The 54,904-nt window shown below is 52.5% G+C and overlaps 1 protein-coding gene across 1 annotated transcript; it reads right to left on the bottom strand.

Moving 5' to 3' along the window:
- Window positions 1–17,335: 17,335 nt before the first annotated feature.
- Window positions 17,336–54,469, bottom strand: LOC144250444 (NACHT, LRR and PYD domains-containing protein 4-like). The gene is made up of 10 exons (XM_077793285.1): window positions 54,190–54,469; window positions 51,019–52,582; window positions 49,653–49,814; window positions 49,096–49,263; window positions 46,335–46,502; window positions 45,492–45,662; window positions 42,679–42,849; window positions 41,464–41,634; window positions 40,788–40,866; window positions 17,336–17,482 (listed from the first exon to the last, which is right to left on the bottom strand). Exons 1-10 carry the CDS (start codon window positions 54,467–54,469, stop codon window positions 17,336–17,338), a joined length of 3,081 nt encoding a protein of 1,026 aa, XP_077649411.1.
- Between the last annotated feature and the right edge of the window lie 435 nt (window positions 54,470–54,904).

The following is a 54,904-nucleotide window of genomic DNA, read 5'->3' as shown; positions in this document are numbered from 1 at the left end:
GCTGGGACTGAGGAGCAGGCGGGGTCTGCGGGGAGCGGCCCGCGTGCAGGAGCCCGTGCTCCTCCTCCGGCCGCAAGGGACGCTACCGGTCTCCAGCCTGCGTCTCCCCCTCACTCGCCACCTCGCCTCCCGGGCCATCTCGCAGAAGGCGCCATGTGCTGGTCCCTCTTCTGCACCCTTCTTCCGCCGTCCTAAGTCGGGGTGGATAGTCCTTGTAGAGCTGCATTGTCTGCCCCAGATCCATCCGTTGAAGTCCCCAGTCTCTCAGAATGTGACTTTATTTGGAGATAGGGCCTTTAAAGAGACAGTGAAGGTAAAAATGGGTCCTAATAATACAACAGATTAGGACAAAGACAGGCACAGAGGGAAGGTCACCTGCAAGCCAAGGACAGAGGCCGCAGGAGGAGCCGGGCTTTCGGATTCCAGAACTGTGAGGAAAGAAGTCCACGTGAAGTCGTGTGACCCCTGAGACTGCGAGGGCAGCCCCCCCGGTGGGCCCAGGCTGGGCTTCACGGAGAGCAGACTTCAGAGCAGCGTTTATCCACACATCTAATGAAATAAAAGTGTTCAAATAATGGAGGGACTTCTACTAAGAATGAAAGGACAAATAGGGAGTCTCGAGCTCTGGGAATGGCGGAGGCCAAGGGGATGAAGGCGACCTTCGCTGCTCTCCGTGGAGACACTTGGGCTTGCTCTTCCCATCTGTTGCACAAGCTCATACTGGTCCTTCTCTCAAGTCCCTGGTACCGTCAACCTAGCGTGTTCCTTGGTGGGGGACCTGGCCTGCTACCTCTGATGCTCCTGGACCCACTCCACCTCCACCCCCCCACCCCCGCAGGCGCGCGCGCGCACACACACACACACACACACACACACACACACACGCACTGGCCGCCTCTTTCTCTCATGCAAATGGCAGTGATAGGGGCTGTGGTGTGGCCCAGCTTCCCACTGATGCCCCCTGGGAGGTGAGCATAACCAGCTTTTCAAGGTCTCTGGCTCCCTGCTGTACTACAGATACATGTGGGAGACCCCCACCCCCAAAGAAATGGAAAGCCTGGGAAGATTTGCAAATATGCCACTCTGTTTTCTTCAAGCCACACACAGCTCAGGGGGCTGAGGTGGGAAGCCTTGCTGGCTTGAGATTCCTGAGTATGACCTCATTTATCTGAATATTAAACTTCTCAGGTTCGTGCACAACAAGGATCTGAAAGAAATTAGCAGAGATATAGATAGTTGCTTATTGCTGAGAGATTGAGATCTGTTTGTAGGCTTATTCAGGCAAGTTTTTTTTGTGTGTGTGTTACTGGAAATTGAACCCAGGACTATTCTACTTCTGAGCTATGTCCCAGCTCCATTTTAAATTTTATTTTGATACATGCTCTTGCTAAATTGCTGAGGCTGGTGTTGCACTTTCGATTCTTCTGTCTCAGCCTCCCAATTACGGCTGTGTGCCACTGTGCTAGTGTGGGCAAGCTCTTCATCTGCCAACAAAGTGAACAAAAACCGGGGGAGGGGGATCCCAGAAGAACAAAACAGAATCCAGAGTTAACACCACACATTCCAATTATAGTGTTCTCTTTTTTGGGGGGAGGTTGGGGGAGTACCAGGGATTGAACCCAGGGGTGCTTAACCAGTTACTGGGCCATGTCACACCCTCACCTTCATCCTGTTTTTGTACTTCTTTTAGAGACAGGGTCTTGCTGACTTGCTCAGGGCCTCACTAAGTTGCTGGGGCTGACTTGGGAATTGCATTTTTTCTGCCTTAACCCCCCCCAAGCCAGATGTGCAGCACCATGCCTGGCAGTGCCCTATTTTCAACCAAAAATCACTAGACAAGCCAGAATGCAGGAAAGGCAGACTACTGCTTACCAACAAGAGCAGTGACACCAGAGTAACCAAGCACTGAGATGTGGGTTCAACAGACATAGACTTCAAAGCAGGTTTTGTTATGCTCGAATTCAGGACCCCCAAAGACCACCAGAGACCAAGAAAGATGTAAGCAGCAAAGAGGTGTTTATTGAGAGCTAGGTCAGTCCTCTGCGAGCACACAGCAACTAGTGACGTCAAGAGGCCCCGAGCCCAGGGTTTGCAGCAGTCTTATACACTCTTTGGGGAAGGCAGGGACTTCACATACATCATAGCATCTCTCAGCAAATCATCACACACCGCGGGAAAATCATAAAACAACTCTAAAACATGATTAGCACATTCACTGGTGGGAACAAGTTGGGCAGGGGTGATTGGTCAGTACAAGAGGGGGATTCTTTGAACTGATTGGTTTAGGCCCTGGGGGTGTACATGCTGAACTCCATGGTTTCCCAACTTGTTATCAACCACCATAAACTACTGGGGGGTCATCTGGCATCCCAGGTATTTCCCTGTCTCATGCTGATTGGTGGTTGCTAGGGGGTTGCTAGGGTCCTCACCTAGGCTGACTGAGTCAGGGATACCTGGTTCTGCAGATCTCTCCTGTTATTTGTAGACAAACAACTCAGCAGGGTGGGTATGTGCCTAGGAGTGCTCTGTGGGTCTTTCTAAAGACAAGGGTCACGCCCCCTTCCTTGGATAGGCTTTGCTCTGAGGTAGAGGCTGGTTTTTCGATTTTATATTTTATGAAATGTGTTCAAAAGTTTAGGAAAATATGACAAGAATGAATTAATAAATGGAGTATCACCTCCAAGAAATGGAAATGATAAAAGCCAAGTGGAAATTTTAAGGCTAAAAATTACAATAACTGAAATGAAAACATCTGTAGATGGGCTTGTCATAATTTTTTTTTTTTTTGTACCCGGTATTGAACTCCATGGCACTCAACCACTGGGCCCCACCCCCAGCCCTATTTTGTATTTTTTTTTTTTTAGAGATAGGGTATCACTGAGTTGCTTAGTACTTTGCCATTGCTGAAGCTGGCTTTGAACTTTTGATCCTCCTATCTCAGCCTCCCGAGCCCCTGGGATTATAGGCATGCATCACAGTGCCCGGCTGTCATAATTTTTATATGGTACAAAACTGTCAACAAACCAAAATTAAAGTATGGTTATTAAGTTTAAAATCTACTTAGAAGGTCAGTAAAAATGAAGAGTGCGTGTGAGGGCCATTTCAGCCATGCAGCTAAAAAGAAGTAGGAGGAGAAAGACATTGAAGACATAGGAATGGATAACTTCCAAATTTGGGTGAAAACCATCAGCCCTATTGATTCAAGAAGCTTAACAAAACCTAAGTGGATTAAATGCAAAGAAAACTATAGCTCAACATTCTCATAATCAAACTATGAAGGTCAAAAGGTCAGAGAAAATGTTGAAAGTAGCAACAGAAGTGACCCTGAATTTTGGCCAGCAACGCCTTGTGCCTTTGTGATATTTAGCAACCCCTGTGGACTCTACCTGGTAACTTCCTTGGATCCCTTTAACATCTGTAGAAGCTTTAGTGAGGCCCCCTCATTCATGACTCACATTCTCAGTAATTGGCATCCCCCACCAAAGAGTATAAAAAACTGAACTTTAGGTTTGATTTGAACATGTCCATTTTGTCTTTTACTGAACCACTATATGTATTCACTGCCTGCCGTTTTGTTGGGGTTGATTTGCTTAGTTTAACTTAAAATAAAAGCTTGTATAATGTATTTCGGTACTTTTTACTTCCTATAAAAGTATTTAGTGTTACAAATTGCCCTTATTTTTTTTTTTTAAACTGGGGATTGAATTCAGTGGTGCTTTACCACGAAGATACCTCCCCAGCCCTTTTTATTTTTTTATTTTGACCCAGGGTCTTGCTAAGTTGTTGAGGCTGCCCTTGAACTTTCTATCCTCCTGCCTCAGCTTTTAGGGCTGCTGGCATGACAGCTGTTGGCCACAATGCCAGCTTATTTTTGATCTGTAGTTCAACTAGGAGTATGTGGTTTTTGTATTTTATTTAGAGAAAGGGTCTCACAGATTGGCTTAGTGACTCACTTTTGCTGAGGTTGGCTTTGAACTCGCCATCTTCCTGCCTCAGCCTCTCAAGCCGCTGGGATTACAGGTGTGCGCCACTTAGCCCAGTTTGTGTCGTCCTGTTTATAAGGGGATTGCCCAGATTCATTTCTGTTCATGATTTACGATTAAATCCTGTTGGGGTTAGTAGACAGTGCATATGATCTCAACTTTGAAATTAGTTTTTTCTTCTGATTGCATATGTCTTCCCTTGTTCAATGTTCAGTGTGCACTGGAGATGGATTTGTGGTTTTCAAATTTGGGTGAAATCAAATATGTACACATTTTTACTGTTTATATAGATCTTGTTTCCTTACCTAGAAAAATCAATTCATATGTTGGGTCACATTCAATATTTTATTTCATTTATAAGCTCCATCAGGAAATAAATTGATCCTAAATAAAATTTAAAAATTAATCTGAAGGTTCAGAATTTTATTAGAACAGAAACAGCATTAGGTCCCAAAGAAAACCGCTCTGGACTTTTGACAGTCACCTCTCCGTCACCGCAGGCTGCCTGTGCTGATGCCTAGGAAGGGAGCCACTCGCCTCCTGGGATTTGGCCTGCACACCACAGGGCGTTGAGCTCCGGCTCCCAAGCTGGCTGCTCAGTGGTGCACACAGGCCCGCTGGGAGGCTGGCGGGGAGGCTGGTGGGGAGGATCCAGGGGAGGATTGCGGGAAGGCTGGAGGGAAGGCCCGCCAGATGGATGGCCAGGGGGACTGTGGGGGGGACTGTGGGAAGGACTGAGGGAAGGTTGGCAGGAAGTTGGCGGTGGTGGGGGTGGGGGTGGGGTGGGCGGGGGCGGTACCACCGGGAGGACTGCCGAAGGCTGGCAGGAGGACCTCAGGAAGGCTGGCTGGGAGGACTGCGGGACGGCTGGCTGGGAGCCTGGCAGGGAGGCTGGCTGGGAGCCTGGCAGGGAGGCTGGCTGGGAGGACCGCGGGAAGGCTGGCTGGGAGGACCGCGGGAAGGCTGGCTGGGAGGACCGTGGGACGGCTGGCTGGGAGCCTGGTAGGGAGGCTGGCTGGGAGGACCGTGGGGCGGCTGGCTGGGAGGACCAAGGGACGGCTGGCTGGGAGGCTGGCTGGGAGGCTGGCTGGGAGGACGGCAGGGAGGCTGGCTGGGAGGACCGCGGGAAGGCTGGCTGGGAGGACCGCGGGAAGGCTGGCTGGGAGGACCGCGGGAAGGCTGGCTGGGAGGACCGCGGGAAGGCTGGCTGGGAGGACCGCGGGAAGGCTGGCTGGGAGCCTGGCAGGGAGGCTGGCTGGGAGGACGGCAGGGAGGCTGGCTGGGAGGACGGCAGGGAGGCTGGCTGGGAGGACCGCGGGAAGGCTGGCTGGGAGGACCGTGGGGCGGCTGGCTGGGAGGACCGCGGGAAGGCTGGCTGGGAGGACCGCGGGAAGGCTGGCTGGGAGGACCGCGGGAAGGCTGGCTGGGAGGACCGCGGGAAGGCTGGCTGGGAGGACCGCGGGAAGGCTGGCTGGGAGGACCGCGGGAAGGCTGGCTGGGAGGACCGTGGGGCGGCTGGCTGGGAGCCTGGCAGGGAGGCTGGCTGGGAGGACGGCAGGGAGGCTGGCTGGGAGGTTCCCGAGGAGAATCCTGGGCGACCCAGACCACTGGGCAGATGCGCAGGATGCCGCGGTCGTCAGGAAGCGTGTTCGCTGGAGAGAAAAAGGGACGCAGCGGGCGCGCGGTGACGCCAGTGAAGGTGAAGATGTGCCCACCGTCCGCCACGTCGCAGAAGGTCAGGACCCCCAGCTCGGCGTCCAGCAGGATCCCCAGGCGGCGCAGGCGGGGCAGCAGCCGCAGCTCGGTCGTTGGCTCCGTGCAGGCAGCAAAGATCTTCCCAAGCCGCAGCCCCACAGTCCAGAAGCTGTGCTCGGTCGACAGCTGCAGCGGGCCCCGGCGGCTGGCCGCATCCGCACACACCCCCACATCCCACTCACGGCTGGTGCCCACGTCCACCTCCCAGTAGCTGCGGCCAGATTCCAGCCGTGGGGAGCCCAGCACACACGGAGAGTCGAATCTCTCGGCTCCAGAGCTCCCCCGCTGTGCAGAGCCCGCGTAGCGCACACTCCGCAGGTCCGGGGAGATGGCCAGGTGGCTGTGCGCCGTGTCCACGTCCAGTGTCACGTCCACTGTGTGGAGAGAAGCCGGAGGTCAGCGTGAACACGCACGCATAGTGCCCTTTGCCCGCTGCTCTTGTCACTTTTCTCCCCCAAGTCAGAATGTTCCCGGACAGACTTCCTCGGCCTCTGTTAGGTCCCATGTTATGAACAGAACCCGTGAGCATCACGGTTTCACTCTCCATAGTTCTTTCTACGTTATTGAACTGCCTGATTATTTGTCTTCCCTTTAGGACAAAGGATACATGAAGGAAAATACCACGACTATTACTTGGACTCAAAATCATCGCACAAAGTAGCACAAATTTAGTGAAAATAGAGATGACTTTAAATCAACTTGGCTTGATGGGAGATATGTTCCCCTTGATTGCAGAATTCTAAGATAGCAAGGTCATTTGCTCTGTAGCTACCTTTCTGTTGAGTCTCGCTGGCTAGGACATTTCAACACAGGCTTTTGCTTTTCTGTAGCTAGAGAGAAAAGAGGAACTAGGTGCCCAAAGCCAAAGTGGGCTAACGGAAGAGCTGAGGCTAGAGGGAGGGAGCTCTGTGGCCAGGAGCCAGGATGTGCTCAGAGGGGCAGATGGACCTGAGGAGGATGGCTAGTCTATGGTCAATGTCTCCCAGCCCCAGGGGGTACACAGTGGCTGCTGCTACCCTGTTTATGCATCTGGGGACTATGGGAGCCTCTGAGGGAGTTCTGGGGTCCCTATGATAGGGCTCAGGAAGATGCTCAGACTATGCAGCAGCTGAGAGGTGTGCCCAGGAAAGTGTCAGGACATGTTTCCCCATGCCGCACAGAGGCTGTCATGAGCCAGGGGAACCTGCCAAAGTCATCACCACGGCTGTCCCCAACACATCCAGCACTGAATACTGGACCCTTCTCCCAGACGCAGGAAACGGAAGGAGCCAGCACAGGCACATTGGAATGAGCCCAGGTGCAGGAATCTGCATCCTGAGTTCAGCATGTTCCAAATGCAGCCAAGCAGTGATGACCCAGCTGAGCTCAGAGCTGTGGGGCAGAGCCTCACGGTTCCAGGAGGAAGGCACACACCTCAGTGCTCAGGCCTGGAGTCCCTGGGAACTGTGTGGGGGCAGACATGCTTTCTTCCCTTGCCCCAGAGCCTGACCACTGGGGCACATTCCCTGTCCCCACCCTCTTGGGGGTAGAGCCACCTTGCAAAGTCCCAGGCCTCACTGCAGAGGGGGCAAGGGGCAGTGGGCTGGGCTGCAGCCATGTCAGAAGCACCAAGTTCTTGTCAGGACTGCAGTTCTCACACCAGCCTAGTGCTTCAGAGCCACATGTGCATGTCAACAAGACCCCAAGGACTTCAAGGACTTTCAAATCTGAGAAATCTGAGGGTCCGTGTTCCAGGAAATGACCAGGCAGAGCCCATGGCCAGGTGATTTGTAATCAAGTCTTACAGGAAGCAGGAGGAAAGAGTACTGAGAAGAAGCTGCAGGTGATGTTAGGAGTGGATTCTACTCGACCTAGTACACCCCAAAATGTCTTCCACGTATCCATAGCCATGTTTCAGGCACCAAACTGCTATCAGTGACATTGGTATGGGTGACATCCACTGTGGGCGCCAGAGTTCTCGGGCACAACCTAAACATGACGCTTTGATAAAATTTCCCACGTGGTTCTATGTGCACTCAGGTGGAAACAGTTGTTTGTGAAGCCTAGAACCTCAGGGAGAGAATTCAGTTCTTGCACCTACTAAATGGAGAGCCTGCTGGTGGGTGGGGCCGGCAGGTGAGTGGGTGGGGCGGGGCAGCTTCCTTACCTTGGAACTTCTTTATCCTTGGGTTTAGCTTCAGAATGGCCCTCAGCCTGGGCTCCAGTTTCTTCATCTTGGACACTATCCTGTCCAGCTGGACGTGGTGCACGGTGCTGTCCTTCTCAGAGAGTATGGAGCACTGGGGGCACAGCACGCCCTCCGCCAGGGGCTCCTTCCACAGGGAGTCGAGGCACCGTTGGCAGCAGACGTAGCCGCATTCCAAGATCATAGGAGTTTCAAGGTGACCGAAGCAGACAGGACAGGTACATGCTTCTCTGAGGTGCTGTGCCATGGCCGGTGCCCGGGGAAGGACAGAGGTGACGGTGCGTTCCAGAGGCCCAGTTTCCTCGACAGGGAGGGAAGATCACTGCCCACTGGATGGTCACAGCGGCAGGCAAACCCGAGGGACCCTCGGCAGGCACTGTGGACACCTGAAACGCTGGCAGGAACAGCAGACAGGACTCATCAGGAGGCGGCAGCCCCACAGGGCAGCCCCAGGGACGGGTGGTTCCCCAAAGCCTCTGGGTGGAGAGGAGCTGAGGGCCAAGCACACAGTCAGTCAGCTTTGAGGACGGGGGAGCACATAAACTATCCCACGGAGGGCCTTTGCCGACTAATTCCACCTGGAAAGGGCGGTTTTGCTAGACTTGTTGGATTTCACTTGAGCTGGCACCTGGAAGATAAATCCCAAATGCATGTGCACCGAGTGTTTCCACTGGACGGAGGAGGTCTGGCCACAAGACCTTTCACTCCCCCAGCTGTCCAGCCTGGAAATGGCAAAACCACGGCCTGAGAGGACACCCCAAAGCACCAGGGCAAAGCCAACTTGATGGCTGTCATGGGCAAACTTGAGGGTTCAGGTGGCGCAGAGGGTGTGGCGGGAAGGTGGGAGGGTGTGGCGGGAAGGTGGGCGGGTGCAGCCCTGCTGAACAGCAGGGAGCTCCACAGGAGGTACCAGGACCACGTCTGGTGCCCAGGCAGCCACCACGGATCTAGTGCACTGAACTCCGGAGAGCACAGCAGAGCACCTCTGGTGTTTGCTGGGCAGGGCGGGAGTGGGGACAGGGACAGAGCCTGAGGCGGCCCAGGCTGAGGAAGTGGGGACTGAAACTCTTCCCCCAGCTCCTCAGGAGGTCATCCAGGTCCCCACTACCTTTAAGAGGACGGAGACTGCTCTCTCTGCAGCCCAGATAGCGAAAGCCAGATCCCACCTGGCGCAGAGGAGCAGAGGGGCCCTGTTGTGGGATACTGGCCGTGGGCCCTGGGGGGGACCTTGGAGGGTGCTGCTTAGGGAGGCCACCGTCCCAGCACTGGCTCTCTCACAGCCCTGGGCAGAAACTGGAGAAGCAGCAGCAAGTCCCCGAGACTGCACTCACAGGACACCCTCAGGCCCTCAGTGGAGAGTTCCCCTTCATCCAATCAGATCTGTATTGAGTGCGACCATTTACTGCAGGTGGTGGGTGTTCACTACAAAGACCGCAGGTTACTTTGTCTTCAAAATGTTTGTTGAAAACTTAAAGTGGCAAAATATCCCCCTGGGGTGTTTCTAGGTGACCTTGACTGTGGGCCCAAGGGTGAGATTTGGAGTGAGGATTGGCTGAAACTTTTTAACCATCATGCAACATTGTTAATCTTCTAAAAAGAAGGGCTAGTTTCAGTTTTCCCTGCTGAAGGGGAAATTGCTCCATGTTTCAGGGGAATTTGTTCAACCTGCTCCAAGATCTATGCAAACCACTTCCCTGGACCACAGCTGTTTCCCCAAAGCACCTTTCCTCCAGAACGAAGGTAATGTGGAAGTTGGTGAGTGAGCCCCAGACTCTTCCCTGGTTGTCAGTTAGCCAGTGGTAGACTTGTAAGTTAGTGTCCAAGGTAAAATATTGCCATATGCATACTATTTCCCATCCACCACAACACCAATAAGACACACGCCAGAAAGAAATGTTTCAGAAACTGTCCTTGTGGTTTTAGGAGAGTCACAGGTGATAGAGATTTGAGGGGTGTTGGGTGGCGGTGGCCATGCCTGTGACCTCCACAACTCAGGAGGCTGAGGCAGGAGGATGGCAAGTTTGAGGCCAGCCTGGACAATTAGCAAGACCCAGTCTCAAAATAAAATAAATAGAACTGGGGCTGGGAGCAGTGGCACTTGCCTGTAATCCCAGAAGCTCGGGAGGCTGAGGCAGGAAGATCACAAGTTCAAAGCCAGCCTCAGCAAAAATCAAGGCACTAAGCAACTCAGTGAGACCCTGTCTCTAAATAAAATACCAAATAGGGCTGGGGATGTGGCTCAGTGGTCAAGTGCCCCTGAGTTCAATTCCCTGTATTAAAATAAACCAAAACCTAACCACACTGGGGATTTAGTTCAATCCTCAGGATGGTTAAAAAAAAAAAAAAAAAGATTGGAAGGTGAGAATAGAGAACAGATGGGGTGCTGGGGTGGAGGGCGAGAGGCGGAGCCCATGCTGGGTGTGGAGGACACAGTAGTCACTCACCAGTTCCTGGGCACTCCTGGGGTGCTGCTGCTGTCACGCTGTTCAGCTGGAGGAGTCCGTGCTCCCTGGATGCCCGCGGAGGCGAGTGCGGAGTGGAAGGTGGAAGACTTCCGCACCCTGGAGGAAGAGAGGACCCAGAAAGCAGGATCCGTGGATGGGGAGGTCTTCTCCCTTTTATATCCTGGGTCTTCTTTGCCCTCCCACATTCCTGCTGTGATGGCAGATGCAGGTGGGACCCTCAAAAAGTGGGGAACAGGTGGAGCAAGTGGGGAACAGGTGGAGCGATGGGGCCGGTGGGGGGAGATCTGGGAGGAAGGGCCTGGGTGTCTCGTTTTTTGCTGAGAACTCCTTCATTAACAGTCTTCAGGACAGCTGGGCCTTGCGGAAGTCAAGATTTCAGTTCCCAGGTGGTCTTCTGGTTTTCCCTGGCTCAGACTGGACTCCATTTTCATGATTGGACTTGATATTAGACCCAATTTACCCAACTGCGCTAACTGCCTATCTTTAAACCTGGCTTCCGGGCTGGGGTGGAAGCCAGGTTGGGCCCAGGAGGGGCCAGCGCTCTGGCCCTGAGCCAGCCCAGCCGTCCTGGACCCTCGGTCACTTCACATCTGGGGGCTTATTTCTAGCTGCCAGCCTGACTGGATTGAGGATTCCTGGAGACCCAGAGGGCATTATTTGGGGTACATCTGTGAGATGTAGCCAGAGGATATGAGCACAGAAGTCTGGGTGGACGAGGCAGGGACGGTCCACCTCAGTGAAGTGGACCCCCAATGGCCCAGGAGCCAGTACAGGACAAATACCAAAGGCAGCCTGGTCTCCCTCCAGCCGGGCCGCTGACCCTTTGTGCTGCCTGGGACTTTGGGCTCCTGGGCCTTGGCCCAGCACAGTCTCTGGCAGCCCCAGGATCTCAGGCCTTCTGCCTGGGACAGGGATCCCCACCACTGGCCTCTCTGGTCTGAGGCCTTGGGCTCCAGGGAGCAACTCTGTTCCTGTGCAGTGTGGGGCTTCCGTCTGTTTCTGGGCAGACCTGTCCGGAGCTCCTTGGAGCCTCTGGAGGGACAATGTCTTTTCAGAGGTCATGAGTGGAGGTGGGGCTTAAGGTCCCCAGGTGGCTTCACGACCAGGAAGCCCAGGCCAGCCTCAGCAGCTAATGAGACCCTGTCTCAAAACAAAACAAAGAGCTGAGGATACAGCTCAGTGGTAGAGAGCCTATGTCTCAAACCCCAGTGCCATAAAAAATGGACCAATAAGCTGGAATTCCATCCAGGTGCGGCGGTGCACACCCGTGATCCTGACAACTTGGAAGTCTGAGGCAGGAGGATTGCAAGTTCAGGGCCAGTCTCAGCCACTTAGGAAGACGCCGACTCAGCATGAGAAACTAAAAGAGCTGGGGATGGAGCTCGGTACAGAATGCTGCCGGGTTGAATCCTGAGTCAGAAAACTAATTATGCCACCTTGATTCTCCTTGCCCCCTTTGGCTCAATGTCTGCATACATTTACGGCATGAAGCCAAGAGCTGAGGAGTAAGGTGGATGGAGCAGCCATCATTCACAGAGCTCACAGCTGTTACCCCAGGGTCAGGGGACTGAAGGTTCAAATAAAACAGCTGCTGGGACCGCGAGGCTCAGGCCTGCTGCTGCGCCTGAGAGGTAATCCTCTGACAGGCAGGCTAGGAGAGGCCGCCTGGAAGATCCCCCCCCCCCCAGGAAGAACAGAAGGAAAATGGCGCAGGAGAGGAGAGCCGCGGCTCTGAAGCAGCCTGGAGAGGACTGCCCGTCCTCCCTCCAGGTGACTCTGCTAAGGTGGGATTGCAGTAAATCACGGAGCGCATCTTCAAGCAAAAGATGGAAGCTTTATTATCAGCTGGCGGTCCGCATCCACCAGCTGCTGGGACAAGGGGTAGGCTGGACGTGTCATGCCAGATTCGTGGGACCCCAATAGACCTCCAGGAGCCGAATCCGATGCAAGCACACAAGAGTCTTTATTGCCAGCTCGAGCCTGGACTCAAAACCGTTCCTCATGCAGCGGTCCCAGGGAGTGAGTCCCGGTCCAGTGAGATTTTATAGGTTTTGGGGGATACTCTATGCGTCACAGCATCACATAGCAAATCATTTCATATCTTGGGAAAATCAAACAACAACTCAGCATTGATTAGCACATTCACTGGCGGGAACAAGTTGGGTAGGGGTGATTGGTTAGTACAAGCGGGGGGGGGGGTTCCTTTGAGCTGATTGGTTTAGGCCACGTGGGGTGTACATGCTGAACTACATGGTCTCCCAACTTGTTATCAACCACCATAAACTACTTGGGGGTCATCTGGCATCCCATGTATTTCCCGGTCTCAAACTGATTGGAGGTTGCTAGGGGGGTTGCTGTGGGTTCTCACCTAGCTTGAGTCAGGGACACCTGGCACCTCAGACCTCTCCAGTTATTTACAGACAAACTTAACTCAGCAGGGTGGGTATGTGCTTAGGGGTGCTCTGTGGGTCTTTCCAAGGACAAGGGTCACACCCCCTTCCTTAGGACAGGCCTGGAGGTAGAAGCTGGTGTTATTATTTTCAAAAATGGAGTCACATCAGTTTCTCATCCCCCCTTTGTCTGAAAACTTGGGGACCCATCATGGTTCCCTCAGTTGGGGGTCTATTTGGGCAGGCCCTACATCTTGGTAGGATTCTCCTTCTGGGTCTAGGGCTTGAGAGTGGGTACGCAGAACCGTCATCTGAACTGTGTCTACTCTGTCCTTGACGAAAGCCACTAGCTTGTTAAGAGTACATGGGCCCAAGGTCAAGACTACAAGTAATACCACAAGTGGCCCTACTAAGGGGGACACTAGGGTTGCCAACCAGGGGGTCCTGTTTACAGTGACTCAAACCATCCCTGAGGGTCTTCTCTTTCCCCCTTCCTCTTAGCTGGTCCTTCTTGAACTTTGGTTAGGGAGTGGTCAACAGAAAAGCAACATTCCTCTTTTAAGGCAGCCTATAGTCCCCCTCGGTGCCCAAACACCAGGTCCAACCCTCTCCGATTTTGGAGTCCATCTTCTGATAGGGAAGTTAGGGTCTCTTGCAAATGGGCCATGGATTTTCCCAGCTCTTGAATGTCTAAGTCCACCGCTTCTCGTAAGCTGTCGTAGGACTGCTTGGGGGTGATTGTGGAAGCTACTCCTGTCCCTACTCTGGCTAGACCCCGCAGTGTTCCAATTGTGGTTGGAACTACAGTTATTGGCTCTGAGTGTTCTGGGAAGCCCTTGCTCGTGGGCTAGCAGAACTTCATCATCAGAGTGAAGAGTTCTCTTAGGCACTACCCACACCGGTACGCAGAGGGACTTAGTTTGGTTCAGGACTTGGGTGTGGATGCAGGGAGTGAGACCCACCACTGGGGTCAAGCAAGCCCACCACATGTTTTCAGGTGGAACCAAGTACTGGGGCGATGACACGTGGGCTCCCAGAAGGGTACTGTTACACAGTGGGGAAGGGATTGGCTCCTCTGCCCCCGTAACACAAGTGCCTTGACCCCTTATCTGTTGAAGTGTTAGGCGGGAGGTGGAGGGGGCCACCTACACGGGAAATCCCGTTACTCTTGGTATAGTTCCCAGAGGCGGCTATCCCCTCATGAAAGGGAGGACTAGCAGTGTGACCAGACCAGCAGTCAGTGGTCATTTTAGGCTTGGCTTCATTAAGGAGGCGGACTGACCCTTCCAGAGGCCAAAAAGGGTGTGTCCCTGCACTTCCGGGGGAGCTGGGGAGCTGATGGCCTGCAGTTGGTAGTGACCGAGGCTCTCGGTGTCACAGACTGAATGACTGGGGGTTCAGTAGGTTTCAGGGGTGCTAACACTGCGTCGGACCCCCGGGTTTCACGTATGTGGGTGTGACAAGCGATCTTAAACAGTAATCCTGATCATACCCCGATGGGTACAACCTCGATCCCCCGGTGCGCCCAGCCTCCCACTGACTCTGCAACCTGAACAGAAACTGGGTTGCATAAAAATGAGGCGCAGGCCCCGAACCTAGGGTGTAAGCTTTTTCGGGGGAGTACACCCCGTTTGACTGAGATAAGATCATCCGTTACAGGTGGGGGCCAGGCTATTGACCCCCACACTCTCACATCCCCATGTCTGGCAGTAAAACTGGTCTATCCCCCACATTGATGAACTGGTGAGCTACTCCTTCCACCTCCGGGGCCTCTTGACTCGACTGGGGGCCGGTGCGTCCACCCCTTGTGGGACTGCATTCCGGTTGGCCTTTAAGCCCAGCTCCAGTCTCGAATGTCCCAGCTACCTATGGCCAATTGGCAACTGTAACGTTGTCCAGCCTTGACCTCTGGGGCTTCCGAGGGAGGTGGAGTTGAGAACATCCCCAGTTCCCGTGTTAATTATTGGCCAAGTTCAGTTATAGGGCTGATGTGGGTTCTGATTCTGCCTTAAAGTCTCACCAAAATGCATCTCTCCTATAAAAAACAGGACCATCATTTTCAAAAAAGAATAATACGGTGACAAAAACCTACAGCTAACAGCCCCTGCTGGAAATTAAGCAGTTGAAATCTGGCACCCTGACCTATTTTTCTCTACATTTAAGCTTAAGCTTAAAGGGATCGTCCTTATTTTTGACCACTTGCCACTCTGGCTGATCTGGAATAAAGTCCCTCACCACAGTAGGGGGTCCGCAGGCCTGGCGTGGGTGTAATGGATCCAAGCGGCGATCCCGTCCACCTTGAGGGCAGTGGGAGTGGTCAGCACCCCTACGTAGGGTCCTTTCCAGCGTGGTTCCAGGTTTCCTGGCTGATACCTCTCAACCAACACCCAGTCTCCTGGCCTGAAGTGGTGAGGGTCCGGAGGTGGTCCAGTCTCACAGAGGGCCTTCAGTGGTGGCCACACATCTTGGTGGGCCTGCTGCAGGGCCCTGAGGGATTGTAAAAGCTGGTAATCATCAAATTCAGTTAGCAAGTCAGACTGCAAATTAGGAATCAAAGGGACGCTATTCCCAACATGATTTCAAAAGGGGCGAGTCCTAGTCTATATGGAGAGTTCCGTACTCTCTCAGGGCACCAGGAAGGAGAGCCACCCAGTCACGGCCAGTCTCCAGGGACCATTTAGGTAGGGTCTCTTTTAGAGCCTATTCATCCTCTCTAATGTCCTGAACTTTGGGGTCTCTATGCACAATGTAGTTTCCAACCGGTCCCCAAAACATTAGCCAAGCTCTGAATCACCCTGGAAACAAAAGCTGGTCCCTTGTCCGACCCTGTCATCACTGGGAGGCCACACCTGGGCAGCATGTCTTCCAGCAGCTTCTTCGCCACCATCAGTGCTGTCTCATGCTTGGTGGGAAATGCTTCAACCCATCCTGAAAGAGTCTCTGTAAAAACCAACAGATATTCATAACCACATTTTCCTGGTTTTACCTCAGTGAAATCCACTTCCCCAAAGGAGTGTTCCAGGCCGACTGGCGGGACCTCAGCACCCCCATTCCAACAGACGCTGGATGTGGGGTGTTATCCCCACTCTGGCTACCATGGACATGGGGTACTGTGGAACCCTGACGGGTCTGCGCCAGGTTTTCACTCAGTAAAGATCGCCGGCCTCTGCTCTTGTTGTCCCGTCCCCGTGGCCTCCACCCAAGCCCCAGGGTAGGATTGCAGCTGGTGGTCTCTGGGTGCCAGCTGCTCGGGAGGCCGGTATTCATCCTCCAGGGCAAGAGTTAATACCTGGATGGGCGTCCTCCAGAGTCTGACACTGAGATGCCCTCAGGTTGGCAGTGAATCTGAGCCTCTTCCCAGTAGGGGGTCAGGACATTCTGGAATCACCATGAATGAGTGGGATACCTGGCCCACGCCCAGGTCCACCGTCCTTCCGGGAGTCCGTGAATCTGGGCTCCTTCCGGTTGCTCCCTGCACCCAGGATGTCTTTCCTGGTAACTTTCTCTGGGGTTTCAATGGGACGGAATGCTGAGCTCCAGTGTCCACCAGAAAGTCATCTGAGTCCCCTCCACCTGAAGAGTCACCCTGGGTTCAAGGAGGGGAGCTGAACCCCGTCCCCCTAGTCACTATCTGGGTTGTTCAGAGTTAGAACTGGGCGAGGGTGGCCCCCTTCTCCTTGGCCCCTAAACTTTTGGGGACAGTCCTTGAGCCAGTGCCCCATTCCTGGGTTCTTTGGCAGATCCCGACTCCCTCTAGGAGGGCTCCCCTTACCCCCTGGCGGTCCTGGGGGAGTCACTGCCGCTGATCGCTGTTACCAGGACTCGGTCGTCTCCCGGTCGCCTTCACTTGTCTGTCTTCTGGCGAGTCCCGTGGTCGTACGGTTCTGGGCTATGGCTAGCAAAGCCTGCAAGGTTTCCCCTTCCCAGTCCTGCAGCTTCTCTAACTCCCTTCCAATGTCCGGCGCTGACTGCTTTACAAAGGCCACCACTCTGCCCCTCAGTTTCCTTCCGTTTCTGGACTGTCTAAAGGGCTCCAGTCACCTCTCTGAACACCCGGCTGAGGTCCCTCTCTACCTGGGCCAAGTGGGAAGGTTTCCAGCTGCCGCTCGGAGCCGGCCATTAGGGTGTGGCATCGGTCCTGCTTGGCCGTCCTGGAGTCCCCCGGTCCTGGCCTGGGTGGCTCCGGGGAAAGGTGGCGTCGTGTTGATTATATCCCGATCGGTCATGGGCCCGACCATCTGGGTCTGCGGAGTACGAGCACTGTGGACGGTCATCGCAGGTGGCCTGCTGGGTGGAGGACGCTGTCCGTCTGATGGGTTCTCTGGGAACCTAGCACTCAGGTTTCTCCAGTTATACAACGGCCGGTGGTGAAGGGGCCGAATCCCTGCCTCGTCCGGGGGTCCTGCCGCCCGAGAGGCGACACCGTGGTGCTGCGCCATGAGTCCGCCTGGTACAGCCGCGGGTTCCAGGCTGCCGGACCCTCTGCTGGTGCTGGGATCTCTACACCGCCGTCAGGGGCAGGGTGGGGATGGGACGGGCATCAGGGACCAGGGGTTGTTAGACACAGGGCGGAGACAGGAGTTCCTCGTCCAAGCTGCTCGGCAGAATGGGCAGAATCCGGTAAAGGGTTCTGGGGCTGGAGGAGGGGTGCTGGGCGCCACAGCCCATTGCCTCCTTAAGCGCCAGGACCTTTGAAGAGTTTCTCTGCAAAAAAGGAACAAGCCTGGAAGGGGGGTTTCGGACTAAATCCTGCCAGACCAGGATGTAGGGCACCTGGTCCCCGTCCGGAGCTACCTGGGAGAAAAACGTGGGTTTTAACAAGAAGTATAGTTTCTGAGTCAAAAGTGCCACTAGGTGGCCATCCAACGCCAAAAGAAGGCCATTCAGAAGTACAGAGAGTCCGAAGTTTTCTTTTTTTTACCACAACACTCAAATTTCGCCCCTTTCCCTAACCTCATCAAAATGAGACACTAGCAAAGAAAGGGGGGTAGTCTGCGTCTGTCCCATTTGTCTGGCGTCAGTCCAGCGTAAAACAGTGCCGGAGCACTTAACAGAGACACAGACGCAAAGACACAGATGCCCTTTCCAGACCTGGGGTGCTGGTCCCAAGCCTACTGGGGCTTTCCCCTCAGACAAACAGATTGGGGGAGTATCCCCCTCAGATTGGCTCTGAACCCCAGATTGGGGGAGTATCCCCCTCAGATTGGGGTCTGGGATGTCTCCCAGGAGTCCCGGCTGGTGACCCTATGTCAAGGCCAGTTGCCAGCCCAGAATACAGATTCTACGGGCCGTAGTCAGAACAAAGCAGACAACAGACACACAAATAACAAGACTCACCGGTGTTAGACTCTCGGGTTCGGAGCCGAATCTGATGCAATCACACAACTTTATTGCCAGCTCGAGCCTGGACTCACAACCGTTCCCAACACAGCGGTCCCAGGGAGTGAGTCCCGGTCCTTTGTTCAGTGGGATTTTATAGGTTTTGGGGGATACTCTATGCGTCACAGCATCACACAGCAAATCATTCTATACTGCAGGAAAGTCAGACAACAACTCTTAACATTGATTAGCACATTCACTGGTGGGAACAAGTTGGGTAGGGGTGATTGGTTAGTACAAGAGGGGGTTCCTTTGAACTGATTGGTTTAGGCCACGAGGGGTGTTCCTGCTGAACTACATGGTCTCCCAACATGTTATCAACCACCATAAACTACTGGGGGGTCATCTGGCATCCCAGGTATTTCCCTGTCTCATGCTGATTGGTGGCTGCTAGGGGGGTTGCTAAGGGTCCTCACCTAGCCTGAGTCAGGGACACCTGGCACAGCAGATCTCTCCTGTTATTTGTAGACAAACACCTCAGCAGGTGGGTATGTGCTTAGGGGTGCTCTGTGGGTCTTTCCAAGGACAAGGGCCACACCCCCTTCCTTAGGACAGGCCTTGAGATAGAAGCTGCTGTTATTTATTTTCAAAAATGGAGTCACATCAGTTTCTTAGAAGTCTACACCCTCGACACCCTCCTGGGGTTTGAGTCCACCTTTTATAGTCCTAAATCACATTAATCATAAGTGGCTGCTGCTATGATTCAAACCCCATAAACGAATGTCATGGGATCTAAAGTCATTAGCAGAAAAGGGACTAGGCCAAAACATCCCTAGTTGACTACAAGTTAAAGAACGGTTACTAACATCTAGACCATCAATCTCTGACAGGGTACGTTGTCCAAGAAAAAAAGGGGAACCAAAGAACGATTTTACATTGTATAAGAATTGCCGTTTTGAGGGGCTGAGGTTGTGGCTTGGTGTAGAGCACTCACCTAGCACATGTGAGGCCCTGGGTTCGATCCTCAGCACCTCATAAAAATAAAAAAATAAAGGTGTTGTGTCCAACTACAACTCAAAAATAAATATTAAAAAAGAATTGCCATTTTAACTTTAAATTCTAAACCAAGGAGTGGGATAGCGTCAAATGGTGGTTCCATTCCCAGTTTTCTGAGGAATCTCTATGCTTAGTGGTTGCACCAATTTGCAGTCCCACCAGCAGTGTATGAGTGTACCCTTTTCCCCACATCCTCACCAACACTTACTGTTGCCTGTGTTCTTGATGACTGCCATTCTACAGGGGTGAGATGAAATCTTAGAGGAGTTTTGATTTGCAGTTCTCTAATTGCTAGAGATGTTGAACACTTTTTCATATATTTGTTGATCAATTGTATTTCTTCTGTGAAGTATCTGTTCAGTTCCTTAGCCCATTTATTGAGTTATTTGTTTTTTTGGTGTTAAGTTTTTTGAGATTATTTTAAACCATGACACAAAGAAAAGACCACAGACTCCAATTTTTTTTATGACTTTATTTTATTTTTTTATATGTGGTGCTGAGGATCGATCCCAGGGCCTTGCATGTGCGAGGCGAGCGCTTTACTGCTGAGCCATAACCCCAGTTCCTCCAATTTTAAATCAAATTAAAGCAAGCTTGTATTTGTATACACTGGAATTGGCCAGGACTATCTCTCCCGAAGACCCTGGGCTAGAGGACAGTACCCCAGCTCTCTAGGAGCGTAGTTTTATAGCACAGAAAGTTGTGAAGGGGGGTGTCTTGAGAACTTACAGAGAACAGGATTTTGACAAGCATAATACAAAGGCAGGCAGTAGGTTAATGATCTACATGGCTTAACATTTCAAGGTAGTGAATAAATTTAGATCCCAACATCAGAATTTATGAGATGCCACTGAGGTTTCAGAGAGGGTTGTTATCTGGTCAGGGGGAGCCAGGCAGGGGTGAGTTCAAGGCCTGGGCAGGCATTCCAGACAAGTTTAGAAATTGAGTAATTTATAGTAAAACAGAAATTAACATTTCATGACTTTGTGATGAGATGGCTCCCAATCTTTTTTCTTTTTTAAAGAGAGAGAGAGAGAGAGAGAGAGAGAGAGAGAGAGAGAGAGAGAGAATATTTATTTTTTAGTTTTCGGTGGCAGACACAACATCTCTGTTTGTATGTGGTGCTGAGGATCGAACTCGGGCCGCACACATGCCAGGCGAGTGCGCTAAGGCTTGAGCCATATCTCCAGCCCGGCTCCCAATCTTAAAGTGGAATTAGGCTGGGTTCATCAATTATCCTAGATATCCTAGAGATTAATGCTTTATCGGAGATGCACATGGTAAAGATTTTCTCCCAATCTGTAGGTTCTCTCCTCCAGTTATTAATTGTTTCCTTTGCCGAGAAGAGAGTTTTTAATTTGAATCCATCCCATTTATTGATTCTTTAGAGAGAGAGAGAGAGAGAGAGAGAGAGAGAGAGATTTTTAATATTTATTTTTTAGTTCTCGGCGGACACAACATCTTTGTTTGTATGTGGTGCTGAGGATCAAACCCGGGCCGCACGCATGCCAGGCGAGCGTGCTACCGCTTGAGCCACATCCCCAGCCCAAAGTTCGGCTCTCTTTTTTCTTTTTTTGCAGTGCTAGGGATTGAACCCATAGCCTTGTGCATGGGAGGCAAGCACTCTACCAACTGAGCTATATCCCCAGCCCCCATTTATTGATTCTTGATTTTACTCCTTGCACTTTAGGAGTCTTGTTAAGGAAGTCAGGTCCTAGGCTGACGTGGTGAGGATTTGGGCCTATTTGTTCTTCTATTAGGTGCAGGGTCTGTGTTCTAGTCTTTGATCCACACTGAGTTGACTCCATAGAACTGGAAAAAAAACAAAAACATATATATATTTAAGCTGGGCACAGTGACGCACTCCTATAATCCCAGTGGCTCAGGAGCCTGAGGCAGGAGGATAGGGAGTTCAAAGCCAGCCTCAGTAAAAGCGAAGCACTAAGCAGCTCAGTGAGACCCTGTCTCTAAATAAAACACACAATGTGGCTCAGTGGTCGAGTGCCCTAAGTTCAATCCCTGGTATCCCTGCCCAATGTAAGTGTGTGTGTGTGTGTGTGTGTGTGTGTGTGTGTGTGTGTATGAAGTTACACGAGTTGAATCTTTAAAGAAAAGAAGAGGCAATTCAGGAGAGAAATCAAATGCGAAACCCCACCTGGCCATCACCACATGGCTTCTCCAGCCGGGGCCTCTTCACCACCATCTTTCTTTTCTTGGCTACTGGGGACTGGACCCAGGGGTGCTTAACCTCTGAGCCACACCCCCGCCCCCCCCCTTTTTTTTTTCACTTAGAGGCAGGGTCTCACTAAGTTGCTGAGGCGGGCTTTGAACTCGCGATCCTCCTGCCTCAGTCAGGGCAGTGGAATTACAGGTGTGGCCACTGTGCACAGCACATGATCCCTGTCACTGTGACCCCCATCACCTCCACCTCCCTCACCTCCACCTGCACCTCCACTTCCAACAGGAGCTGAGGTCCACCTGCTTGCTGTGGCCACACAGGGGGTCTAGACAGAGCCGAGTGGTCCTGGGCGACACAGGCCTTACCTGGAAGCTGACCCACCTTTACCCTGCCATGGGGGACCCCGTGGCCCCTCTTAGAGACTGTCTTTAAGACAGACATCAAGACACAGCTTCGTAACTGGGAGCCCTGGCCCGGTTGAGGCGGGTTTAGATGGTGGTGGTCAGGGCAAGAGGGTGTGGGTGAGGGAGGGTGCCTGCCACCAACCACCACCAAGATCTTGCAGAGAAGAGATCTTGAGTCTCCTGGCTCAGGCTCGCTGGGCAAACGGAGCCCACCTGCCCTGGACACAACTGGGCCTCTCTAGCCCAGACCAGGCTGGCCGGCCGGCGCCAGGGGGCGGGCCACGGAGGAGGAACGCGACTCCGCCTGCACCCGGCAGCCACCCCCTGCTGCAGAGGGCCTGGAGGAGGGGCCGATCAGGTGGGGAGTGGGACCCCAGCAGAGGCTCCTGGGGCCGAGGCGCTGGATGGGCCTCAGGGAAGGTGGGGACGCCCAGCGCGGTAGGTGGCCAGGGTCAGTGGAGGGAAGGGGGCGGAGCGGACCCCTGAGGAGCAGCCGTGGGCCCACCCCGGCGGGTCCAGCGGCCCCTCTGTCCCGGCCACCTGCTCCAGAGCAGCCCTTGGGGTCTTGAGGCACAAACGCTCCTCCTTAGGGTGCGCGGAGCCGCTGCCCTGGGAAGCCGCGTGCGTGCGGGGGAGTCAGCTCTTCTGCCGGGAGCGGGGAGGTTCCCGCAGCCGGGCCCCGAACAGCCCTCACTGGAGGCGGTTTGCAGAAGCCGGATCGCGCCTGTCACCGGGGAGCATGTCAGGGGCGTCCAGGGAGCACCGCAGTCAGCACCCCTGCAAAGCCTGAGGGAGCACCCTGAACTCCTCCCCACCCGAGGAGCGAGCGCCAGCCTCCGAGCGGCCCCAGGCTGGGTAAGGAGCCTCTCCCTGCCCCTGCGTCTCAGCGCCCCTGGAGGTGCCAGGAGGAGGGGTGCGCAGGTCCCCCGTCCGGGAGGACGAGCTGCTGCGAAGAGCAGGTCCTTGACGGAGACCAAGCTCTGCGCACCCTCCCTGGACCCCCCTCCCCGCGGTCCCCAGCTCTCCGCTGGGGGAGAGGACGGGCATTTGCAGGAGGAACTGGGGCCCCTGGTTCTTCCCTAAAGTGGAAGCCGGACTTGGGACCTGCCGGTGTTGGAGGAGGAGGAACCACCGCCCTGAAGGCAGAGGGCTGTGGTTCCGACTGGGCAGGGTCCTCGGGCCTGATCATGAGACTCCCACGACCTGGGGAGGGGGGTGCAAACATCCGTGGCAATACAGGGTCCCACGGGTGAAGGAAGGGTTGATGCCAACCCTGGCGTGGGGCACATGCCTGTACTCCAGGGGCCTGAAGCAGGAGGATGGCTAGTTGGAGGCCAGCCTCAGCAACTCAGTGAGGACCTTTCTCAATATTAAAAGGTGTGTGTGTGTGTGTGGGGGGGGTGCTGTACGGGATTTAGCTCCGTGTAAATTGTCCCTGGGTTAGATTGCCACTACCAAGAAAATAATTGGAGACCCGTGGAATGGCAGTCTGGATGGTTGGTGTTTTGGAGGGTCCATAGCCAGGGTTGTGCGGGCAAGTCCTTTACCACTGAGCTACATCCCCAGCCTTTTGGTTTTGTATTTTGAGTCAGACACTCACTGGGTTGCCCCCTGACCTCAGTGCTCCTGCCGCAGTCTCCTGAGTTGTGGGATCACAGATGCACCATCATGCCTGACTTGGCTGTAATCTTTACAATTGAAACCTTCTCGAATGTCCTGGCTTGATGCTCGATCCCCTGGAATCATGGGTAGTGGACCACGCTTGCTTTGGGTGACCCCAGGAGCAGGGAGGGACCCCTGGGGGCCGCTGTGAGGAAGGGCAGGTGCTGACAGGAGGCACCAGGGAGCCTACTCTGGGTGGAGCCTGGGGGCTGCCCCATGAGCCCTGGTGTGGGGCTCCTGGGGGCTCCTGTGAGCTGCCTGTGGCAGAGAGGTGGGACTGGAGGCAGCTGCAGGAGATGAGTGCCTTCAGGAAGGAAGGGGTGTTTAGGGAAGAGGTTTAGGACAGCTGAGAGTTTGCCAAATGTGGTCAAGTGTGCATGACAACCAATGCAGGGCTTCAGCCATTTGTAAGACCAGCCATGGCTTCAACGGGCTGCTGTGCTGTGTGGGCCTGGCCACCACCGGGCTCCAGAACTGGCTTGACAGCTCCAACCAAAACTCCCTTCCCGTCAAACTTCGGCCCCTTCCCTGCACCCGCCCTCTACCCTCCCTTCTGGCTCTGTTCCTGGTCCACTGCAAGGGGCGCGCTCTGCACAGGTCCTTCGGCTCTGGCTCACCTCACCAGCAGGGAGTCAGGATTTCCTTCCCCATCAGGGCTGCTTAACGCTCCCTTGTTGGGAGGGACCACGTGTGCCACCCACCGCCCACTGAGGGGCCGGGGGGGGGGGTGCTTCCAGGCCCTGGTGGTGTGAGCAGTGCTGCTGTGGATGTCCGCGTGTCCGCGTGCAGATGGAACAGCTGGTGCGGGATGAAAACATCTTTTTTGGTAAGCTTTATCCCCTGGTGGCATGTTTTGATTACTTGATTTTTTTTTTTTTTGCCATCTATCATAGATTTTTGCTCTTTGGTTATGATAAGGCTTAGAAAAGACATTTTTTTTTATTATCACAAGTTTGAAGTGATAGCATAAAGATAGGAAAGGAGAAAATTACTAACAATGAAATCTGTGCTTGTGTGTCATTCCTCTCCACAGAGCTGTCTTATTTTCCCTCGGTCTCACGTGCCACCTCTTGACATATTAACGTGGTGGCATCATCGGTGGTGGTTGGTCCTAAAGACATGGCTCCGTGGAGGAGATGTCGTGTTTGCAGTGTGGGGTGCTCTGAATTGTGTGCATCCCCTCTGCTCCCTGGATGTGGCTTACTCTCCAGTTCTTTCCTTCCACCCCTCTCTCCAGTTTCACTGTCCTTAGCATTTAGGACAGGTCTGGTGGCAATGCACATCCTCACTCAAAAGCTGAACGCGTCGAGCTGGCCGTGGTTTCTCCGTGGCAGCTTTGTGAGTACACTGTTCCCGGCTTGCAGTTCCCTGAACACCAGGTCCCACTGCCTCCGGCCTAGAGGCTTCTGCAGGGAAGTCGGCCCAGAAAATTGGAAGATCCCTATTTTTTCTTTGAGGTTTGCCACCTGTCTACCCACGGACAACGTGAGTGTGTTGTAGGGTAGACTTGGTGGCATCGAGTCTGATCTTTGACCTCCCTGTACCTGCATATCCTTTCTAGTTTGGGAACTTAGCGAGACTGTGAGCAACCTAGTGAGGCCCTGCCTGAAAATTAGCCATTTTTTCTGAAGGGCCAGGGATGCAGCTAGTGGGTCAATACCCCTGGGTGCAATCCCTGGTGCCAAAAACATTAAAAAAAAAATACCCAGCCTCAGTGGCCATCCTGTCCATCCTGTCACTAGGAGTTCTGGGACAGTGTTTATGACCCCGCCGTCCCCCAAACTGCCCCTGGCACAGGTGAGGCTCAACATGCCCGTCTGAGGCTGAGGCTCGTGGACATGCAGGGCAGAGCAGTCGGGTTCCCGGGGGTTGCCACCAGTCTGTCCCACGGCATCCGGTCAGCCGAGGGCTGCTGTGTGTGTAGCCTGGCTTTGAACTCGCGGTCCTCCTGCCTCAGCCTCCCAGGCTGGTGGGATCACAAGCCTGGGCCACAGTGTCCAGCTGGTCCGGGACTTTCGATGCACACGAACACCACTGACAACGTGGAACCCAAGGCCACAGTGATGTGCTGTGCTTGACGTGTCCAGCTGCTCTGTCCTGCCTGACTGTCCCCATGTCCCTATGGAGGCAGGAAGAGGGCCCGCCACTGGTGCAAGAGCAAACAAGCGCCATCTGCTCGGGACGCTGGGGACACCACCCTGCTTAAGCCCTGGCATCATTAGACACGGCCCTGCTCAGAGCAGAGGGACCCTACAGGGCCCGGGGCCCTCAGTGCAGGTGGGCTGCCTCCAGCATGCACCCTGCCCTCAGCACAGGAGGCTCAGTGTGGCTGGCACCCACCCAGGGGCAGAGGACTGAAAGGGTAAAGTTTCTAAGCTGGAAAGCTTGAATGTAAAAGATTAGGTATTATTAAGTTCCTCTGTTACACCCAGATTCCTGAGATAGTTAAAACAACGCCCTACTGGCTGTTTAGCCTAGGGCCCTGTGCAGTTCCTCACAGGGCTGGAACCAATCAGTTTGAATGTGTAACCCGCTTACGAATGACCAATCACCCTCGCCCGCCAATTTTGATTGTGCCAATCACATCTCAGAGTTGTTGTTCAATTTCCCCGCGCCTCATGATGATTTGTTCTGATGTATGCAAAGCCCACCGCCCTCTCCAAAAAGTGTACTTAAGCTCCACCTGACCTCTGCTCTGGGCTCTGGGCTGCTCTCCCTTCTTGAGTGGGCACAGAGTCCCAGCACGCTGGAATAGATCCCCAATAAATCCCCTTTTGCCAATTGCATGGAGTAAGTCTCTTGTGTGGTCTCTCCCTCCGACGCTCCGCCGGACCCCTCTTACATTTGGTGCGTTGGCCGGGAACAGCGCATCGCCGGACAGAGAGACCCTAACAATGGACTGCTTCAGGGGGTAAGTGAGGCGCCTATCTCTCTCTCTCTCTCTCTCTCTCTCTCTCTCTCTCTCTCTCTCCCACCACTTTCTCCTTCTTGTTTCTTGTTTTTCTCTCGCAATCATTCGGTGTCTGGCTCAATGGCGGGCGTAAGCTCCCAGAGAGCATCTGCTGGCTCAATGGCGGGCATAAGCTCCCAGAGAGCATCTGCTGGCTCAATGGCGGGCGTAAGTCCCCAGAAGGAGTAAGCCCTCAGAGCCTCGGGTGGGGTTGGCAGTGTTTGTGTGTGGCTGCCAGTGGAGAGCGTAAGCCCCCCCTGGCGGTGGTGGATAGACGTATCCAGGAGCCACAGGCCACGTTCTCCAGAGGGACGTCCTGGAGGACTCTGGGAGGGACGGAAGTGCCCTCATCTGGGTGGGCGAAAACGTCCCCCATCGGTGCTGCCAACCTGTCTGGTTTTGCCGGCTACTCTTTGTCTACTGTCTGGGTTGAGTTTATTGTCTGTCTTTAGTCTTTGCCTCTGAACTCATGTTAAACGTTTATTGTGTGTGTGTCAGTTGTCTCCTCTCCCTGCTCGGTCCAGGCCGCGGGCGCCGAGTGGCGGTCTGAGCGGTTCCTTCTGTGGCACGGGCTTCGCTTTGCCTGGTCTGAGTCGGCCGCCGGGACTTCTGTCTTTTTCTCCGCTTCATTCTGTGTTTGTGTCACGTTTGTATTGTCTCTCTGCGCTTCAGAGCAGAGTGGCCCACCCTTGGAGTTGAATGGCCCCCAGGAGAGTCCCTCCATCTCTCTCTCTAATCTGCAAAGTCAGAGATATTGTCTTTCAGCTGGGGCCGCATGGCCATCCAGATCATGGCTTCTAACCTTTCAGGACCTCTGCGAATCTCTTCCTGCATGGGTGGGGTCCGCGCAGTTTGCTGGGAGGATTCCACCCGATGGTAGGGCGGATCTGTCCTGTCCTTGTTCCTCCTGGCCCCTCCACCCACCTGTCCTTTCCGCCCCTTCGCTGTTTCCCCTCCCCGGAAGTGGGGGGGTGCTCCGGCGAGCGGGGTCAGAGGTAAGGTCGGCGGGGGACCTCCCCTCCCCCTCCTCTGCCTGCGACCGGTTGCCATCGGACGCATTTCCACCACAGTGGGGCGGGCGGGTCAGAGATGGAGTTGTCGAGGGACTGCCCCCTCCCTCCGACCACCCGGAGAGCGGGAAGGTGGCTAGGCGCACCTGGCCCTTTCCCTCCCTCGTGGAGGCAGAAGGGACCAGGTCCCCAGAGTCTGAGTCGTTGCTTGGGAATGCAGCCCCAAAGCAGGTGGTAAACTTTGCTCCCCTTTGTTAAACAAAATTAGGAAAACAATGTTTTCTTTCCCTCCCTTAGTCGGTTTGAGTGCAAATAGAGATTCCTACTGATTAAATTGGTGTTAATTGGCTTTGGGGGATGGGAACCAAATTTTCAGTCACAAATTTTAACACTCCCGAGGGGCTTTTAAGAAATCCCCACTTTGCTTTCTTGGGGAAGCCTAGCACTCAAAATAACTGCAAGCAGAGGATGAGCATTTTGGGAGGTGGCTACTAAAAAGTTAGGAAAAAAAATGCCTAGTGTCAAACCAAACTGGAGGAGCTGATCCTGCGGGTGAGAGATAAGATTAAGGGACTCCCAGCAGCTGCCAGAGCCATTTAGCTCTGGGGAGTGTCCTCAGTCCTTATCTACATCTTAAGGATTAAGCCACCTCTGTTTACTTAAAAAGAAGGGACACTGAATGCAGTAAGTCAGTCACACTGAGACCCTTGATTTTACACCTATAATTGCCCCTTGCTGAGGGCCATTGCCAAGTAGGAATGACGCATCGATATTTCCTTGCCAGTGTACCCCATGTTCAATGGACTTGACTTGGAAATTTGCTGTGACCTTGCATGTGTGTTTGAGAAAGGTGACCCTGCTCAATGACCAGGGTGGATCCAGGATTAGGGTGTATCCTGCAGGTTTTAGGAAGTATCCGGGTTTAAGATAATTTGAGTTTAGGGCATTCCCGGTTTACAATAGGGGTTTTAGGGAAGTTGGAAGTTGAAGATTATTGCTTCGGGATTAGAGTGCTCCTGCTGCTTGTTCCCGTTGAGTTCTCGGTGAGATTAAAATGGGATCGGGAAAAAGCCTCATGGAGTAGGTGAGTTGGCGGCAGAACTTGAATTTCCCCAGAACCTGTTTGTGTAGAGGCCAGTGTGAGTTCAGGAATAAAGGATTGTTGTTTGAATCTACTAGGTGTGTGGTGGCTCGTGATTCTGTGCCAACCCGAGACATTGGCAGCCCCTATGTGAGGACATCTTGTCCACTCATGGGAAATCTAAGGTGCCACTGATAGGAGTCATAATTAAATGGAAGCTCAAAAATCTTGCAGTTAAAAGTTAGGGTTAGGTAATTGTTTAGTTTGTGGTTTCAGACAATTCATGCCAGAGAACTTAGATACTTAGGATAGAAAATTAAAAGAACTCTACTTCCAAGTTGGCAAGTAACTCCCAATCATTCAGTTTTATTTTTTATCAATTTTTGAACTGGGTAGCCTAAGGAGATTTCACTAGGTATACAGTGCATTGATTTGGGCAAGGATAGTAAATTACGATTTTGGTATCTGTTTCTCTCAGTGTGTAAGATTTAACAAAAAGTGTTGAATTAAAACGTTGGTCTGGTTTATTAAATGACATTAATTAGCAATTAATTAGTCTTAGGAATTTTCAAAGCTTAATTTTGGATATACATGGTAGTGTGTGGTTCTCTTTTAAAATTTTTCAGGCAATTTAGTACTACTTTAGGAACTTCAGAACAAAGAAAGTGGCTTAATGATCTTGAAGGTACTTCTTCTGATGGTGGCTTTTATATTATCAAGAAGGATCCTATTTTCAGTTTTGTGTGAGCAAGTTTTTCTAGTGTAGGAAGATAAAGATAAAAATTTGTAAATTGTATCTTAAACTTTTAAAAAAAATGTGACTTATGGTTAAAATGCCTTAGGCATAAAGTTTCTGTTCAGAATTCTGGTCTTCCCAGGTCCTTCCAGAATTCAGCCAGAACTTGAGTTAATATGCAAATAGAAGAAGCCTGAGGCTCAATAGGAGACAGATCTGGCCCAAGGGAAAAAAAAAAGGAGTAAAGATGTCTTACCTGAACTCAAACTAGATTAAACCAAAAAGTAAATCGAATGGCATTTACTAATTACTGGCCGGTTAATTTTTTAGGATTTTTGCTTTTTTTCTTAGATTCTGTATCTTTTTTTTTTTGAGCTCATGATTTTGTTCCTACAGACAAGTTAATGTTTTTCTGATAAGTTCTATTTTTGATCAACTGGAGTTTTTTGAAACATTGCAATGGAGATTTCATCTGCGAAAAGCTACAAGGCCTTCACTATTATGTGTGCACACTCTTGTTATGTGTTGTATGTCGGTATGTCTGTATGTGTGTATGTCCATATATTCTGCAGTGATATGACAATTGACAGATGAGGAGCGCTCATGAAAAATTAAAAATGGATCCATATATCTTTAATTCACGTGATTCAAATGGTTCAATTTAAATTGGGTAAACAGATAAAAATAAAGATGTCTTTAAAATTAAGCTTATAAGTTTTTCTAGGTGTTCAAAAAGGCCCTAATAAAATGTTGATGTCTATGAAATAATCTGCTTAGATTCAAAGGTTTGCAGGTATTGTTTCAAAATGTGAACAGAAGGAGGTTAACAGATTAAAAAAAAAGAGAGAGAGAAACTAGAAGGTTCTAGGTATGGACTTAATAGAGGGAAAGTGTGTTTCTGGATAAGAGTTTAAGTAATTAAGAGGGTTTAAGTAAGTGATAAAGGTCTGTGTACGTTGGTTATAAGTGTAAGTTTTTGAACAAGTAATCTTAAAGAAATTAAACAGCTGGTTAAACGAGTGCTGTTGTTTTAGAGAATTGTGCTATGTTATTTCTTTAAAAGCCCAAACTTGGTTAGCATAAAATCATCAATGCAATTGTGATGTTACTAATGTGTTCATATCTTCCAGGTATACAAGTCTGTAAGGTAGAAGCTTTACAAGCTGGTGTTCTAAAGTTGTATGGTAATTTTAGGCTCAAAGAGAAAAACATGCTGGAAATTTATTTATCATGTGTGTTCTGTAACTGGACTTGTTATCAGTGAGATATGTAAAGTTCTATGTTGCTTTCTACACTGAGACACAATTTAAATGTATTTTTAAGTTAATGAGAGCCTAATCTGGGTAAAGGTTTTATTGTAAAACACAAAAGTACTTTGCTACTTTCCTACAAGAGGTTAAAAGTTTTCAGCCTTTCTTTAATTCATGTTTTAGATGTGATATTATATTGTGTTAGCTAATATTCATGTAAGATTGAGCAACAATTTATATAGACTTTGTAAAATGATGTCTAAAAAGCAAAGATCAGCTTCAGAACTATAGTATTTAAGACTTATGATGAGCCCCGCCTTACTTGAGATAAGGCTCTATGTCCCATCTCATGTGAAAGTGACTATGAAAGAAGTAGGCCAGATTTCAGTGCATTTAAGGTTGTGTCCAAAAGTTGGTTTTTGTCACGATTGCCAGGACCTCAAACAGGGGATTATAATGTATAACTCTGCCAGAATTCAAGGTAGCTATTACATAAACTAAATATGTTTTTATCCTAGTTAGTTTTGTTTTGTAGTTTGCTTTTAGATGGTCTAAGGATTGCCTGTTAATGTTTTAAAGAGGTACTGCTTTAAAAACTCACAACCTGGGTTAACTTAAGATAAGGAGTTATCACCTACAGGATAGAGAGATAGGTACTAAAGCCCAGTACTTAGTATAAGGCTGTTAAAACTTATTTGCTAGATGTTTAAGATTAAGTTTTAAAATTAAAGTTAAATTAAAGGGCCAAGAAAACCAATATTTGGCTCTTGCCCTCTGAGTCAGTCTGAATCAGGGATAGGGGACTTCTCCAAAAGGCTTTGCAACTCTAGGCCACATAACCTCCTGATTAGGGAGATTAATGAGACCAGTGGAGGACAGAAAGCCAATCAGTGCATTTGCTGTGGAGAGGAGGGTCGTCAGAAAAGGGAGACATCCCTGATGCTTCTGAGGGAAGCCACGTGGTCAAGCAAGGCCTGGACCCATCCTTGCGCAAATGGCACTAGCAGAACTGAGAAGCTGCTGTGAAGTTCCCGAGGACTCCCAGGAGGCTCAGCTGACTGTTAACAAAAGGTAGAAACAGAAGTCAGTTTGACTTGCTTCATCTTAAACACTTAGCAAAGACAGTCAAAGCCAAAGCACAGCTGTTCTTGGACATCTTAAATGATAATAATAGTTAAATGTAACCTCCAACAATAAGTAAACTGGAGGCTGCAAAAGAGATTTTTAGACAGAAATGCCTGATAACTGTCAAAGGGACTGTTAGAGTAGTTTTAGTCTAAGGCCTTTATTTCTAACCAACGCAGGTAGGCTTGATGTTTGCTAGTATGGTTATCCAGCCCAGAGTAGCAGAATTAAAGATTTCTCTATTAGACACAGAGGTCAGTAAAAGGATTTTGCAGGATCAGATGGCATTAAATTATTAGACTATATCTTAAGGGAAAAGACATCTGTAAACCTAAATGTTAGTTGTTGTGTTGACATCCCTGACATTTTTGACAATGTGACAAATTCCTTAAAGAATTACATGCTCAGAAGCCATGTCCTCAGCAACATTGTCGTGGAAACAGTATCTTAACTCCTAGTTCCTGGTACTGCCTGATAGAAAACATTGTTGATCTTTGTCTTGGCCATTATACTTACTCATTGGCATATTCCTGTGCTGTGGCATTTCTTGCTGCATCGATCTGGTTCCAGTACTAATGAATTCTTGTTTCTCTTATAGACCACCTATCACTCGAATGGCCCTCCAGCCTATTACTTCTCAATTGGACTTTTAGCATGGACCACTCGATAGACCCGATATTTTTAAGGGGGACTCCAAACTGCTTGCCCCACACCGTCCCTTTTCAGCCTGAAGAAGCCAGAAAGATCATCTTCGTCCCCCTTCCTCACAGCAGTAAGGAGTTCCCAAATTAGAGGGGGGAATGAAGCCAGATTTAAAGTTAGGTAGTCAGTGTAGTTAGATAAATCCGGGTCTAATACCGAGTGAAATCTAAAATGGAGGCCATGCTAAAAATGATTCCAGGAAACACAGGACAACTCGTGGTAATCGGAAGGCACTATGCTCCACTGACAGAGATGAAAAATGAGACTCCCCAATAATTATGACTCATTACTTTTAAGATTAAAAGTAGTCAGAAAAAGGAGTGGGGAATGAAAGGGTAAAGTTTCTAAGCTGGAAAGCTTGAATGTAAAAGATTAGGTATTATTAAATTCCTCTGTTACACCCAGATTCCTGAGATAGTTAAAACAACGCCCTACTGGCCGTTTAGCCTAGGGCCCTGTGCAGTTCCTCACAGGGCCCGAACCAATCAGTTTGAATGTGTAACCCGCTTACGAATGACCAATCACCCTCGCCCGCCAATGATTGTGCCAATCATGTCTCAGAGCTGTTGTTCAATTTCGCCGTGTGTGCCACTCTCTTATTGTCAGGGTGGTTTTCTAGGGAGACTTGTGGGTTTCCTTCTCTGCAGTCAGATCATCTGTGACGGGTTTGCCTGTCCCTTTCCAGTCCTCACACCTTTCTCTGGTGGCTCTCTGACTGCCAACTGAAAGCCATTCCTTAAAGGTGGAGTCCTGGTGCCTGTGGCTGACGGCACTCTGTGGCCTGCGCTGTGTCTGAGCAGGTGCGGCTGGAGCTGCCCTGGCTGGTTCCTGAAGTCTCCTGTCTGCGATGGGCGCTTCCCTGGGGTTCTCCTGCAGAAGCGGTCACTCTAGGTGGCCTCCACGATTTCAGGCCTGCATTCTGCCCAGCCTCCTGCATGGGCTGAGAGAGCTCTCTGGTCCCCCTTACTTATATAAAATATATGACCATACCTTACTGGCCTATGTCTAATAGAGAAATCTTTAATTCTGTTACTTAGGGCTGGATACATACTAGCAAACATTAAGCCTTCCTGTGTAGGTTAGAAATAAATGCCTTAACCTAAAAACTATTCTGGCAGTCCCTTTTGATGGTTATTAGGCATTCCTGTCTGAGAATCTCTTTTGCAGCCTCCAGTTTACTAATTTTTGGAAGTTACATTTAACTATTATTATCATTTAAAATGCCCAGGAATAGCAGTGTTTAGGCTTTGACTGTCTTTGCTAAGTGTTTAAGATGAAGCAAGTCAAACTGATTTTTGTTTCTACCTATTGTTAAGTCAGCTGAGTTACTCTGGAAATCCTCGGGAACTTCACAGCAGCTTCTCAGTTCTGCTAGTGCCATTTGCGCTAGGATGGGTCCAGGCCTTGCTTGACCATGTGGCTTCCCTTGGAAGCATCAGGGATGTCTCCCTTTTCTGGTAACCCTCCTCTTCACAGCAAATGCACTGATTGGCTTTCTGTCCTCCACTGGTCTCATTAATCTCCCTGTTCAGGAGGTTATGTGGCCTACGGTTGCAGAGCCCTTTGGAGAAGTCCCCTATTCCCTGACTCAGACTGACTCTGAGGGCAAGAGCCAAATATTGGTTTTCTTGGCCCTTTTAACTTTAATTTTAGAACTTAATCTTAAACATCCAGCAAATAAGTTTTAACAGCCTTATATTAATAGTACTGGGCTTTAATGTCTATCTCTCTATCCTGTAGGTGATAACTCCTTATCTTAAATTAGCCCAGGTTGTGTGTTCTTAAATCAGTACCTCTGTAAAACAGCAACAAGCAATCCTTAGACCACCTATAAGCAAACTACAAACTAAAATTAACTAGGGTAAAAGCATATTTAGTTTATGTAATAGCTACCTTGAATTCTGGCAGAGTTATACATTATAATCCCCTGTTTGAGATCCTGGTAATCGTGACAAGAACCAACTTTTGGACACGACTTTTAAATGTACTGAAATCTGGTCTGCTTCTTTCATAGTCGCTCTCACATGTAGTGAGACGGGACATAGAGCCTTATCTCAGGCAAGGCAGGGCTCTTTATAAATCTTAAGTACTATAGTTCTGAAGCTGATCATTTTACAAAGCCTTCATAAATTGTTGCTCAAGTTTACATGAACATTAGCTAACACATCACATCTAAAACATGAATTAAAGGCTGAAAACTTCTAACCCCCACCCCCCCCCTTTTTTTTTTTTAAGGAGCAAAGTACTTTTGTGTTGTACAATAAAACCTTCACACAGATTAGGCTCCCATTAACTTGAAAATACATTTAAATTGTATCTCAGTGTAAAGTAACATGGAACTTTACATATCTTATTGATAACAAATCCAGTTAGAGAACACAAATGATATAAATAAATCTCCAACATGTTTTTTTTTTAAGCCTAAAATTACCATATAACTTCAGAACACCAGCTTGATATAATGCTCTTTTGAAGCTTCTACCTTACAGACTTCTATACCTGGAAGATATGAATTAATAGCACCATAATTACATTGATGATTTTATATTGACCGAGTTTAGCTCTTAAAGAAATAACATTACAATATTGAAAAAATAACAGTTGTTGTTTAACCATAGTTGTATAATTTTTAAAAACTTACACATATAACCAATTTACACAGACCTTTTTTATCACTTGCTTAAACCCTTTTGTTAACTTAATCATATAGACTTTTTTTATCCAGAAACACATTTTCCCTCTATTAAATCCATATCTGGAACCTTTTAGTTTTTTTTTTTGAAATAATACTTGTAAATTTCTGAATTTAAGCAATTATTTCATAGACATCAACATTTTATTAGGTTTTATTTTTGAACACCTAGAAAAACTTATAAGCTTAATTTTAAAGACATCTTTACTTTTATCTGTTTACCCAGTTTAAATTGAACCATTTGAATCACGTGAATCAAAGATATTTGGATCCATTGTTTGTTTGTTTTTTTTTTTTCTGAGCGCTCTTTGTATATCTGCCAATTGTCATATAACTGCATGATATATGGACATACACACACACAGACATAGGACATACAACACATAACATGAGTGTAACACATACACAAGGCCTTGTAGTTTTTTTTTTTCCATTGCAATGTTTAAAAACTCCACAGTTGATCAAAAATAGAACTGATCAGAAAGCATTAACTTGTCCATGAGCTCAAAAAATACAGAATCTAAGGAAAAAACAAGAGTCAAAATGACTGGCCAGTAATTAGTAAATATCATACAATTTACTTTTTGGTTTGGTCTTGTTTGAATTCAGGTAAAAGGACACTTTTAAGAAAGGAGGATCTGTGGGGATGTAAACTTAAGAAATAAGCCTGTGAGAAGGGTATAGCACCCTTTTAAATGTTGGCAGTGCGGTCTTCCATCTCCAGACAATGATAGTGAACCTGTATGGGCTTAGAGGCTAAAATATTAATCTGTTCTTTAATAAATTGAACCAGCCTGTTTATAATGCAGGGTCCTATGGACATTATTAAAAGTAAACCCAACAAGGGGCCTAATAGTGGAAGAAGGTAGGGTAAAAATCCATTAAGCCCAGTCCAGAGGGGATTTTCAAATAGTTCCCTTCGTCTCTTTTCTAGATCTTCTTGAAGCTGCTTAATTTTAGTCCGTACTATGCCTGATTTATTGGCATAAAAGCAGCATCGTTCCCCTAGGGCCAAGCAAATACCTCCCTGGTTAGCTGTCAGCAAATCTAAGCCTTGTCTGTTTGAAGGACCACTTCTGCCAGGGAGTCTATTTGGTCCTGTATATCTTTAATGGTTCCTGATAGAGTTTGTACATCATCTATAAGTTGCTGAGATAGGCGACGGTAAGAGTGTATAGGTGTGCCTACGCCAGCTGTACCTGTGCCCACAGCAGGTGTTATTCCAAGGCTGGCAAGGAGTGGTAAGGCCTGTATTGCCCTCCTGTGTCTTTTGACTAAGGTGTCTAGGCTAGGAATGGGTAGTGGTTCATCTCCTGGGACAATAGTTATATCAGGGAGTAATAAGGCAAGAACACAGCCACCGGTCCAATTCGCTGGAAGCCTGGGGAAGGCTGAGTTTCCTCCACACATAAAAACTGTGCCATTGGGGGGACAAAGAGATGGGGTGGGTGAGGAATAATTTTTTACTGTTGAGCAATTTCCAAAGGAAGTAACTCCAACATCAATATCATAGGTATTATTTTGCATCGCGCCTACAAGACATAATGTAAAAGTGCCTATAGGCTGTACTTGAAAAGGAAATCCGGGTTGGCATGTATTATCATTGTCTATGATAGAATTAATAGGAACCGCCATAGGCATAACTGCTCCTGTTGTCATGCAGAGCCAGCAATCACCAGCAAGGGTGGGGTTGGAATTATTAAGCAAGGAGAAGGTAGTTCCCAAAATATCTACTGTATTGGTATCTAAATCTGGGAGCTGGGATTTAGGCAGCATTAAGGGATGATATGTGAGCTCAGGGATTTGTGGTTTCAAAAGTTTGATTATCTGAAGATGCTTGACAGCATCAGTGGGTCCTCCACCATCAGAGACCCCTGTAGGGGCCTTAATGGGCCAGCAGGAAGGTTTACCGACAGTGCCTTGGCATCCAGCTGACTGTAGCTTGGTGTATATGCCTTCTCCTCCCCGGTCAAAGAGAAAGGGAGTATAATGAATAGCGGTCCCCCCTGCTGCATGAGTTTTGGTTAGGGTGGCTTCAAAAAATTGTTCTCCCTTCTTGTTAACACAAATTGAGGCTGACGCATAACAAGAGACATGCATCGCCTGGGTATGCGTACAAGATGCAGAACAATTTTGGAGAGCTTTGCTTGTACTGGGGGGAATAATCTTTGGTTGTTAACACATACCCATTTAGGCTGATGAAATCCTCCAAGTTTATGGTCAACCTCAGCACGGAGGTAAGCCACCTTAGTCAAGCAGTCAGCAGTCTGGGTCCAACTAGTGGGAGCCTGAGTCCAAAATCCTCCCCTGCATTCGCAGGGAGGGCCAAAAAGGTACTTCCTGATGTTGGAAGGTGGAGGGCCAAGGCCTCCGTGTACAAACCTGTTCAACAGAAGTGCCTTAAGCAGGATCCTCACACAGATTATTGGCTGCATCTTGCGTCGTCCTCGCTCTCCTCCCAGATCTGTCTCTCGGTTGTGTCTGCCGAGGCGATCTCACGCTCCCGCTTGGCCAAGTCTTCCCGGAGGACGGCGTTCCCCCTCAGTCAAAGGCTCGAGCCCCACGTTGGGCGCCAAATGCCCCGGCCGGCAGGACACATCAACGTGGGCAGCGAACCTAGATGGGGAGGAATGAAGGGACAAGAGACACGAAGGGTGACAGCAAGACAAAAGTTCTGATCAAGCTGCAAACTTTTATTGTTCACACAGGGGTATTTATGGGCTGGGGATGGGGGGAGCTCTCTTATCGGCAGTTGCTAAAAGTCTTCACAAGGTGAGATAGCGCAGGATGTTTCAGGAAGACAGATGGCCGTAGGATGTCTCAGGGAGATGGATGGCTGCAGTGTGTCTCCCAGGCGAGATGTCTCCTAGGGGGCTGTTTCTTGTAACTGTCAGCCTATTCTTTGAAGGAGAACTCCCTTTTGGTCCCTGACACTCTGGCAGTCGGAGAGGTGGTCAGGGCTCCCTGGGCACCCTCTGCCTGCCTGGTCCCGCCAGAGTCTGCCCCAGGATCAGGAGTTGCTGCCCGCCCTCCGGGTCTCTGCAGGAGCTACAGCCTCCTGGGCCACGACTGCCCACAGTCTAGCCTTCCAGGGCTCTTGCACTGCGGTGCTGGGGACCCCTGGGGACCTCCACTGCTGAGGGCCATTACCAAGTAGGTATGACGCATCGTAATCCTTGCCAGCGTACCCCATGTTAAATGGACTTGCCTTGGAAATTTGCTGCGACCTTGCTTGTGTGTTTGAGAAAGGTGACCCTGCTCAATCACCAGGGTGGATCCAGGATTAGGGTGTATTCCTGCAGGAAGTATCCCCGTCCTTGGGTTTAGGGCGTGACAATAGGAGTTTTAGGGAAGTTGAGGTTGAAGATTATTGCTGCTGGGATTAGGGTGTTCCTGCTGCTTGTTCTCCTTGAGTTCTCGTGAGATTCAAAGGGGATTTGAAAAAAGCCTTGTGGAGTAGGATTGGGGATCGGACATATTGGAATTGCCCCTGAACGTGTGTGGAGGCTGGTGTGAGATCGGGAATAAAGAATTGCTGTTTGAACCTACAAAGCTATGTGGTGCCTCCTGATTCTGTGCCAAGCCGAGACATTGGCACTTGGCATTCGGCACTCCACCTTGCTGGGCTCCATGGGAGACTGTCCTCAAGTCCAGACCCTTTCCTGGTCCCTGCCTCTAGGTGTCACCTCAGGCGCCCTGTGTGACGTGCTCTGCACCAAGGAGTCGATCCTGGCTGTCCAGCTGTGTGCACTGTAGACGTGAGAGCCCGCCTACCTGCCCACAGGTAACTAGAAGCCCAGGGGAGGGGGTGTGGCAGCTGCTGGCCTGCACAGGGGGGAGCACTGAGTGTCCTGGGGCAGGGGACAGCCACCTTCTTCCCTGTCACCCTGGCAGACAGTTTCTAGGGCCCATTAGTGCCTCACTCTCTGCCCAGACTGATGTCAGGCACTTGGCCCTGCATGTGCCTCTGCAAGTGTCAGCTGTGGGCCTTCCATTGATGCCTCCCTCCACACTGAGCTGATTGGTGTCCTGGGTGGGAGCTGAGGGTCTCACTTCCTTCCTGTCCCCAGCAGCCTTTCTGGCAGAGGCTGCCCCTCCTGGCAGCAGCAGCAGGTGTCCTCCTGAGTAGGTGTGGACTCCACAGCCCAGGGGTGGAATTACCTGACCTGTCCTTGTAGCCCTGCCCCTCCTGACCTTTTTTGGATTGAATTCTCTAAAGAATGAGGGTCCCCCGAATAAAAGTTCACTTTTGAAAGTGTTCGCTCTCTCGCTGGCCTCTCGTGACATTCCTCAGTGTCCCACTTGGGGAGCTTGAAGCCAAGAGCAGAGGAACCGTCCTGAAGCGTGATTTAAAGGTAAGTTGTGTCTGTTTTATTTGGCGTCCTAGTACATTCACTTGAGTGACCTTTAGTTTACCCCTGCGCTGGTCGAGTGGACTGTTCTCCACTTCCGTGGGACATTCTACTTTCCCAATCATCCCTTCATGATTTTCAGACCCCTCCCCCCTTTATTGTGGAACAATACACACAACATCCCTTTTTGCTGTTTAGACAGGGTACTGCCAACCTGCTGAGGCTGGCCTTGAACTCTCCAGCCTCTTGCCTCAGCTTCCTGAGTCCCTGGGAGCACAGGTGTGCACCATTTTGAAGTGCACATCTGTGCTCACAGGACACACTAACAGTGAAGGGGGCTTGCAGCATAGTGTCCCCAGCGTGGTCTTGGTAAGGCATGAAAAGCTCAGTGCGGTCACTGCTGGACGCAGCTGAGCACAGGACAGGTGCTGGAGGCAGTGACCCATCTCATGACAGGGCTGCCTGCGGCTCAGGGACAGGGAGGGACAGGCTCGGTTTGCCTCCACTTGCAGTGTGAGGTGGAAGGACTGTGTGGAAATGCGTTTGCAGAAAGCCTTTGTCAGGGAGAGAAGAAAAGAGCCCCTAGACCAAGAAGAACTGTCAGGAAGGCGGTCAGTGTGGCCAGCACCTTCCCAAGTCACCTGAGAGGCGGCCATGTGTAACCCGCGCTCCTGCTTGTCATTCACCAGTGACAAATTCCATCTCAGGGTTTTCCCAAGGGCTTTAAGAAAAGGTAGTTTATTGGGTTTTGAAAATGTCCTTGAAGAGAGACCCTTTCACTAAATCTTCTACCCTTTCAGCCATATCTCCAAGGCCACAGAACAAATTAAAGACCATACCCTGCAGGACACAAGGGAAGGAGCTCGGTGCCTCAGGGAGGGGACACCTCTGTGCCAGGCCCCGCTGTCCCCTGCACTTGTCCCCAGGAGGGGGCGGGAATCAGGGTGGCGGGGATGGGCTTGCAGCCTGTTCCCCATGGGTGCTCCATCACTAATCTATGGAGATCTCGCAGGGAGGTGGGTTTTCCCGTCTCAAGTCGCAGAAGGAACCTTCCTCTGGCGGAGCCCTGCTTATTCTGCAGAACAGAAAACAGCCCTGTGTCAGTGACACTGAAAATCTCACCTGGGTCCCTCACTTCCTCCAGGCAGAGTGCAGAGATCCTGGGATGCTCCAAGGGACAGATGCCCAGTGATGAGAGAAGGAGGCTGGTGAGTGTTCAACACCTGGACTCCACCCTCCCAAACCCCAGTTGTCGCGTGGCCAATTTCTGTGACGTCAACTCAACAACTGGACCACATCCCATCTCAGGCTGCCAGTTAGACGCCACTGACCAGCATTGCTGTCGGAAGCCGCAGTACACGGACACGCGCACACCCTCACGTACACACAGGCACACACAGACCCGGGGTTTGGGGGCGAGAAGCCAATGGAGTTGGAGTCATGCTTTACAGAGACAAAATGGTAACAATTTCTGTGGCCTGGGTGTCCCACCACATCTTGTTCCATTTTCACAGCCACCTCCACATCCCCACGACTGGGGAGCAAGACGCTGAACCTCGTCAGCTCTGAGCTGTGACCAGACGCGGTGCAGACAGGACCCAAGGCCCAGTGATTCTCTGGGCCCCGCCTGCACCCTATGACACACTGACTCGGACATGACAGGTCGGGGCCCTGTGTCCTACTTCTTCTGTGGACACATGTGTCTCCTGTTTGAGAGGCCTCCGTATGCCACTCCCAGGCGTGAACCCCGTCCCCATGTAGTGTCCCCTGAATGCGCATCTTGGCAAGACGCTCCAGGGAGTGGGAAGAGAGCAGTGCTGGCCATTCAGTTCCAACGTACTTGGGTCACTGGACGCACATCCTCAACCCCGCCTCATGCCATTACTGCTACTTGGCAGAGAGAAGATGGTAATTGGAGAGGACAAGAGCCTTGCCAGGACTCGAGCTGGACACATGGGGCCAGAACTGAATGCAGACGCCCAAGGCTCAGGACACATAGCCAAGTCCCTTTATGGGCTCCCACCTCCCACCTGCTGCTGGGAACAGGTTTTAAACTCACCCTTCTGTTCCTGCGACACCTGGGCAGGAGCTTCACTTGCATGTGGCAGCAGTGAGCCTGTACCCAGCAGCTGCGCAGGGGAGCCCACACAGACGACATGCAGCTCACCTGAGCTTCCGCAGGACTCGCCCACGCATTAACGTGGCCAAGCACAACACTCGAAAGGTGCTGTTGTCCAGGGGGTTGCCCCTGAGGTCCAGTTCATTCAGACTCTTACTGAAGGCGACGATGGAAGCCAGGATCTTATGGCCTTCTCCTGTCAATTGGCAGGAATTCAGGCTGCAACAGAGAGGATGAGAGGAGCGGCCCTGGGTGGTTCCAGCCAGACCGCCCAGGCTCACTGGGCAGCCCCTGGGCCTCCCCCTTCCTCTGTGATAGAGCCCTTTCCCCAGCCCTTGGACAGGGACCAGGGCTGAGAACCTCACTCTGAGTAGTAACCTGGCACCCTGGAAGCAAGGTTCTGCAGTTCTGGCCTCCCCTCGGATGCCTGCTAGGTTTCTCTTCCTCTTGCACTGGTTGTCCAACCCAAGGTCGCTCTACTCTGCCCCACATCCCCCATCCCTTCTACTTGGAGAGAACTTCTCCAGAGTTGCTGAGGCTGGCCTTGAACTTGTGATCCTCCTGCCTCAGGCTCCCTAGCCACTGGGAGGACGGGGGACCCAACACACCAGCCTGGTACACCTCCTGATCTCGTGGAACCCCCAAGGCGCTGCTCAGGGCTGCACTGTGTCCCCTCAGAGGGCCCATGTTGCAACCCCAGCCCAGGTGTGACGGCACTGGAGACAGTCTTTGTGGAGGCACTGAGGGTGGACCCCAGCGGGCTCCAACTGGTGTCCCTGCAGGAACAGGAAGTCCAGGTGCCCACAGGCCCAGAGGGAAGACTGAGGACAGGGAGGAGGCGGCACCGGGAGCCAAGGAGCAGCCTGGAGCCGTCCTCCCTGCAGGCCCTGAGAAGGAACCAGCCCTGGGCACCTTGAGCTGGGACTCCCGGCCTCCAGAGGCCTCCAGAACCCAGCGACATGAGCTCAGGGCATCTCCGTCTCTTGGTCTGTGCACGTTGCTAGGGCAGCCTGATGAGCACATGCAGATGCTGTGTCAGAAGCTGAACTAAGCATTAAATGAGATGTGGGCTGCCTCAGGGTCGTCCCCAGCTGCCAGCCAACCTGCCCGACAGCCCAGGGTGAGACCAGCCATTCCCACCCAGGACAGTGGGGTGGATGGGTGTGTACCAGCAGCCAGGTGCGGCTGCCCTCAGTCTCCTCCTGCCCATCAGCCTGTCCTTCTGCCACCGTGAGGATGCACCCGTGGCTTCCCAGCACCCACCTGAGTTCCTGTAAGCTGCAGTGGGGGTGCAGCACACCTCCGCTCAGGAACGCCATGCCGATATCTCCTATGTTGTTGCCCTCGACATCCAGGATTCTCAGGTTTGGGTTGCTCTCAAGGACAAGAGCCAAGTGCTGACAGATCTTCAGAGTGATCCCGCACCTCTGCAAACTGTATGGCAACAGCCAACACAGAGACCTGTTATCCCGTGCACCTCCCGAGGCCTGTAGGAGGCCGAAAAGGCTCAGTATAGACTAGGCGCAGGGAGAGAAGAACCACAACTAAGAACCATTATAACCATGTCCTGGAAGGAGAGTGTACGACAGTCCTCCACATTTAAATTTCATTATCAACCTCTTCTTCACCAGGTGGAGGAAGTTCCTAAACATTCATAATTTTCCAAGAGTTATACTAAAGGGATAGGTCTGAATGCCGACTTTGTCTTTTAGGCAGATTCTTACTTTTTACCAGTTCGTAGAGAGTTGCCCGCACTGACCTTTTTCTAAGCATCTCCTTTGGGAGGAGGGGAAGGGCCCAGGGCCCTGCAGCTGCCCAGCCTAAGCTCTGTCTGCGAGCCCCACCCTCCCCCTGACCATTCTGATGCTGGGACAAATCAGGGTGAATTCCCTCAACAGAGTTTTGGAATTCCCTTGCTGCTGCCGGGCTTCTTAGTGCCTCTGCATTTCACAGAGGGCACTACACAGCACTTGTCCTTTCCCACGGTCCAGGTGTCGCTGCTATCCAGACTACCGTGTCCTCCATTGTCTGTGTGGGGCTCTCTTCTCTTTGCCGTATGCAAACGCTCTAACAAAACTGCTCTTCCGTGAGGGTTTAGTGAGAGTCGCTGGTGCAGGCTTCTTTCTAAGCCACACCGGGCGGCTGATCTCCTTGTGTGCATGGTTTGGAAGCGTTCACGCTTCCCTGCAGCCGAGCACTGGACGGCGGCTCCTCTGTCCCGAGATGCGCCAGAGTGTAAGCCAGGTAGAGTCTCAGGACAGAAATGTACAGAGCCTCACTGATTCTTGTGTGGATTACATACTGGAGCCATAGCACTTGATACACCGGTAAGTAAGCTGTATTATTAACTAGTTTGGGACTTGACACTGAACCCTCAAGTAGTTAACCATTCAGCCACTTCCCCAGCCCTTCTTATTTAGAGACGGGGTCTCACGGAGTTGCTTAAGGCCTCGCTCAGTTGCTGATCAACTCCTGATCCTCCAGCCTCCTGAGCCGCTTGGATGAGGAGAGTGTGCCACCACGTGATCCAGCTAGTAAACTGATTCAACTTCCCTGCTCAATTTCACCTTTGTGTACTGCAACTCCAACATTTCACACAGCATGCAGGGCTGGCAGCACACTCTGCGGGAGAAGGTGGACACCAGTGGCCCTCTGCAGAGAGCAGCAAAGAACTTGCACTCTTCAGGCCCTTTCGGCTGTCGGTGCCATCTGCTTCTTCTCTCCTATTCCCTGCATCTCTGTGGTTTGGCAATTGAGACAATGTTGAGCTGGGCACACTGGCTCACGCCTGTAACCCTAGTGGTCTGGGAGACCAAGGCAGGAAGATCCCAAGTTTGAGGCCAGCCTCGGCTATTTGGCAAGACCCTCATCAATTTAGAAAGTCCCTGTCCTTGGTCAAGAACAAGTGTTAGAAGAGGACTGGGGTGTAGTTCCGTGGCTGAGCACCCCTGGGTTCAGTCCCCGGTACCTCTTGGGCAAGTGTGCCCCATCTTTGGCCACTCTTTGTTCCATTAGTTCTAACCCACTGTGCAAAGCATCTATGAGGTGAACACTGACCCTCATCTCTAGGTGTTCCAGTGTCTGCTGCTCCACGGGGTCCCTGTTCCTCAGAGTTGAAAGGTGATCTTTTGTTGAAGCAGAACACGCAACGGTTTGACCCACGAGTCTGAGGTTGGGGGAACCTCTCTCTTGTCTTCTCGCCACTGTTCCTGATCTCCTTGGAGCTTAGGTTCTTTTCAGTGGGTTGAATTTATTGACCTTGGAAGATCCAGTTGGAGTGCGTCAAGGTCACGGCTCATGTCCTCCATCATCTGCCCCCACAGAGGATTGTTCCAAGGATTTTTACGGGGGTCTGGCTGACACTATTTGGGATTCTTGATTTTTAATCCAGTCTGAAGGATTTGGGCAGAACCTCACGTGACTACACTTAGACTACAGCTTAGGTTTATTCCTCGCCCATTATTAAATATCGTGCTGAGGTTGTAGTGGCTTCTTTCAGAGACTGACCGGCAGCTTAACCGACCACTGCAGGAAGGAGATCGCGTCTCCTCCTGCTCTTGGCATCCAAGGTCCCTGCAGCCTGGACCACGAGGTTCACGCTCACATTTCCTAAGGGATCAGGTGAAACCTCCCCCCTTCCTCCCTGGAGCCTGGAATTCTCAGGGAGGCACCTGATCAGGACGCGCTGAGCTCCCGCTTCCTGGGATTCTGTCGGGAGGCTCCCTGGCTTTATCAGCCTGAATCCCCACATGGAGGGTAGGTCCCCCTCGCCACCTTTCCCCTGGAGGGTGGGCTCTGTTTCCCTCCTGATGACACAGGTTCACCTTGGGCACACAGGCCCGTCATCTAGGCCGACGCTCTGCCCACCACAGGGCCCTTCCCTGGGTCACCATGCCTGCGCCCCTGAAGGACCTGCCCCAACATATTCATCTGAGGTTCACAGGAGCATCTCCACCCGAACCTCAGCCTGACAGCCTTCAGCCTCCCTGGGAAAGGCACAGACACTGTCCTTCCTGAGCAGGTGCCTCCCCAGCCAGGGGCAGGGCCTGGCTACCAGGCCACCCTCCACGGCCTACCACAGTGTCTGCAGGCGGCAGGTGGGCTGTCGCAGGGCCTCACACAGCTGTGCCACTCCCTCGTCCATCAGGGGGTTGCTGCTGAGGTCCAGATGGCTCAGGTTTGCGTTTCTCAGGAGAACCTCAGAGAGGTGTGGGCAGAAGTGCTCACAGATCTGGCAGCCGGCCATCCTGGGGGGGAAGCAGGGGACAGCAGGTCAAGTGAGGGCCGAGGTCCCAAGGATGGCTCACCTGCATGCTCAAGGTGGTCTTTCTGTGGTCCTGTGTATGAACTCATGGGGACCCAATGTCCCCTTTGACTGCTCCCTACCTACATGAGACAGGCAGGAAGAAGAAACACACACAGAGCCTCATGAGAAAACCAGGGGTGAGAGGCACAGCTCAGATGGGAGAATCTGTCAGTTCTAGTTCTGACTCTGCATCTCACCCCGTCCTGGGACCAGCCTTCTGCCCCCTGAGGCTGTTGCCCAGAGAACGGGTGAGGAGCAGGGTGACGTGCATGGGTCATCTCAGGTACCAGATCCTCAGCTTGTCGGGTTCTCGAGAATCCTAACAGGTTCTAATGGCTTCTTACAAGGAACGGTCTGCCACTTTGAGAGAGCCAGGGGCACAGGAAAGAACAGAGCAGAGGTGGGAGCGGGGTCCCCACAGGGGCCGCTTCTGCTCCTGTTCACAGAGGGGCAGCCCGCAGCCTGGAGGCCCAGTGACTGCAGGAGAGCAGCAGACCCAGGGCTGGACCTCGAGCCGTGGATCCTCAGCTGGTGCCCTGAAGCCCTGCTGCTGGTGGACAGAGCGCAGAGACCCGGGATCCTGCATGTCCCTTGCCCACCCCAGTCCACTTACACCAGCGTCTGCAGGGTGCAGTCTGGGTGGCACAAGGCCGCGCACAGTGTGGGCACACCCTCAGCCAGCTTGTTATCACTGACGTCCAGCAGCGTCAGCTTCTTGTTTATCGCCAACATCCAGGCCAAGGCCTTGCAATCCTTAGCGGAGAGGCCCGAGTCCTGAAGCCTGCAGGGAGGGGACACCACATGCTCTGGGCTTCCCTGCCTGGACTGGCCCCTGGTGCTAGTCCTGCCAGGGCCTGTCCTTCATGGAGCCTCCTGGGGAATCCTGTCTTCACCCCCAGCCCCCGTCTGCACAGCTCGGCCCAGACTCAGTCACTCTGTGCTTACCCACCAAGTCACCTCCCTGACCCCAGGGCGGCCCCACACAGGATCCGTGTCCTGCGAGGCCCCTCCTGCTCCCCAGCCTGTGCCTCCCACCACACCAGGCAGTCTTCCTGGAGGACTCAGGATGCTGTCCCCAGCACATCCCCTTTCCAACTCCTGCCCCACTAGGGTGGGGTTGGCGTTGCTCAGGGAGAGTGCCACCCTCCTCCCCAGCATAGGTGACCTCTCCTAGACAGCATCCCACAGAAGACTTCAGCCCAAGGGGGTTCTCTGCCTGTAGTCGTGACTCCCATCTCGGGGGCTGTCCCTGCGCGTGGGCACACACGTGCACTAAGCCCCCGGATGACAGAATGGACACATTCACAGCCTACACAGGTGCACGTCAATGCAGGTATGACCACCAAGCCTCTGACCACAGCCCTGACATTTCCCCAGGGTGATTCTGCAGCAGCTCCTGGGTCTAAAGATGCCTGTGGCTTCAAGATATTTTCAAGAAGTGAAAACAATAGGATTTGGCCCACATCATACCCTACCTCCAAACTAATTCAAAATGGATCACAGATTGAAACCTCAGAGTCTAAATGATTGGGCTGGGGTTGCAGCTCAGGGGCAGAGCCTTTGCCCATCATGTGTGAGGTTCTGGGTTTGAATCTAGCGCCACCTAAAAGTAAAAGCCCATCAACAACGAGAACACATTAGACCAAACTTCCCAACAATGAAAAAGTTCAGAAAATGATCTGAGACCTTGGGGTAGGCGATGGTCTCTCGCAGGCTACACAAAACACACAGGAGAGCACAGAAACAAGAGGTGGTCCCCGAGACCCTACAGAGCGGGGCTGTGTGCCAACCAGATGGCTCACACATCGCGAAGCCTGCACCCACAACGCAGAGGAACCCTCTGGACTGCACAACAGAGAGCACTGGCTCCAAAAGCGAATGCTCCGGGGAGGGTGGACGTCCCTCCAAGGAGACACAGACGCCCAGGACAAAGCAGGACAGCATGGGAGGGCGTCACGCCCCCAGCGCAGGCCATGGCAACAGCAGCACAGCCAAAGGCCAGAGCAACCTCACCACTGTCCAGGGCAGACCAGAAACTAGGCAGCAGGTCCCGGCAGGGGACTCGGACTGAGCCAGGAAAGGACTGAGGCACGGACGGGGCAACACGGGAGGGTGGCAACCTGGCGCTCAGGGACTCAACTGTTCCTGAAGGATCCCAGCCCGTGAGTCCAGGGAAACACGACGTGCAGAACATGAAGATCCATCAACCCTCGGGCGCGTCCGTGGGTCCCGGGGATGGACACAGAGGACGGGCATGCACTCGTGGGTAGGGGCTCCTCCTAGGTCCCACAGACCTTCCAGAATCAGAAGGTCTTCATGGCTGCACACCCCTGAGCCTCTGCTAAGACCTCTAGATTCACTCTTCAAAGCTCGGCGTTTGGGGGTGCGTATTGTACCCCGACCAAGCTGTTATCGGGAAACGGATCTGGGTCTTCAAGCTCACGACAGGAGTCCCCAAAAAACAGCAGAGAAAGCGCTGTCGTGAACATCACTGGGCACGGTGAGGGCCCCCTACCGCCAGCCCCGGAATCCCAGGGGCTAGGGAGGCTGAGGCCGGAGGATCCCAAAATCAGAGCCAGCCTCAGCAGCTTATGGAGGGCCTAACACCTGGGGGCGTGGCTCTGAGGTTAAGTGCCCCTGGACTCATTCCTCAGACCAAAAATAAAAAAAGGACCTGAAGTTGTGGGCACCAGAGAGCAAAGAGGATGAGTCCTTGTTTGATTAAAAATGCTTGAAGCAGAAGAGACAGCACACAGTTTCCAGGAGAGAGGCTAGGTGCTGGCCAAGATACCCTCCCCAGGAAGTCCAGGTGACATGACCGGTGTCCAGGCCCCCCTGGTCACTATCCAGCCTCTCCTGCCTCTGACCATCGCCAGAGGTGAGCACCACCAGGCCTCTAACACCACAGTCTTCCCATCTTGAAACCTGAGAGTGAAACCCTGTGGTCCACTCCCGAGTTAGACTCTTTCCACCAGCAATATCGGAGATTTGTCCAAAAGGTTACCTGGGGGTGTAGGCCAATCCCATGGGATCAGAGAATGTAACCAAAGGTTCTTGTCCATTGAGGGAAATTTCCACTTCTCAGGCCTTAGGGGGTCCTGCCCTAAATGTTCCAGTGTCCCTCTCTCCCCAAACTGAGCCACCAGCACCGGAAGCACTTCTCCTGCGTTACGTTGTGCCCAGACTGTGCCACAGCTGAACTGGGGTTTTGCAAAGCGCCCGACTCGATTTAGAATCTAACTTCACTATCCTGGTCTCGATTTCTGGAGACCAGACCTCTGTACCCAAGGGACAGGAAATAGGACAGAGATGCCCACGTGAAAGTAGCCCAGTTCTCTCTGGAGTCCACCCCGAGGCTGGCGGGCAGCACTCACAGCAGCTCCTGAACGTTGCACACCGGGTTGCTCAAGGCACTGCAGAGGACCCAGACCTCATCGTGGGAGAGCTGGGTGGAGGTCATGCTCAGGTGTTGCAGGTTTGGGTTACTGGTGAACACCTCAAAGAAAATCCCGGTCTCACAGGAAAAGGAAACATTTCTTGTCCTGCAAAAGCAAAGGAGACTCTGCATGATTCTGATCCACCCAATCTCCAGCAGCGCAGCTTGAACCCCTGCTGTGGTCACCCCTGCGCCATAAATGACCCATCGGCCACTTCCATGACCCAATGGCCTGGGTGGGTTTACCCCCAAAGGCCACGTTTGGAGACGGTGTGGTTGGCAGAACTAGAAGAAGCCATGGGGTCTTCCTTCTTCTAGGGGAAGCAGAGCCCAGGGGGCCTCTGGGACTCACAATGCACGCACAGGCCGACCACCAAGGGAGAGCTTCCCGGGCAGCAGGGCGCTGGGCTGAGACAGCTCCCTGGGGTCCAGCCTCTTCCTCAGGCTGGCAGGGAGGTCAGCAGTCTCCACACCCCAGGCCCATCTTCAACTCACTCGAGGCTCTGCACGGGGCACGTGGTCTGTCGCAGCTGACAACACAGGATCAGCAGCGTCCACCTGCCGAGTTTGCTCTCCACCACCCGGAGTTTCTGGAGGTGCTCATTGGAGGTGAGCACAGAGCAGATCTGGCGCCACCAGACGAGAGTACGGCTCGACCTGTAACAGGAGAGACGAGAGGTTCTCCACAAGGTCACCTCAAGGCAGTCACAGCCTCTGAGCACAGTGTCACCTGCTTGGACCCCAAGAGGGGGAGAACGAGGTCAGCTCTCCTCCTGGGGTCACTTCTCGGCCAGGACCTTGGCCAGGCTGCCGCCTTTCAGGCCTGTGCTGCCCAAGGGCCCGGGCTCCTGACACCAGGGCAGGGCCAGGGACGCCTCTGAGCATCCTCCAGCTCAAGACAGCCCCCAGCAAGGCCATAGCCCACCTAGGTCCTGGGGTGGGAGACCCTCCCTTGTTACCAGTGGAGGCTGCTTAGAGGAAAGAGGAGGCAGGAGGCCAGAGCCAGCCTCCAGCCAGATCTCCTGGCCTCCAACTTGGCCCTGGCCCCATCCTGACCCTGCCATCTTGGTGGGCTGACGTGACCTGTGTGTCCCGTTTCCTCCCTGCAGCACCATAGTAGGAGGGTCCACCTGGTGGCTGACCGAGTCAACCAGGAGTTTCAGAACACAGCAGCACTAGTCTGCAGCGGGGAGGACAGGGATCTGGAGCCTGGTCCCAGGGAGTGACCCAGGGTGAAGCCTGCCCAGGGCCTGGAAGGGAAGGGAAGGGATCGCGCCCCAGGGAGGTCGGCCTCCTCCCTCAGTACAGTCCTTATTGCTGCTTTGGTGAGGAGACCCGTGCAGCTAGGAAAGGCCAGGCTCGGGGACGAGGCCACGGGCTCCCCAGGAGAGCTGCCGTGCACTGAGAGCACACGAGGCCCATCCAGGAGCACCATGGAAAGACGAGGGAGGAGGGACCCAGGGCTGGGGCTCAGCGGTGGAGCCTGCCATGCACCTGGGGGGCTCAGGGCTGGATGCTCAGCACCAAGTCAAAATGAGATTAAGAAAGCTACTGTGAACATCTACAAGTAAAGATATTTTCATTAAATATTTCCAGTTGTAGTTGGACATAAAAATAAGTATATTTAATGTATGTACTTAGGAGGTGCTAGGTGAGCACTCTACCGCTGAGCCACAACGCCAGCCCCAACTAAAAATATTTTTAATTAAAGAAAAACAGTAATATATAAGACGAGTCAAGACTACTGCACAGAAAAGGCAGGCAGTGCCCCAATCCCCGTGAAACGCCCGTCACCAACACCCTGTGAGCACACACACAGATTCTGAAAAAGGATGGAAAGAAAGTGACAGCAGGGACTCACATGGGGTCTGGTCCCCCCTCTTCCGGAAAGATTTCTGGGACTGAGACAGTGAGCTCCCTCAAGCTGCGGCAGTATTTTAGGCAGTAGGCAGCAACCGCCAAGTCCGGCCTCTCCCGAAGGGGGAAGTGGGCCTCGCGGAGGCTGCTCACGAGGTGGCTGGCAAAGGCGTCACTCTGCACCTCGAACAAGGCATAGAAGAGCAGCAGGAACTCCACCTGCTCCTCAGGCTCCTTGACCTCCACCAGGCTCCTCAGCCATCCCAGGAGCTGGGGCGCCAACTCCCGCGACCTCTGCATCCCAAGAAGGGCATCCAGCCTCTGCTGCTCACTTTCATGTACGAGGCCATACAGGAAGCAGCCCAGGAACACCCAGCTGGCTCTGTCTTTCCTGAAGTACGTGAGCAGCAGTGCCTCTATGGGCCTCACGGCCCGGCTGGGGTGGTCGCGGGGGCTGTCCAGCAGGTAGTACATGGCCGCACAGAACTCCTGCATGCACATGTGGATGAAGGAGTAGGAGCTCCCCGACTCGCTGTACTTCCGCAAGAGCCTGAGGTCCAGCAAGGTGTGGGCGTCAGTGTCCGCTATCCCGTTCCTCCTGAGCTCCTCTTCGCCAAACACCCACGTGTCGGTCCACATGCCCTCCGCGGCCAGGGAACACAGCGCCTTCAGCAGGGCCTGGCCCTGCTGGCTGGGCCGAGTAGCGCCCTTGGGTGTGAACGCTTGAAACATGAAAGACAGGAACACAGAGCTGGACCTGCAGCAGGTGGCTGCCAGGTCCCTGCCGCGCTCCATCTCCTGTTTCAGAGAGGTGCACACCATCCAGCAGAGGAGGGGGACGTGGCACATGGTGAAGAGAAGCTCATCGTTTTGCACCCAGCTGAAGGCTGCCATGGCTCGGCCCCTGTCTCCAAAGGAGCAGCAGAAATACTGCTTCACATGGCTGTCCTGGAAGCGTTTGAGATCTTGCATGTTTGGGTGGTCCAGTTTGCTCTCCAGACCTTCTGGGCGCATGGGCATGGCAGCCAGGAGCAGGGCCGACTCTGGGAGAATCTTCCTCCTCAGCAGGCTGCTCAGCACCGTCTTCACTGAGCGCTCCTCCCTCCAGTCATGGCACAGCTCCGACTCGGGCTCCGTCAGGGTGCACAGCAGCTCCTCTAAGCTGTCCACGATGAACAGGATCCTCTCTGGTTGGGCCACGATGTCCGCCAAGGGGACAGAGTCATCGGGCCTTTCTCTGGAGATGAGCCCGGCCAGGCTGGTCACCCTCAGCTGCTTCAGTTCTCGGCAGCATAAGTAGAAAATGAAAGAGAATTTGTCCCGATAGAGGGTACCGTCTGACCAGGCCAGCATCACCTTCATCAGGAACCTCGTTTTCCCCATTCTTTGTAATGCGCGGAGGACGACCGTGTGAGGCCTCCTGGGTACCCTTGGAGTGAAATACTCTTCCAGACTTTCATGCTCTTCACTGGTCAATGTCTGGTCAAAGCAGCCAGGGATCTCAGTAAAGGCGTCCTTGGACCACATGCGGATGAACTTCTCCTGTATGTGAGCTCGATAAGCATTTGCTGGTCAGCAAGGGCAAGAGAAAAACACAGCACATCAGAGTCTCACCCCCGCACAATCTGAAGGCTTCAACCCGAATCTCTCCTATGGGAAACAATGTCCTCAGGGCCTGGCAGGCTGTGGCCACAGCCTAAACCACCAACCAGACAGCCCTGAGGGTCAAGGCCTTCCAGACCAGCTCCAGACCCCCACACACACCTGTTCATCTCTGCCAGGAGAGCAAGGAACTGCAAAGCCCTGCTGGCGTCCAATTGAAGAGTGGAATGCACGTCAAACCAGGGAGGGGTGTCCCCATGCGAAGCAGGAGCTCTGTGTGGGGACAGGACCCTGCCTCTGGGCTGTGGTGCTGCACAACAAGGGTTAGCACTGGAGGAAGGCTTGGCCTGACCACTGTGTCTAAGAGACTGGCACAGCCTGTGTCTCCCTGGAGGGAGCCTGGTGCACTAGATGTGACAGGGCCTAGGATTCACCCCAACTCCATCCTGGTGAGCCTTCCCGTCCTTGGATACTTCTACCTTCTGCCCTGCCAATCAAAAGCCAAACAACAAAAGGGCTGAGCCTTCTAGAATCCCTTCAGGCTGAGCTGAGGCTGGGTCCTGCTCTGCAGTTGCCACAGGCGCTGGTGACACAGGAAGGCTGGGGTGCTGAGTGACATCAGAGGGGACCCTGCCTCTAGGTGGCAGACAGGTGAGGTTGAAAGAGCACAGAGGTCTGCAGGAACGCGGGAAGTGCACAAATGAAGGCCAAGGAATTTAGCAGGGATGGCTGGGCCAGCTCTCAGGTTAGCCAGAGAGAGCTCACAAGGACTCCACAGAGGAAGGCAGCCAAGACCAAGGTCGCTCCCTGAAGGACCAAGGTCGCTCCCTGAAGGACCAAGGTCGCTCCCTGAAAGAGCGAGGTGGCACAAGGACAGAGACTTATCCTGAGGGTGCAATGGGGGTCCTGGGGGAGGCGGGGAGACCACCTGTGGCGGAAAGCACTATTAAACAGGCAGAGCCGGAAAGCCGGAGCTGAGGAAGGCGGCTGGCCAAGAGGACAGGACCTCGGGGACACCCGTGCAGGACCAGCATGAAGAGCCCCATCTGGGCACCTTTCAGCGACTCTAGAAAGACCCCACCGGCCCCAGTACCACCTCCAGCCTAGGACACCGGGCAGCGCAAACAGGCAGAGACCCTAGACCGATCAGTCACAGGACCGGGCGCAGCACCACTGTGAGCCTCGGGGACTGCGCAGCCCAGGGGCCACAGCTCCCTGCCTGCTGAAATGATACACCCCCAGGGCATCCACTGAAGTCCGCTGGGCACCCGCATCTCAGGGCCCTTCCAAAGCCCCCCACCACACCTGACCAGTAACCTTGGCTCCAGATGCCAGGTGCAGCAGCTGTCAACTGCTGCAGTCTGTACCCAGCCACAGCCCTCTGCCTGGGGAGCTGGGCCCAGGACAGTTCCCAGCTGTGGGTGGCTTCTGGTGACCACGCCCACCTGTCCTCTCTGCCCCTGAGGTGGGGATGAGGCTGTTCCCCAAGCCTGGGCAGCTCTCCCCACTTCGGCTCCCCCTGGAGACCCTGCGCCCCAGCCCCCTGCGCTCTCCCCAGGAGCCCACCACTCACCTGAGCTCTCCCTGGAGGCCTTGTCACAGAGGTCCTTCCTGTGGATCTTGGGGAAGAGACAGAGGGCCAGGTCCCACGCTGGCTGTTCCCCATAGCGCTGGGTCATCAAGCTCGCCAGGTCCTGGCGCTTGGCCTTCTTCACCTGCGCCCAGGGAATGGGCTGGAGGCCGCGTTGCACAGTCTCCTGCTGGAGGAGCTGCTTGAACTGCAGGAACTCGTTCTTCTTGAGTTCATCCAAGTACCACATGAGACGGAAGTCAGAAATGAAGGACGCTGCCATCTCGTCCAGGCCGGAGAGGAAGATGCTCAGAGACGGGGACCAGGAAGGAGCAGGAATCAGACAGCCTGAGGGCAACGTCAGGGTGGCCCCGAGTTACTCAGAGGAAAGGGCCTTGCACAGCCTTGTGCTGGTCCTGGGTGAGGGCTGGGGACCCCCAACTGCGTCCTGTCCTCTCCTCACTGACGTGGGTATGAGAGCAGTGGTGACTCGGACACCAACCTGCGCTGGCCCACCTGTCCACCCGCATTGCCTGCAACCCAGCTCAGGCGGTGCCGGGAGGGAGCCCTACAGAGCCCTAGGGTCACCATTAGAGAAGCTTCCCCGGGCACACAGACAGCCTTCTGCCACAGCCAGCTGCCACACAAAGACGGTGGCAGTCACAGCAGGCACAGGCCTGCCCTCCCTGGCTGTGGGTGATGACCGAGGATCTCCAGG

This window comes from Urocitellus parryii, chromosome 15, assembly GCF_045843805.1.
Source record: "Urocitellus parryii isolate mUroPar1 chromosome 15, mUroPar1.hap1, whole genome shotgun sequence".
NCBI lineage: Eukaryota > Metazoa > Chordata > Mammalia > Rodentia > Sciuridae > Urocitellus > Urocitellus parryii.
This window is presented reverse-complemented; position numbering and strand designations above follow the sequence as displayed.

What these genes read in the sequence shown, in the direction of transcription:
- LOC144250444 (XM_077793285.1), bottom strand. Translation starts at nt 54,469, where the DNA reads ATGGCAGCGTCCTTCATTTCTGACTTCCGTCTCATGTGGTACTTGGAT. An exon ending in TGCCCCGTGCAGAGCCTCGA is followed by an intron (nt 49,264 to 49,652) that starts GTGAGTTGAAGA and finishes TTGCTTTTGCAG; the next exon opens with GACAAGAAATGTTTCCTTTT. An exon ending in TGCACCCTGCAGACGCTGGT is followed by an intron (nt 45,663 to 46,334) that starts GTAAGTGGACTG and finishes CTTCCCCCCCAG; the next exon opens with GATGGCCGGCTGCCAGATCT.